The sequence below is a fragment of the Thalassophryne amazonica genome, chromosome 18, assembly GCF_902500255.1.
Source record: "Thalassophryne amazonica chromosome 18, fThaAma1.1, whole genome shotgun sequence".
In the NCBI taxonomy this organism is placed as follows: Eukaryota; Metazoa; Chordata; class Actinopteri; order Batrachoidiformes; family Batrachoididae; genus Thalassophryne; species Thalassophryne amazonica.
In genome coordinates, this window is record NC_047120.1 from 19299166 (window position 1) to 19371254 (window position 72089).

The following is a 72089-nucleotide window of genomic DNA, read 5'->3' on the forward strand; positions in this document are numbered from 1 at the left end:
AGATGATTAAATCGGCCTGTTTTTAGTCTTTCTTCCACTTGGCTGTTGACTCTTTCTTTTGTGTGTTTTAAAGTCTTTCTACAAACATGTCTGAAGTCCAGCAGCTGAGGGACATGTTGAAACTACAGCTAACACCTGCTGATGAAGGAATGATCACAGACCAGGAAGAAGAAATGAGTCATTTAAAAGAAGAGAACAAAAGAGGTAAAGAGCTGGATGCTGTTTTTAATCCTCCAAATCTCTTCTACAGAACAGGTTTGTTCACTCAGCTGTTTGTGTTACTGATACTTGATAACTTGTTGTAAAAGTCAGATATTTTCCTCATCAGGTATTCCTTCAGTGTTTTTGTCAATACTTGTGCAACAGGATGAGGATGATTTTGATGAAAGATGCATGTAAAATTTCTCCATATTCTGTAAAATCTCTGGATAATTTATTCCTGAAGGAAAGTGACGTCACCACCCTCAGTGTTTCGACTCCCCTTGTCCAAGATCAGCAGGGACTTTGAATTTAGAAATGAACAAAGGTAACTGAAAGGATTCTGGTGGCAGTGATTTGTGTATTCTGACACGTAGAGGGTTGGTTTATTTTGATGCAACACAGGTTAGGTTGAAAGGTCAACATCAGTAACCTTTTGTACATGGGTAAGAGCAGCTCTGGTTATAAGCAGACAAAGAATAAGTCTTTGCTCCCAGAATTTATTCTTCACTGCAGTATTAATTCAAATCAACATGACTTTAATGGAGAAAAATATTATTTTCTACAGCTCCCATCAACAACCCAAACTACAGAACGTTTCCTTGGTAACTTGGTGGTATTACTAGCCGGCTTTGCTACCAGGTGTGACATGTCAACCTGAATAGAGTAAATGTGAAAGTTTGCAGAAATGTGGATTTGGAAAAGGGGGGGGGGCTGTGATGGAAGTCTGGCCCCAGAAACAGTCTTTGTTAACAGAACTGTCTTTGGTTTTGTGATATCATTCAGTTTAGCCTATAACAAAAGCTGACTCAAGTCATTAAAACTAGGGATGCACCAATACCACTTTTTTCCAGACTGAGTACAAGTATGAGTACATACATTTTGGTACTCATCGATACCAAGTACTGATAAGAATACTCAATGATACCATTATGAGTTTTATGATGACTTTGAAAACATGTTTTATTCATCAGTTGTTCGTTACGTTTTGACTGTAACTGCTACCAATATCATTAGCTTTGTTTTTATTTACAAACATTTCACTTAAATCATGTAACTTCACTTTTTGACTCCAACAAATTGTCCTTTAACATTAATTTTGTGTTTCTTAACATACATGACACTGCCAGACATCTCACTGAAATTTAACCTGTGGACTTCAGCACTACAAAATATACATCACCAGGAACAGAAATGAAATTGTCCATCCCTAACTTGTGTCTGTGAGGACAAAAACCCTTTTTTGAAAACATGAGGGCAGATTCATTGTGATGAAAAGCAGCTTCTCTGCATTATCAGTGATGATGTCTGCATTAAATTTGTGGAGTGTCAAAACATTTTGTTTGAAATGGAAATCTTTTCTGTCACAATGGTTAAAATACTTTTGGTCATTGTCCACGATGAGAGAAAATGGACAGAAAACATGCTTGATATAGAATTTTTAAATTAACTTATCTCAATTTTCACAAGTATCAATTAGCGAGTATCTATATGTACTTATCTTTACAATATTTGTCACTCAGTAAAACATAATACTGCGCATTTGATTATACAGCACATGATACAGTGGAAACTTGTTATAAAGAAATCTATTACAACGAATTCCTCATAAAATAATTTTTACATCCGAGTGTGTGTGTGTTTTTTTTTCTTTAATATTCATTATTTTTGCAACCCTAATCTAAAAATTTGGATAGCAAGCAATTTACTTGTCCCAATAGAGCTGTTCACCAAATAACCTTTTCATTAAACTTATTCAAACTGATATTATTCCCATTCTCCAAGGTCTAAATTAACTAAATATACCAGTTACTTTGATCTTGGACCTTGGCTATGCCTGCCTCAAGAGCCATGTAGTTTTATTGTTGACGTTTTTCAAAAACACTGCAAAATTCGGGCTATTATGTCCTTGTTTTCATTGTAGCTTCCCAGAGATGGATGCTATAGCATTGAAAGTGGTACCAAATGATAGCTAATAAAATTTTCTTGCATAGGGTATAAAACACATAAACACCTGTGTAAATTTTAACTAATTTTAATGCACAAACATACATATTTTTGATGCTTGGAAAGGATGACATCATATGATACATAACTTTATCTCAAAAATGTTACTCTTAATGCACATATATCACAATTATCACATATTACATTGAGGAATAGGTTTAAACCAATTAAGTTTTATCTCTTCATTTGAGATTGTTTGTGAACTGCTGACATCATGGCATCTGGAAGACAACTACGCAGCGGGAAAGTGGTCAGCGATACAAGTGAACGGGATGAACCAACTGAGAAGAGAAGAAAGGTGGCAACTCCTGCCACAAGGTCGTCCAGTGATGTGTATCTCATTGGGCAACCCAGCTCCAGCATCAGTGGCTGTCAACTTCCTACTAATCGCCAGGTGTTCCAGTATTTCCTGCATTTGAGAAATAAGAATCCCAACAGTGACAATAGGTCTCTAGCCCATGATACATTGGATGTCGTTCTGCCATTCTGGAGTATGGCAAGGATTAAAACACTAACTAGACCAAATGCAGTCAATCACTTCATGATCCTCCATGAAAAGTACAGGAAAATTGTCAAAAACAAGGGAAGAGACAACAAACTAGAGGAAGAGAAACAAACTGACTTTCTGAAGGACTTAGACAAGTTATTTGATATTGGATCAAAAGATGCTGTGGAGGAGATAAGAACCAACAGGCTGCTCACAAAGGAGGCCAAGGAAGAGGATGTCAATTTCTACTTGGACCAACAGACCACTCGACTGGCACACGTCAGGTCATGACAAGGTGTTTGAGAAGAAGTCTAGAGAGAAAAGCTTCCGAGAAGAAAGAGAAGAGAGAATGTTATCATCAGTGACTGCTGCAGCAGCAGAAGTTGGGGAAATTTCAACTGATAAAGACTCACAGAACAGTGAAGGCAGTGGTACTAGTAATGGTTCAGAATACACTGAGCCTACACCAGACTGTTCATCAAAACAAAGTACAATAACTTTACACTTTCCACGTCAGTTATGACCAGTGAAGAGATTTGTAGCGCTGCAGATCGGTTGTCACTTTCTGACAACCAGACTACAGCCATGGTGTCTGCAGTGTTGAAGGCAGGAGGCGCAGATCTTGATGACTTTGCTATATCAGCCTCCATTACAAGACAAAACAGGATAAACACTCGCTATAACTTGAGCCAAAGTTACATGCATGACTTCAAGGAAAGTCCACCAGATTACTGCACACTACTGCTGGAGCTGGGTTGCCCAATGAGATACACATCACTGGATGACGTTGTGGCAGGAGTTTCCACCTTTCTTCTCAGTTGGTTCATCCCGTTCACTTGTATCGCTGACCACTTTCCCGCTGCGTAGTTGTCTTCCAGATGTCATGATGTCAGCAGTTCACAAACAATCTCAAATGAAGAGATAAAACTTAATTGGTTTAAACCTATTCCTCAATGTAATATGTGATAATTGTGATATATGTGCATTAAGAGTAACATTTTTGAGATAGTTATGTATCATATGATGTCATCCTTTCCAAGCATCAAAATATGTATGTTTGTGCATTAAAATTAGTTAAAATTTACACAGGTGTTTGTGTTTTATACCCTATGCAAGAAACTTTTATTAGCTATCGTTTGGTACCACTTTCAATGCTATAGCATCAATCTCTGGGATGCTACAATGAAAACAAGGACATAATATCCCGAATTTTGCAGTGTTTTTGAAAAATGTCAACAATAAAACTACATGGCTCTTGAGGCAGGCATAGCCAAGGTCCAACATCAAAGTAACTGGTACATTTAATTAATTTAGACCTTGGAGAATGGGAATATCAGTTTGAATAAGTTTAATGAAACAGTTATTTTTTTGAACAGGTCTATTGTCCCATGCTTGTTTCATAATTAGGTTCCGCTGTAATGCGATGATTAAACGATATATAAATATTGCAGAATCGCACCATTAACACATCAAAAAATATTGTTTACAAATCTTTTTTCTATTTCTTTAATAATTTGGTTATGTGCAATGTGCAGCCCCAATTCCATTGAAGTTGGGATGTTATGTAAAATGTAAATAAAAACAGAATACGATTTGCAAATCCTTTTCAACTTATATTCAATTGAATACACCACAAAGACAAAATATTTAATGTTCAAACTGAAACTTTGTTGTTTTTGTGCAAATATTTGCTCATTTTTTAAATGGATGCCTGGAACACATTTCAAAAAATCTGGGACAATGGTATGTTTACCACTGTGTTACATCACCTTTCCTTCTAACAACACTCAATAAGCGTTTGGGAACTGAGGACACTAATTGTTGAAGCTTTGCCTGTGGAATTCTTTCCCATTCTTGCTTGATGAACAACTTCAGTTGTTCAACAGTCCGGGGTCTCCGTTGTCGTATTTTCTGCTTCATAATGCGCCACACATTTTCAATGGGTGACAGGTCTGGACTGCAGGCAGGCCAGTCCAGTACCTGCACTCTTTTACTATGAAGCCACACTGTTGTAACACGTGCAGAATGTGGCTTGGCGTTGTCTTGCTGAAATAAGCAGGGACCTAATAGGAAATATCATTAGATTACCTGCTAATAATAATTTTTAATCAAACACGTGGTATTAATTTGGCCCTTTTCTTCACACCACCCCTGCAGATGCAAGAAAAGAGCTTGCAGCACTTCACAATAGTCTGGATAATGTTTTTAGTCATCAATCTGATGATCTGTGGCAGACATGGGGTAATCACAAACTGTAATCGTTATTATAATCATTGCATTTTTTCATGTAATCTGCAGTTTTGAGAAACAGATAATTGTAATCGTAATTTAATTGAGAATAATGTCAAGATTGCTCTAAAATTGATTATCTTAAATAGTTCAACAACAAATTTGTTCAGAAGATTTTCTTTACATTAATCCCAACAATATGTAAGCAATTTAATGTATTCTTTGGTGATCCCTTGAAGGTGTGGCATGAGCGTTAACCCTGTAAAACACACATATAGAAAATCACTTAAAAAAAAAAAAATTCCAACCATTCAGAAGTTGAAGTGTTTCAAAAAGTTGCATTTTTGTAAGTTTTTACAGAAATGTTGAAATATTGCAACATTGGGCTGAACTGCTGGATTTTGCTTTTGTCCCAGAACTGTATAAAGCCTCGGCTCCACCAAATAATAAAGCCATGAATAGTGAACCGCATATGGATTTGCCAGAAATTTCAGTGATTAATTGAATAATGATCCATGTATAAATCTATCACGTATCCACTACGAAGAAGCCTCTATGTGCCTCTAGTATCTCGCATGTGCCAGGTATCGTCCTCTAATCAGCCACGTCTGACCTGTCATTTGAGCCCTGTCCAGCCTCGAATGGCTTGTGTCGCCGCATATGATCCACGTCAAGCCACATATGATCCACGTAGCGCCATGTAATGTGACGGTGCACGTTTCGGCATGGGTTTGGTCCAGCCCTGCACTCCTCCCACACTTGATCCTTTAAAGTGTGGGTTTTCAATTCACAGCATCCATTCAAGATGTTGTCACATTTTTTTAAACGCAGTCCAAAAAAAGACACTCCTGCACAGTCTGGTCGGTGTGTGCATCTGTGCATTAGGCTGCCATTTACCTGTGTTCCAGAGTCATGAAATGCACCAGTTCTCCGTGTGCACCCAGCTCTGTGACCAAAAAAAAGACACCACAATGACGTGGCCCCTTTAATTATATACACCTACACCTGTGTGGATCACCCCCCCAAAAAGATACACAAACCCATCCATAACCAAAGCAGCTAGCACCAAACCATGGGTTCCTGGGCTGTCGCCTCTGCGCTTCTTCTTGCTGGCTTTATTTCTTCCGTGCCTTACAGTCATTTTGACACCGGTGAATCGAGTTTTAACTTTGTGGTCGTCCGTTGTTGTCTGCAAAGTCGCTCTTTTGTGTGCTGGCATTCTGTGTAAATGCTCATCTTGAGTGTGGGTCATTGCGCCAGTGCGCACACACAGCGGAGCTCATCTGATCCATTATAACAAGATGTTCAATCTATCATAAACATACTTTTATAGCTGCTTATAAAGAAGGAATGAATATGCAACTGTTTTACCGAGCTCACTCGTCGTCACTCGCTCATCTTCAACCGCTTATCTGGAATTGGGTTGCGGGGGCAACAGCTGTAGCAGGGGACCCCAGACTGATGACAGATTAAATGATTAATCAGCTACAAAATAATTATTTTATATACAGTGTCCAGCGCACAAAGCAGGTGGGACTGTCACGCCGAAGTGTGCAAGAGGGTGGAGCCAAAATAGCCTGTCCTCGTAGCCGCCAGGTGCTCAGATAATGGGCTTTAAACAGCATCTTCCTCACCACAAACATGCCTCTAGCATCCTCGTTTGTTCTCCTAGTACCCCGTACGCAACCTGCCCCACGCTGCCGTTACTAAATTTTGAACTTCTTGATATTAGCGCCACGCTCAGAGATGAGCCTTGTTGGCTGAATATTCTGCCTCTGAGCCACTATTCTCCCACATTGGATGAATAACTGGACTTGTACCATAAAAAACCATGCTATGTGGATTGTTCATTATTTGGTGGGACCAGGGCTTTACATGAAAAATAATGTTATGTTGTTATGAACAGTCCTCTCCGGAGATTGACATTTCACTGGTTGCACAATACTGTATGGCAGACCAATTGTAAACTGATTAGCATCCTAATAGGAATGCATATAGCCTACAATTTACAACCACATGACACCTGTCATTCACATCGAGTTCAATATTTGCTTCATCAGACCAGAGAATTTTGTTTCTCATGGTCTAAGTCTTTCAGGTGCCTTTTGGTGACCTCCAGGTGGGCTGCCATGTACCTTGTAGTAAGGAGTGCCTTCCGTCTTCCACTATACCATACAGGCCTGATTGGTGGATTGCTGCAGAGATAGTTGTCCATCTGCAAGGTTCTTTTCTCTCCACAGAGGAATGCTGGACCTCTCACAGAGTGACCATTGGGATCTTGGTCACCTCCCTGACTAAGGCCCTTCTGCCTTCTCCCCCAGTCGCTCAGTTTAGATGGGTGGCCAGCTCTAAGAAGAGTCCTGGTGGATCTGAACTTCTTCCATTTAAGGATGATGAAGGCCACTGTGCTCATTGGGACCTTCAAAGCAGCAGAAATATTTCTGTACCCTTCCCCAGATTTATGCCATGACACATTCCTTTCTTGGAGGTCTACAGACAATTCCTTTGACTTTATGCTTGGATTGTGCTCTGAGATGCACTGTCAACTCAACTGTGGGACCTTGTACCCTCACCAAACTTGGACACCCACCTACAGTAGTGTTCAGAATAATAGTAGTGCTATGTGACTAAAAAGATTAATCCAGGTTTTGAGTATATTTCTTATTGTTACATGGGAAACAAGGTACCAGTAGATTCAGTACATTCTCACAAATCCAACAAGACCAAGCATTCATGATATGCACACTCTTAAGGCTATGAAATTGGGCTATTAGTTAAAAAAAAAAGTAGAAAGTGGGGGTGTTCACAATAATAGTAGTGTGGCATTCAGTCAGTGAGTTCATCAATTTTGTGGAACAAACAGGTGTGAATCAGGTGTCCCCTATTTAAGGATGAAGCCAGCACCTGTTGAACATGCTTTTCTCTTTGAAAGCCTGAGGAAAATGGGTCATTCAAGACATTGTTCAGAAGAACAGCGTAGTTTGATTTAAAAGTTGATTGGAGAGGAGAAAACCTATACGCAGGTGCAAAAAAGTATAGGCTGTTCATCTACAATGATCTCCAGTGCTTTAAAATGGACCAAAAAACAGTGATGCGTGGAAGAAAACGGAAAACAACCATCAAAATGGATAGAAGAATAACCAGAATGGCAAAGGCTCACCCATTGATCAGCTCCAGGATGCTCAAAGACAGTCTGGAGTTACCTGTAAGTGCTGCGACAGTTAGAAGACACCTGTGTGAAGCTAATTTATTTGCAAGAATCCCCCGCAAAGTCCCTCTGTTAAATAAAAGACGTGCAGAAGAGGTTACAATTTACCAAAGAACACATCAACTGGCCTAAAGAGAAATGGAGGAATATTTTGTGGACTGATGAGAGTAAAATTGTTCTTTTTGGGTCCAAGGGCCGCAGACAGTTTGAGACGACCCCCAAACTCTGAATTCAAGCCACAGTTCACAGTGAAGACAGTGAAGCATGGTGGTGCAAGCATCATGATATGGACATGTTTCTCCTACTATGGTGTTGGGCCTATATATCGCATACCAGGTATCATGGATCAGTTTGGATATGTCAGAATACTTGAAGAGGTTGTGTTGCCTTATGCTGAAGATGACATGCTCTTGAAATGGGTGTTTCAACAAGACAATGACCCCAAGCACACTAATGAGCAAAATCTTGGTTCCAAATCAACAAAATGAATGCCTCACAGATGTGAAGAAATCATGAAAAACTGTGGTTATACAACTAAATACTAGTGTAGTGAGTCACAGGATTGCTAAAAAAGCAGTTTGAACATAATAGTTTTGAGTTTGTAGCGTCAACAGCAGATGCTACTATTATTGTGAACACCTCCTTTTCTACTTTTTTTTTACTAATAGCCCAGTTTCATAGCCTTAAGAGTGTGCGTATCATGAATGCTTGGTCATGTTGGATTTGTGAGAATCTACTGAATCTACTGGTACCTTGTTTCCCATGTAACAATAATAAGTATACTCAAAACCTGGATTAATCTTTTTAGTCACATAGCACTACTATTATTCTGAACACTACTGTATAAGTCGCTCTCCTTTTACAGCACAAGATTTCTTAGATGACTTTGAGAAGAAAATCGATGACATTACGTTAAACATATCCCAGCATGCCTTAACCGAGCCACTACACCCTCTTATCAAGGTGGGTACCATCACTGAGGTATTACCTAGATTTACAGAATTTGAAGGTATGTCACTATGCGTGCTGACGAAACTTGTAACGTCGACTAAAAGCACAACCTGCTTATTTGATCCCATACCAACAAAACTGTTTAAGGACCTGTGGCCCACTCTTGGCCCAACTGTGCTGGAAATTATTAATCATTAACCTCTGGATCTGTTCCTAAATCTTTCAAATCTTCAGTGATTAAACCATTACTTAAGAAATCTAATATTGACCTTAGTGTATTGAAAAACTATAGGCCGATATCAAATCTATCATTTTGTTCTAAAATTCTGGAAAAAATGGTTTCACAGCTGCTCCTGCACCACCTTACTGAGAATAATCTTTTTGAGCCACTGCAGTCTGCTTTTTAAAAATATCATTCCACTGAGACAGCTCTCACTAAAGTGGTAAATGATTTTCTGCTTGCAATGGATTTGGACACCACTACGGTTCTGGTGCTATTTGATCTTACTGCTGCGTTTGATACGGTGGATCACCATATTCTACTCAATAGGCTGGAAAATCATTGGGAATGCCCTTGCATCGTTGACATCATACCTGACCAGTTGTTCTCACTGTGTTTTTTACTACAACACTACCTCTAACCTTAGTGACATGAAATTTGGGGTTCCACAGGGATCTGTCTTAGGCCCCCTGCTTTTGTCCCTTCATTTAGCACCCCTTGGGCGCATATTGCGGCGTTTTTGGATTACCTTTCATATGCTGATGATACTCAGTTATACATGCTGATAACAGCAAGGCCTGGGTGTCAATCAAACATTTTCGATACCAATACCTTCACTTTGATACCGGTTCCTGAACGATACTTTTTTCAAGACCAATTTTATAAGATCAATTCTAACAAAAAGAAAATGACATTTAACATAGTACAAATCTTGAGTTTTATTTTTCAGCTTTGGTAATTTTGCACTCCAAGCAGTTTTCTTACAGAAAAATAAACAATAATTCCCAGTGCAAAAGAACACTTAAACACTGTATTTTCATCAAAAGCCTTTCCTTTCAGACCTTTTGGCATGAATGTCACTCCATGCCACTGAGCTCAGCTGCTGCATGTCAGCGCAGGATGTCTGATTTTGGGAGCAAAAACATTTTTGATCGATTGCAGTTTGTTTGTATTACAACATTTGGAAAGAGGTATCATTTGATTTAAAGGGCGACTCGCTTTGAAGTTATTTATTCCAACCGGACTCTTTCTAACATGACTCGTGTCCGCAGAGAGCCGCGCAGCATTTGGAGCTGTATGAACAGAACTGAGGAAGATTCTCGTTTCTTTCGTGCAACAAGACAGTAGTCCCAGTTAGTGACTTTATCTGCACAAAAGTGACTCATGATTGACATATTTTAATGGCTCTGAGAGGAGTTAAGAAGCGGATTTGCCCCTTCTGAAAGCCAGCAAAGCAAAGAACCGAAGCAGCAGGTCGGAACAGTGCTTCATTGCTTCAAAGCGATGCACGTCGTTGATACTCTCAGATGAAGCGGAGTCTGGTGGTTTTGAATTGAGATTTTGAATCTGGCTGCTCGTGCTCTGTAACGTCCACAGGCGGACTTGAATGCTGAGAGGAGGATGGCTGCAGACTGCTCTTGTTGCACGTGATTAACCTCTGGGTACCGAATGTTGGCACCGAAAGATGAGGCATGTTTTGTTACTCTGTACTACCGAAGCATTTCAGTCGGTACCACAAAAGAACTGAAGTTTGGTACCCACCCCTAATAACGGCTGGTAATCTCATCCACATAAAATCTTTAGAGGATTGCCTTTCGTTAGTGAAAAGCTGGGTGTCCCTACGTTTGACCCTACGTTGTCCTTTGATCTCCACATTAGAGATATTACGAGGAGTGCTTTCTTCCACCTGCAAAATATAGCGAAAATTTGTCCCGTCCTGTCTATGGTTGATGCTGAGACCCTGATTCATGCATTTGTTTCTTCTAGATTGACTACTGCAATGTTCTATTTTCTGGTTTACCACAGTCCAGCATTAGGGGTCTCCAGTTGGTTGAAAATGCTGCTGCCAGACTTTTGACATGAAGCAAAACGTTTGACCACATTTTGGCGTCTCTTCACTGGTTTCCTGTCCCTGTGAGATCAGATTTTAAGGTTCTGTTAGTAACCTATAATTTTATTCATGGACTGGAACCTCCCTACTTAGTTGACCTAATTAAACCCTACATACCAGCCAGGGCTCTGCGTTCTCGGGGTGCATGATTACTTTTTGTCCCTAGAATGAATTAAAAGTCTGCAGGCCACAGAGCTTTCTCTTATCGTGCACCTGCTTTGTGGAATGATCTCCCTACATCAATAAAACAGTCAGATTCTACAGAGACTTTCAAGTTCAGACTTAAGATGCACTTATTTTCCGTTTTGTATGACTAGCATGCTGGCATAGTATGCTACTGTGCTTCCTGCCTTTTTAAATATTTTTATTGGTAAGAGTGGGTCGCAGCCCCAGTTTTATCTAAAGTCTGGGTCTTTTAGTGAAGTGGCTGGCGGTCACCTTAGTATTACTTGTGTTTTTCTTGTTGCTTAACGCTGACAAATTGTACTTTATTTGTAGTCTTTCTGCTGCTCGATTCTGTCCCCCCCTCTCCCATCCCTCTCTGTTTGAGGTGCGGCTCCATCCAGAAGCGGGAGTGGGTGTCTTCTTCTGCAAGCCTCCCGTCCTGGATGCTGACATGGACTCCTAAAATTTCCTGTATATTGTTTTGTGAATTGTGTCGGTAGCATGGCCCAAGCAGAGGTTCACCTCTTTGCATGGGTGTAACGATAAACAGAAATCAAGGTTCGGTACAGTATGGGAACAAAATGCAAAACCTAAATTTGCTTGTTGTTTAAACCAAGAATTTATAGTAACATTATACAAACAGGAAAATAAAATAATTGCAAAGTCCTGCCGGGTAATAAGTTAAATAAAATGTTCTCAAATAAATAACAAATGTATGAAATATTATAAAAAATAAATTCCTTGTAAACAGCTTTTAACAAAACCTTTCCACGAGTAAAGTGCAGCACAACGGTTCCAGCATGAAGCCCTGATGAATTTTATTCAATATTCAGATTTTTTGACAGAAAAATTAACTTGTCCAAAACTGTCACACTCTATAAGGAATTTTTAAAGAGAATTAATGTTAAAGAATCCCTTTACTTTTGTACAATTTTATTTTCTATCTCTTTCTATTAACTTCATTTATTAATATATCTTTTTAAATAAAGTTTTGAAAACAAAAACATTGTGGGAGAGGCAAAAAACTGAATAAAACCATCTTAAAACTATTTAGAACCACAAATAAACTTGGTTTGTTTATTGATTTGCCATTAAAATTGGCCATCACTTTAATCAAATCACATCAAATTAAATAACTTCTCAAGGCCAGGGCTTCTCAAAGTCTTGTGACTATTTACAGCAAACAAGGTCAGCAGGCTGAGCGAGGCTGAGTGAGGCTCCTGCAGGCAGCGCTGCAGAGGAGGGAGAGACCCGCTGCGGCTCGGTGACATCAGAGACTTTCAATTGCCAAACATCAGAAAAGTCTCAGTAACGGCAAGAAAAGTAGCTAGATTTGCCGCTAGTAGCTTTTGAGAAAATAAGTTTTCAAGAGGGTTTGGAAAGTCACCAGATTTAGCAAGAAAGTCGCTAAGTTGACAACACCAAATGTAAACACACGCAATGTGAACTCACCTGTGCACAGCCTTATACCGAACCAAACGTCCTGTACTGAAACTGTTCAATAGAAATACATGTATCGTTACATCCTTATCCCTTTGAGTCTGGCCTGCTTGAGGTTTCTTCCTCAGATCATCAGAGGGAGATTTTCCTTACCACTGTCACCTGTGTGCTTGCTCTTGAGTTTGGTAAGGTTAGATCTTACTTGTATGAAGCATCTTGAAGCAACTTTGTTGTGATTTGGTGCTATATAAATCGAATATAGAATAGTCCTTTTTTTTTTTGGTGACCAAATTTTTTATATTCCAACTTTATGACAATCATAAACGAAGCAACATCATGACACCAAAACTGAATAAGCAAAACAAACCCAAACATGCCCAGGACAACCACATTAATAATGCCACAAAATAATCACAACAAAAAGCTTTCAAATCAGCCACTACTCTGTTCCACAGAGCAATGGTTTCTTCCTTCGCATTGTGTACACATGCACTGGATAACTCTTGATATGCTACATCAATGAAAGACAAGACCTACTGACTGAGACAGAGAATGTGGGGGTTTCCACCTCACTGCAACCATCCTCTTGGCAGCAGTTAGACTGGCAAGGAGGACCTTTTCTTTTATGTAATGTAAGTTGAGACATCATTCAGCAACAGAACCACAGGTGACAAGGGAACATCAGCGTGTAACAGCATGGACAAACTTTTTCTTACTACTTCCAAAAAACCAAACACACCTGGACACTCCCAAACCAGATGGAAAAAATGTACCCACAGTTTGTGTGGCACAGAGTGCCGTTTGGGTAAACTTTAAGCTTCATACTGTAGACTTTACAAGGCATCATATATGTCCTGTGAAAGAAGTTCAGATGAAATTGTTGATGATCATGGTTCCTAGAAGAATAGAGCACAGAGTCCCAAACCGCTTCCCCATCAAAATCAGGAGGCAAATCAGGAACGTCGGCTCTCCAACAAGCGTCCAGCTGCAACGGGACATACATCTCCTCCAGAATGTGCACATAAAGTGTAGAAATGAGATCCTTAGATCCATGAGTGCTATTCATCAGTGTAAGGAATTGGTGGTCTTTAAGTGGGGTCTGCCATGGTACCCCAAAAGTTTTCATGGCAGTTCTCAACTGAAGATATCGTAACATTGCCTACACTGGGCCAATTTTATGGAGCACTTATTGATCAGAATACCTTCATTGTTAAAGATTGGAGAACATGGATTCTAGCTAGATTTGATCCCACATGCTTTTTCAGCACAACGCCAGACTGCAGTAGTATGAGATAAGATGGGACCAAACCGAGTCATACATGTATTCAGAGGAACATTAGAAAATAGAATTTCTTTAAGTTTTAATGGGCCTGCCAGTGATTCCTCCAGTGAACGCCATGCCACTTCCACTGAATCATTATACCATGCCATCAAAGGTCACAATGTGAAAGCCCGATGGTAAATTTTAAAGTTTGGGAATGATGAATCCCCTGCCACCTACGGCGCAAGCAGGGACGTTTTGCCTTATATATAAATTTAGTGATCACTCTCTGTAATCTATCCCAATAACGAAATGAAGGCGGGAGTGGAAACATAGAACTCAAGAAGTTAATACGAGGGAGCACATTCATTTTGATAATAGAGACGCTCTCTAAGGGAATTGGGCAGAGGACCATCTTTTTAAATCAGCTGCAATCCTGGATAAGGCACTTGCGTAATTATTTTTAAAAGCAAGAGTGCAGAGAAGGAGAGACCTCAAACCCAAGATATGTGAACTGTTTAACACCAGGGATGCCCATATAGTCCATGGGCTAGGGTGGGTTAAAGTGCACCCCCCCCGGACTCATCGCCATTGGTGTTTTTTGATGCTCTAGGGTATATAAAAGAAGACTAAAGACGTTAACAGTGAAAATTTAGATTTTTGGGATGCAACCACCCTTCTGATAGAAATTCTAGAGTAACCCTCAAGACATTACCCAAAAATGCAAAAATGTGTTTTTTTTTTTGTTGTTTTTTTTTAACCTAACATTGTAGCTTCCTCATACCTTTATTGTTAACAGCAGGAATAAAATGTTGATTTGCCTCTATGTGGACACCTTTTGGATGTACAAAACAAACTAAATTTAAAAATCTCATCTACTTAAGACAGTAGCTGTTTTACAAAGTACTGTCTATTCGTTAACTTATAGTTGCAGTTTTGACAAAAATATAACCCAAAAGTTTTTTGGCAGCTACTTGTACCTACAATTTGGGATTTTATTGACTTTAGGTCTGGAGTACAATGTCTTGGGAACAATTTAAGCCATCAGTGACTTTCCTGTGATGTATTTTGACACATTTACAGCCAATATGCAAACCACACACCCATTCTGGTTTTTACAGTAAACTATTATATCACAAATAAGCCTATTTAGGTAAATTCTGGTATAAACTTTTTATTACTGCTGTTCTGATCACTTTAGAAATGATAAAACCATTCAAATGAAAAGCATTTATCAACAAATTAAATATGGCTGCCATGTAAATACAGATTATTATATTGACAATAGCTTTTAATAGACAGAGGTTCTGTGTGACATCCTGACAATAGAGCATTGTTTGCATCTCTTACTCTAAACACTATGCTGCCCACAATTAGTGAATACAGCTGCATAAAAGGTTACTGAACAAAATGCTATGGTAACTATAAAAAATAGAACATAATTATTATACAGTAGTTACACATGAATAAAAGCATGTCTTGGGAAAAACTACATTAATCATAAAGTCATCATATGCCTCTTCTTGTGCCTGGTCAATATCTTCATCAGAGTCACTAGTGTTTTCATCAATATAAATGTCTACAAGACGTTTTGGCAGTATTTCCTCATCAGTCCACAGAGGCTCCAAATGCTCATCTTTTATCTCCCAGCTGTTTGCTTCAGAAGGGGTTGGTAATTCAGGCAATGAAATGTGACTTTTTCCAAATGCCAACTTGGTAGTTTACCCTCTTTACATGCTGCCACAGGCTACTTTGGCAGGGAGGAAGTGAGCCTCTGTGGACTGATGAGGACATACTGAACATAGTCAAAATATTAGGGATAGATTGGGCTGACTCTACATAAAAAAACAAAACAAAACAAAAAAAACATCAGCCACATACAAAGAAACACTGTTTAGTGTCATTTACTATTACAGGGGCAATGTTATTGGACAAATTATTTGGGCCAGACGCTCCAAAGAAAGTACAAATAGGAGAGGGCTTAAAGGACAGCCCTGTCTGGAACCCCTGGTTATGTTGAAAGCAGAAGAACATATTTTACCTTTGAGCACCAGAGCTGGTGGATTGCTGAAAAGTACGTACTTTGATCATGTTTATAAAGTCGCATCCTCATATTTTCTGATGAGTTCCTTGATTTAATGAAGCCCGTCTGATCACAATGCACCAATTTGGTAATTAAAGGCTGGAGCCTACAAGCCAATAACTTAGCTAATATTTTAATGTCTGCATTCAAGAGGGATAGTGGCCTGTAACTTGAACAATCCTGGGGGTCTTTAGCTTTCTTAAGAAGGAGCAATGTTATTGCTGTATTAACATCTCTTAAAAAAAAAAAGAAAAAAAAAAGAGGCTTGGACCGTTTCAAACATCAGGGGGCCTAAATGATCCCAGAAAGTGAGATAAAACTCAGGAAGAATCCCATCCAGGCTGGGAGATTTACCATGGCTCATAGCTGAAGCTGCCTCTTTAAGTTCAGTGAGTGTAATTGGGCAGTTTAATTTCGGCAGGTCTTACTCTAACAGATGCGCATCTTTAAGAAAATCTGCGCAAGCCTGTTCATTATATGTTACTTCAGATTTGTATAATTTAGTATAGAAGGAGCGAAAGTATAATTAACCTGTACAGGCTCCATCAGAATTTGGTCGTCAGTGGATCTAACAGAAGTGCTATCAGAGAAACGCTGGTCCGCCTTCAGCTGAAGTGCGAGCAAGTAGCTCAGTCTGGCCCCATTAAACTAAAGTTGTCTGGTTTTATGTATTAAAAGTTCTGCACAGGGCAAAGGGCAGCCCTGGCTGCCCTTTGCCATTGTGCAGAACACCTCCGCCAGGGCTGCCCTTTGTCACCGATTCTGTTCATTATTTTTATGGACAGAATTTCTAGGCGCAGCCAGGGTGTAGAGGGGGTCTGGTTTGGGAACCACAGAATCTCGTCTCTGCTGTTTGTGGACGATGTGGTTTTGTTGGCTTCGTCAAATCAGGACCTTCAGCGTGCACTGGGGTGGTTTGCAGCCGAGTGTGAAGCGTCCGGGATGAAAATCAGCACCTCCAAATCCGAGGCCATGGTTCTCGACCGGAAAAAGGTGCTTTGCCCTCTTCAGGTCGGTGGAGTGTCCTTGCCTCAAGTGGAGGAGTTTAAGTATCTCGGGGTCTTGTTCACGAGTGAGGGACGGATGGAGCATGAGATCGATAGACGGATCGGTGCAGCATCTGCAGTGATGCGGTCGCTGTATCGGACTGTCGTGGTGAAGAGAGAGCTGAGTAGGGGGGCAAAGCTCTCGATTTACCAATCGATCTACGTTCCGATCCTCACCTATGGTCATGAGATTTGGCTCATGACCGAAAGAACGAGATCGCGAGTACAAGCGGCCGAGATGAGTTTCATCCGCAGGGTGGCTGGGCGCTCCCTTAGAGATAGGGTGAGGAGCTCGGTCACTCGGGAGGAGCTCGGAGTCGAGCCGCTGCTCCTCCACGTCGAAAGGAGTCAGTTGAGGTGGCTCGGGCATCTTTTCCGGATGCCCCCTGGACGCCTTGCTCGAGAGGTGTTCCGGGCACGTCCCACTGGGAGGAGGCCCTGGGGAAGACCCACGACACGCTGGAGGGACTACATCTCTCGGCTGGCTTGGGAACGCCTTGGGGTTCCCCCGGAGGAACCCCAAGGCGTTCCCAAGCCAAGCTGCTGCCCCCGCGACCCGACTCCGGATAAAGCGGAAGAAAATGGATGGATGGATGGATGGAGGTTCTGCACAGTCTTTATGAATGTCATTAATTCATTTTTTAACTAGCTCAAGAGTCAAGGCGTGTGGCGTTATTCCGAATAAAACCTTTAACGACATCCCAGAGAATCCTTGGATCATTGACAGACCCTTTGTTAATATTAATAAATATGGTAAATTCAGAGATGAACTGCATTCTGAACTCTTCACTACGGAGGAGCAGTGGTGGGCACAGCTAACCAAAAATTTAGGTTCGATAGCGATAATCCACTAACTGAAAATTTAGCTTTTGTAAAGCCAAACCGATAAACCCCTAAAAAATTTAGCGGAAGTTACAGATAAAAGCTAAACCGATAACTTTGAGTATTGACTTAAGTACACGAGCAGCTACTGACACAACAAGAAGCCAGCGCTTCTGTCTCAGATCAGCCTTCTCTCAGCAAAAGACCTGGTGACCACAGACAAAGGAAAGGAAGGGGGAGGAAAAAGATTAATTTATTTTCACACCATACAGACTCACTGGCATAATCACACAAGTCATGCACAGACAGACAGTTTTGACTTATGGTTAAAATTTTAAACTAATTCCAGACAAGTTATTGAAATTGCCATGTCATTTAATAAAGTGCAAATATTAGCTATATGTTTTAATGTTAAAGTAATGGACTTATTTTGAAGGTTTTAGCATTTAGACACACTTGCCGCAATGCATTATGGGTAAATTAGTTTCCTGAGATGAGTGATTGGCTGGTCGGTATAACACACAACTTACTGAAACGTGTGATGGGTTTTACAAATCTGTATGTGTAAATATGTATTTTTTTTATTTGTAAAAAAAAAAGAGGCCATTTGAAAACTGAAAATTCTGTTTAAGTGGATTCAGCACTTTTAGTGAATGTGTGGCAATTGTATTCACTAGATGGCAGTGTTCATGGTAGTATGAACAACACTGCTGACAGCACCCTGGAGTAGACCTTACCAGGGAGGCTGAGCAATGTCATGCCCCTGTAACGGGCATACACTCTCTAGTCCCCCCCTTTTTTAAATTAAATATGGGCACCACCACCCCAGTTTTCCACTCCTTAGGCACTGTCCCAGACCTCAACGCAGTGTTACAGACGTCTCATCCAAGACCATTCCTCTACCACCAGAGCCGTCAGCATTTCTGGATGGATCTCAACGCCTGCAGAGTTGTTTGTTGACTTCGGTGACTTCCACCAGGGAAATTGATTATAATCCCCATCAGCTTCTGCCCCTACTATAGAGGGTGCTCCAGTTTGATACAGGAGTTCCTCAAAGTGTTCTTTCCAGCGCCGGATTACATCCTCAGTTGAGATTAATAGAGTCCCATCTTTACTGTAGACAGCTTGGATGGTTCCCCGTTTTCCCCTCCTGAGGTGCCTCACTAATTTACCCATAATGCATTGCGGCAAGTGTGTCTAAATGCTAAAACCTTCAAAATAAGTCCATTACTTTAACATTAAAACACATAGCTTGTCCACTTGGGCTTACCACGTCTGTCCAAAGTCTTCCCTACCCTCTGATTCAACTCACCACCAGATGTTGATCAGTTGACAGCTCTGCCCCTCTTCACTTGAGTGCCCAGAACATGAAGCCTCGGATCAGATGATGATAACAAAATTGATCATCGAACGTTGGTCTAGGGTGCTCTGGTACCATGTACATTTGTGAGCATCCTTATGTTCGAACATGGTGTTCATTATGGACAGTCTGTGATTAGCACAGAAGTCCAATAACAAATGACCGGAGGGTTTAGATCAGGGAGGCTGTTGCAGGTGTCTGTCATTGCCACGTGTGCATTGATATCCCCTAGCAGAACAATAGAGTCCCCCATCGGAGCCCTGTAAAGGATTCCATTCAAGGACTCTAAGAAGGCCAAACACTCCAAACTGCTGTTTGGTGCATACACACAAATAACCATCAGAGTTTTGCCCCCTGCGACCTGAAGGTGCAGGGAAGTGGCCCTCTCATCTACCGGGGTAAACTCCAATGCAGCAGCACTCAACTGGGGCCTCGTGAGTATTCCCATGCCCACCCAGCGCCTCACACTCTGGGCAACTCCAGAGAAGAATGAGGTCCAACCCCTATCAAGTAGAATGGTTCTGGAGCAAGAGTCGAGGCCCACCAGATCTAAATGGTAATGCTCAGCTCCCGTGCAAGCTCCGGCTCCTTCCCCCACACCAAGGTGAAGTTCTGCACCCCCAGAGCTAGCCCCTGCCACCAGGTTCATGGCCGGTCGAAGCCTTCAACTTTCACTGCCACCCATGGGACAGTGCACCTGACACCAGCTGTTGCCCTTGCAGGTGGTGAGGCCACAGGGTGAAGATTAAAAGTCCACGTTGCCATTTAGGGCTACGCCCAACCGGGCTCCATGGCAAGCTCAGCCACCAGGCACTCGCTGACGGGCCCGCTATCCAGGCCTGACTCCAGATGGGGACTCCAGGCTTCCTCCGGGTTGGGTCAGGTTTCCTCTTCCTCATTTCGTTATGGTGTCCTTGTGAACCATTCTTTGTCTGGCCCCTCGCCTGAGACAAACTTGCTATTGGAGATCCTACCAGGAGCATGAAGCCTCCAGACAACACAGCTCTCAGGTTCATAGGGGCACACAAACCTCTCCACCACGATGAGGTGATAGTTCCCAGAGAGGAGCGTAACAGATGAGAGTAACAGTGAACATGATGTGTTTCTAATTAGTTGGCACAGCCTTACTTGGCAAGTTCCTAGTGAGCATTCGTACGTTCAAAAGACATTAAAAAAAAAGTCCATGCTCACTGTTGAAAAGACATTCAAAAGTGAAAGATATTTCACAGTTTATTTGTTAAACGATGACTAAATGTTTGGGTTGACTGTTTTTAACTGGCACAGAGAGAGTGCATCCAAGGACCACAGGACACAAGCAGGCACATAAGGCTGAACAAGTTCAGCAAGATAGTTGAGTTCATGACTGTTTAGAGCCTTATATATCAGCAACAAAACCTTGAAATCTGCTCTTCAAGGCGCATTGAGCCAATGAAGGGAAACCAGAATGACTGTGATCAAATCTCCTTGTTTTCATTTTTTTAAAAAAAAGCAGCATTCTGGACCATCACTAGACATTCTATACTGGCAATCCAGAACATAAAGCATTACAATAGTCAATTGTGGAAGACAAAGACATGAATTGTGAAATTTATAACAAATCCTGATGTATTTTTAACTTTATCAGTTCCATCAGTCCAATAACTCACTGTCATCAGGTCAAACTCATCAATCTGCTACTTTATTTTAATGAATGTTGCTCTAACATTTATTAATTTGTTTCTTTGCAGACATGCAGCTGTTGTTGGTGATTAAAGAAGAAACTGAACACCAGGAATGGAATCTGAGTGTTGACCAGGAGGACATTAAAGAAGAAGAGAAACTGTGGATAAGTGAGCAGGGAGAGCAGCTTCAGCAGCTGGAGGAGGCAGATCTCACCAATTTTGGTTTCACTGTCATCACTGTGAAGAATGAAAATGATGATGAAAAACCACAGTCATCACAGCTTCATCAAAGCCGAAGTGATGAGAGCACAGAGGCTGAGCCTGTAGCCAGCAGCTCATCTGTACACAGAACACTGACAGCAGAAGCTGATGGAGAGGACGCTGGAGGACCACAACCATCCAGCAACTCAGGTCCAAACAGTCATTTACAACAAGATACCAGTGGCAGGAGTTCAGACAGTTCTGAAACTGAGACTGATGATAGTTATGACTGGAAACAGACCAGAGACCTTCAGTCAACATTTAACTGTCAAAAAAATACTAATGTTGTTAGTTCAGGCAACACTAATGAGAAACAGTTTAAAAGCACTAAATATAGAAAAGCATCTGGTCACATGAACAACTCAGAGCAACAAAAGGAGAAGCAAATGAGCGGAAAACCGTTTAGCTGTTCTGATTGGAGTAAAAGACAGAAACAGAAGGGCACTCTGATCAAACACATTACAATTGAGACAGGAATAAAACCATTTGTCTGTCCTGAATGTGGTCAAGGTTTTGGACATAAGGGCAGCTTAAATAGACACATGATAATTCATACAGGGGAAAAAGCATTTGTTTGTTCTCTGTGTGGTAAAAGATTTGGACAAAAGGGCCACCTGAACACACACATGATAATTCATACAGGGAAAAAAGCATATGTCTGTTTGTGTGGTAAAAGATTTAGGCAAAAGAGCGAACTGAACATACACATGGTAATTCATACAGGACAAAAACCATTTGTTTGTTCTGATTGTGGTAAAAGATTTGGACAAAAGAGCAACTTGAAAACACACATGATGGTTCATACAGGGCAAAAAGCATTTGTTTGTTCTGAGTGTGGTCGAAGATTTGGACTAAAGGGCACTCTGAAGAGACACATGATAATTCATACAAGACAAAAAAGTGAATGAAAATTCATGAATACATTAAGGCACCTGGCATTCATAAAGTCTCAAATTTTTGGTTGAAAAGGCTGACAGCATTGCACCACCGCTATGCCGTGGCTTTCACAAAAATATTGAACGAAGAAGAGGACACGCCAGACTAAGGACTGGGAACACAAGTCTACTACCAAAGACCAAGGAAACACAGCGACCCAACAAGAACAGACCCATCTGCTGCCTAACAACAACATGCAAATGGCTGACAGGAATGATAGCTGATGCAATTTATGAATATCTTGACACTGGTGGCTACCTGGAAAATGAACAAAAAGGCTGCATAAGGAAATGATTAGGAGCTAACGATCAGTTATTGATAAATAAAGCTATCCTTGAGGACTGCAAAAAAGGAGGAGAAACCTTAGCATGACTTGGATTAATTATAAAAAGGTATTTGACAGCGTGCCACACTCCTGGATTAGGAGATGCTTCGAACTCTACAACATCAATGAGGAAATAAGATCTTTTCTGAGGATATGGATGAATAAGTGGAACACCACCATCACCCTAAATCATACAGAAGGCCAGATAATAATTGAAGACATACAAGTGCAGAGAGGGATATTCCAGGGAGACTGTCTCTGCATTGACCCGCTTAGCAAGATCTTGAAGGAGTATGACGGGTAGGATTTTGGTGGAGGCAGAGGAAGGAAACATCGGGATGTGGTGAACCATCTCTTATTTATGAATGATTTGAAGATCTTTGCCGACTCGGAGCAGGGACTCAGTCGGCGAGTGGAGGCAGTCCATAACTTCTCCAAGGACACTGGTATGGAATTTAGGCTGGATGAGTGTTCTAAATGTACAATCAGAGGAGGCAAGAAGGAAGTGGCAGAAAACATACATTTGGATGATGGGAGCTCTATTGAAGATTTGGCTGAGGATTCCACATAGATACTTGGGAACTGAAGAAAATGCTACAATCGAGTACAAGAAAATGAAAAAGAAAACACAAGAATACCTAAACTGCTTAAAAAAGATCTGCAAAACAGAGTTGAACACCAAAGAACAAGATCAAAGCGATAAACCAGTTTGCAATACCAGTGATGACCTATGGGTTTGGCATAGTAGACTGGCCACAGCGTGAGCTTAATAAGTCCATCCATCCATTTTCTTCCGCTTATCCTAGGTCAGGTCGTGTGGGCAGCAGCTCAAGCAAAGCCGCCCAGACCTCCTGATCCACACACACCTCACCCAGCTCCTCCGGGGGAACCCTGAGGCGTTCCCAAGCCAGCTGAGAGACGTTGTCCCTCCAGCGTGATCTGGGTCTTCCCCGGGGTCTCCTCCCGATGGGATGTGCCCGGACCACCTCTCCAGCGAGGCATCCAGGGGGCATCCGGAAAAGATGCCTGAGCCACCTCAGCTGGCTCCTTTCAATGTGGAGGAGCAGCGGTTCGACTCCGAGCGCCTCCCGAGTGACAGAGCTCCTCACCCTATCTCTAAGGGAGCGCCCAGCCACTCTGAGGAGGAAACTCATCTCGGCCGCTTGTACTCGCGATCTTGTTCTTTCGGTCATGAGCCAAATCTCATGACCATAGGTGAGAGTTGGAACGTAGATCGATCGGTAAATGGAGAGCTTTGCCCCCCTGCTCAGCTCTCTCTTCACCACGACGGTCCGATACAGCGACCGCATCACTGCAGACGCTGCACGGATCCGTCTATCGATCTCACGCTCTATCTGTCCCTCACTCGTGAACAAGACCCCAAGATACTTAAACTCCTCCACATGAGGCAAGGACACCCCACCCACCTGAAGAGGCAAGACACCTTTTTCCGGTCGAGAACCATGGCCTCGGATTTGGAGGTGCTGATCTTCATCCCGGACGCTTCACACTCGGCTGCAAACCGCCGACACGAAGTTGGACATGAAAACCAGGAAGATGTTCACCTCCACAAAGTCACATACAGAAATTAGTGCACGGACAGAATATATCTCCCTCGCAGAGAAGGTGGTCTGGGTCTCATTGAAATCAACCAGGCCTGCAGAGCATCAATAATAAGTATTGGACAGTACTTAAAGGTCGCACAACGTCACGAGAAGACCTTCTCCGGACAGACCTCAGTCACCAAACTGGCAAAAAACTTTGGCAGAGAACTCTTACAAGAGAGAGAAAGCAACAATCTGACGCCTGTAACAAAACTTACAATACAGCAAAAGAGAACAAAAACATAGTGTGGACAGATGGTAATGGCACAAAAGGGCTGGATGATTACAAGAAGAACTAGAGAAGGAATACATTGACAAAGTTGGATCTATGCAGTAGCTTAAAAATGGAGAACTTGGTTTTGATGGAGAAAGAATTCTAGTTGGAGCACAAGATCAGGGACTCCTAACAAATGTCTTCAAAAAGAATGGCAGGGATTTCACAAAATGACAAATGTTGATTCTGTCCTACAGCTGTTGAGAGTATAAACCATCTAACATCAGCATGCCAGATCCTCATGGCAGACGGACATTATACATCCTGACACAATAAGATCTATCTCCACTGGAAAGTATGCAAGGAACTGGAGGTAGAAGTCAAGGAAATCATCTGGGAGCATGAGCCAGCACCAGCCTTGTCCAACGGAAAAGTAGCTGTCTTCTACAACAAAGAGATCCCTGCAGGAAGACATTGAATTAGGTGCAGTAAAACCTGATATTGTCATCTGGAACAAGCAAGGGAAAATTGCTAAAATCGATGTGACAGTCCCCCAGTGACTATGACCTGAATCGAGCTGAAAGGGGAAAGATCACAAAATACCAAGACCTCAAAAATGACTTATGAACAACCTGGTCATTGAAAGAAGTAGATGTAATACTTTGAGGCAATCCCTGGGCACCCAAGTGCACACGAGGTGCAGTTGTCTGCACTTAAGGGAATGATCACCTTCTTGAAGAAGGCCCTTGGATCCACTGCCAGCTATGTTTAGGGTGCAACTATAGACCCTGGGTCTGGAGCCCGTTGCATTCTATTAAAAAGAAATCCAACAGAAATCAAATAAGTGGCCATCAGTGTCAGAAGATTAGGACTAAAAGGTGGTGTGAAGTGTTTAGGTGTTCATGGTGTTTAACATGTCAGCAAGGCGTTGCAGTAGTCTTGGCCCGATATCGCAGCGTATGTGGTGTCCTCCGACCACAAATGAGCATGCAGCCTGCTGAATTTGACGTGCAGCCAATCAGAAAGCAAGGTGACGGATGTACAGAGTGGAAAATAAAATCAAAACGGCTGTTCTGACTTACCAGAAAGTCCGGTGGTTGCGCTGTTTCCACTCATTTAAAGAGCGCCTTTTCTTTTTGTATTGATTTTTTTTTTCCCTCTGTTTTAAATAGTCCACAAACTATCTCCCTTTGTTTACTCTGAAGTCCCATTTAATCTCAAGAGATTTTGCGAGATTTCCTGTCTGACGTGGGAATGTTTGTGTGTGGTGCGTTGACTTCACCGTGTGGCTGAACACCACACACTGTACGACCAAACCTGGTAGAGCTGTTTTTGTTGTTGTTTTTTTTGTTTGTTTTTTAATCTCCACGTGTGTGTTCGCAGGTTATGGAAACCTACAGAAAATTTTAAAATCCTGCCGTGTGAACCAGGCATTAATGTTGAAATTGTACATTTTGGGGAAAATATGGACTTTTTAGAGTAAAAACTGAATCTCACCCCAATTTCTTCCTGCTTCAGTTCTTGGTGGATTTTGATTATCGTTATTTGCTTCATCAAAGCACTGTTCACAATTCTTCCTCACAAAATATAATTTTTCTTTTTGAATTGTGGAAAAAAAAAAATCTTTTTTTTTCCTTTCAAAACACATTTTCTCCTTCAGTTTCTGAGTGTAATTATGTTGGTTTTGTTTGATCTTAATTGTGTTTGCAGTTCTTTCTTGTTGAAATGTGAAATTATAAAATTTAGGGAAAATATGGACTTCTTGGGGAGAAATTTCTGCAAAATGTTTCTACTTTCATTTGTATTTTGATTCAAATTGGTTTGTTTGATTCATTTAAACACTCTTCACAATTCTTCCTCACAGAATATATTATTTTGTTGTCATGAAATGCTGTTTGTTTGGAAAACAATAAAACTAACCCAAAACAGTTCTTCCAGTTTCTCATTAATTTTAATTGTGATGGGTTTGTTTGATTCATCAAAGCTCATTTCTTCATTGCAGAGTTTAGAAATTTTGAATTTGGGCAAAATACCAACAATTGGTCATAACCATGAAATGTACCTCAAATTTGGCAAGTTTCCAAGTTGCATGGGAGAAAACTTACAGCAAAAATATTTCCAGCAAATTTCTGTCCGATAGTTGACACAATGCTGTCAACATTTCAGGTGGTACTTCAGGTTTCATTCAAAAGTATTGACACAATAGTGTAAACTCTAAAAATGACTCTTACAAAATTTACAGCCGTTGGTAAAGAATTTAATTTGGGGTGTCATCATTTTTCTCACCTGCTTAGTGCGGAGAAATAGTTGGGAGAACCCAGGTGGGCTCTGGTTATTAACTAGAACTGGTTCGTGATGTCTGCTGCTATACCTGTAAGGTCAGACGTCAATGGTGGAGGTGGAACGAGGAGTGTCTTAAAGGTGAACATTTTTCCTGAATTGGCGGCATTTCTGATTCTGTCATGACAATTTGGCAGCAGAAGTGCTGAAACATCATGACTGGTTCTCAAGACCAGGCACCTAAGTGGCTCTACTCTTTTCTACTCTTCTATTTTACTCTTCGTTTTTAGATATTTAAATATACTTTAGCATACTAGCATAGTTCCACCTTCGAATTGGAGTATATAAGATATACCTTACTGAATTTTCATGACAGAGACAACAGGGTGTCCAGATTTACAATGTTGCCGTTCAGCTGTTCTGATCCAGGTTTTTGACAGCTTCAGTCAGCTGGATGTTGGCTCCTCCTCCTCTGCATGGACAGACACGCTCACCATAATGTGTCAGCTGTGATCTGTGGTCATTCTGTAAAACACTCATGTATTAAGTTGATGCGGCTCTGACATCATATTAAAATGTTATCAGTTGAGCCTCTGTGGGGGCTGCTCACCTTTGACCTTTGCATCATATTAGAAAAATCCATTTACCAAAAAAAATTTGTGTTCGGGTTTGACAGTGGTCAGCAGAAAATCAGCTGATCCTCTTTTTAATGATAAACCATCCAGACACAAACTCTGAATGTGTCTCTGGATGAGTCTGACAGTTGGATCATGTACTTTACATGGACTGAGAGCCACCTGACATCATGGGTGTGGTCAAGAGCAAACATCCAAGGCAGAAATAGTCAGCACTTGTATATTCAACCCAAAGTCAGCCTGTCTCTATGACCTCACAAAGAGCAGCATGTGAATCTGTTTGGAGCCAGTAGTCAAAGTGGACACTTCAGCTTGTTGGTGATCACATATTGACCTCTGGGGGTGTTGTACTTATCAGAAATGAGTTTCTCATGTCCAGAAACATGGAAATACATATTTGGTTTACATTTCTATCACATCTAGATCCTAAGATTCACCTGTTTCTAATTTCATGTTCAGAAAGTTCCCATCCCAGAGTTCAATGACCTCTTGCTGACCCGAGGTCAAACTGAGAATATCTCCACATCATAAATTAAAGCTTCTGTCATCAAGAACAAACCCTGAAAGTTTCATGTTTTCATTCTGTGCACAATTGTCATGATTAACAGGCCCGCTAACACTTTTTAATTGAAGAGCGTCGTGTAGTAGAAAGAACCTGTTCGTACTCTTATTGTGATGACACTTGATGACACAAATGACACTTGATCCATGATACATTTAAAGTTTATTACATTTTACAAATTCATGAACATCAAGGAAATGATTTAAACTTGGATGATCTACAAATTGTGTTGCCAGAGTCCTGTTTCAGTTTGACGTAAGCGGTAAAATTAAGAACCGTGCAGCATTTTCTCTGAGACACAAACAGCAGTGGACTCAACATTGTTTGGGTTTTTAATTTGCCCTGTAGATCTATGACCCGTTTACCCAAATTAGTTTTTACTGATTTAGATACAAATTGTTTTAACACTTATCAAATACAGTTTTAAGTGAAACGGTTGAAAAAGGTTGTCAAACATTACCGTGGCAACCCTTCAGAGACAAATGTCCAGTTTTTCTTCTCCATATTACAGCCCTCAGGTTAAAGTGGATTTTATTACATATATATGAAGCTGTGTGTGTAAGTAAGAAATCAGTCCAGAAAACTGTCTCTGAGGCACCCCTGTCTAACATTTGGTCTATAACTGCATTTATATATATATATAAAAAATCCCTCAGATTAACAGCTTCTCAACAGTAACAGTTGTTACTATACTCAACAAAAATATAAACGCAACACTTTTGGTTTTGCTCCCATTTTGTATGAGATGAACTCAAAGATCTAAAACTTTTTCCACATACACAATATCACCATTTCCCTCAAATATTGTTCACAAACCAGTTGAAATCTGTGATAGTGAGCACTTCTCCTTTGCTGAGATAATCCATCCCACCTCACAGGTGTGCCATACCAAGATGCTGATTAGACACCATGATTAGTGCACAGGTGTGCCTTAGACTGCCCACAATAAAAGGCCACTCTGAAAGGTGCAGTTTTGTTTTATTGGGGGGGGGATACCAGTCAGTATCTGGTGTGACCACCATTTGCCTCATGCAGTGCAACACATCTCCTTCGCATCATCCGTGAAGAGAACACGTCTCCAACGTGCCAAACGCCAGCGAATGTGAGCAATTGCCCACTGAAGTCGGTTACGACGACGAACTGGAGTCAGGTCGAGACCCCGATGAGGACAATGAGCATGCAGATGAGCTTCCCTGAGACGGTTTCTGACAATTTATGCAGAAATTCTTTGGTTATGCAAACTGATTGTTTCAGCAGCTGTCCGAGTGGCTGGTCTCAGACGATCTTGGAGGTGAACATGCTGGATGTGGAGGTCCTGGGCTGGTGTGGTTACACGTGGTCTGCGGTTGTGAGGCTGGTTGGATGTACTGCCAAATTCTCTGAAACGCCTTTGGAGACGGCTTATGGTAGAGACATGAACATTCAATACACGAGCAACAGCTCTGGTTGACATTCCTGCTGTCAGCATGCCAATTGCACGCTCCCTCAAATCTTGCAACATCTGTGGCATTGTGCTGTGTGATAAAACTGCACCTTTCAGAGTGGCCTTTTATTGTGGACAGTCTAAGGCACACCTGTGCACTAATCATGGTGTCTAATCAGCATCTTGATATGGCACACCTGTGAGGTGGGATGGATTATCTCAGCAAAGGAGAAGTGCTCACTATCACAGATTTAGACTGGTTTGTGAACAATATTTGAGGGAAATGGTGATATTGTGTATGTGGAAAAAGTTTTAGATCTTTGAGTTCATCTCATACAAAATGGGAGCAAAACCAAAAGTGTTGCGTTTATATTTTTGTTGAGTGTATATACATCAAAGTCAAGTTTAACCAATCAGAACCTTCAATTTGTGGACCCACCTTTTCACACCCAAATCTGTTAATTTGACATAATTGAGGGGAGGCTGTGAACACATGAAAACAAAACCTAAATTATTTTCAGGAAACATTTCTTTAATTACATGGTGTAGTCTTTATTAATACAACCCCTGGCAAAAATTATGGAATCACCGGCCCCAGAGGATGTTCATTCAGTTGTTTAATTTTGTAGAAAAAAAGCAGATCACAGACATGACACAAAACTAAAGTCATTTCAAATGGCAACTTTCTGGCTTTAAGAAACACTATAAGAAATCAAGAAAAAAAGATTGTGGCAGTCAGTAACGGTTACTTTTTTAGACCAAGCAGAGGAAAAAAATATGGAATCACTCAATTCTGAGGAAAAAATTATGGAATCACCCTGTAAATTTTCATCCCCCAAATTAACACCTGCATCAAATCAGATCTGCTCATTGACACTGACCCTATGTCTTTTTGCAAGAAATGTTTTTGCAGTTTTTGCTCTATGGCAAGATGCATTATCATCTTGAAAAATGATTTCATCATCCCCAAACATCCTTTCAATTGTCCAAAATATCAACATAAACTTGTGCATTTATTGATGATGTAATGACAGCCATCTCCCCAGTGCCTTTACCTGACATGCAGCCCCATATCAATGACTGTGGAAATTTACATGTTCTCTTCAGGCAGTCATCTTTATAAATCTCATTGGAAAGGCGCCAAGCAAAAGTTCCAGCATCATCACCTTGCCCAATGCAGATTCGAGATTCATCACTGAATATGACTTTCATCCAGTCATCCACAGTCCAAAATTGCTTTTCCTTAGCCCATTGTAACCTTGTTTTTTTCTGTTTAGGTGTTAATGCCTTTCATTTAGCTTTTCTGTATGTAAATCCCATTTCCTTTAGGCGGTTTCTTACAATTTGGTCACAGACGTTGACTCCAGTTTCCTCCCATTCGTTCCTCATTTGTTTTGTTGTACATTTTTCGATTTTTGAGACATATTGCTTTAAGTTTTCTGTCTTGATGCTTTGATGTCTTCCTTGGTCTACCAGTATGTTTGCCTTTAACAACCTTCCCATGTTGTTTGTATTTGGTCCAGAGTTTAGACACAGCTGACTGTGAACAACCAACATCTTTTGCAACATTGCGTGATGATTTACTCTCTTTTAAGAGTTTGATAATCCTCTCCTTTGTTTCAATTGACATCTCTCGTATTGGAGCCATGATTCATGTCAGTCCACATGGTGCAACAGCTCTCCAAGGTGTGTTCACTCCTTTTTAGATGCAGACTAACAAGCAGATCTGATATGATGCAGGTGTTAGTTTTGGGGATGAAAATTTACAGGGTGATTCCATAATTTTTTCCTCAGAATTGAGTGATTCCATATTTTTTTTTCCTCTGCTTGGTCTAAAAAAGTAACCGTTACTGACTGCCACAATCGTTTTTTCTTGATTTCTTATAGTGTTTCTTAAAGCCAGAAAGTTGCCATTTGAAATGACTTTAGTTTTGTGTCATGTCTGTGATCTGCTTTTTTTTCTACAAAATTAAACAACTGAATGAACGTCCTCCGAGACCAGTGATTCCATAATTTTTTGCCAGGGGTTGTAAAATAAAAATCAGCACAAAACACAAAAAGTTTAATACAGCATTAAGGAACTGACCTAAAATCTGTAAAAATGATGAAAATATAGTTTAAAAAACATGAAAATTATTGAAATTAAGAAAACAGCAAAACACTCAAAATATTTTAAAAACACTAAAGTAATCCATCCATCCATTTTCTTCTGTTTTATCAGGAGTCGGGTCGCGGGGGCATCAGCTCAAGCAAAGCCGCCCAGACCTCCCGATTCACACACACCTCCCCCAGCTCCTCCGGGGGAATCCCAAGGCGTTCTCAAGCCAGCCGAGAGATGTAGTCCCTCCAGCATGTCCTGGGTCTTCCCCGGGGCCTCCTCTCAATGGGACGTGCCCGGAACACCTCTCCAGCGAGGTGTCCAGGGGGCATCCGGAAAAGATGCCCGAGCCACCTCAACTGACTACTTTCAACGTGGAGGAGCAGCGGCTCGACTCCGAGCTCCTCCCGAGTGACCTAAATTACTTTAGTGAGTCACTCACTCACTAAAGTAATTTAGATGCTAAAAATCTAAAACATGGTCAAAATTGATTAAAATCAGAAAAAGTAAAAAATATTTTTTAAAAGGCAATGAGATCAAAATCAGAAATGTTTATAAACATTTATTCACTATCAACGTTCTAAATGCAAAACTTCTCACCCTAATGAAAGTGATGGAAAAAATGTTAAATGTATTAGCTCATGATCTTGATAAAATTCTCTGATCACTCTAGTTTCGCTGCCATGTTTAGTGGAACAACAACCTTATTTATCATTGAGCTGACACAACTTGTCAACTACGACTTTAATTACCATCCGAACAGGCCAGCGCACACCGTGTGCGGCTTAAAGCGTGTATTTTTAGGTCTGCCAAGGATGTAATAAAATCACTGGTGTTTAACAGGATTACGTTAACTACTGCATGGATTCTGACATAATTTTGACCGTTACATATTAGGCCATGGCAGATTCCGTTAAATGTTGGAGGTGATCTGGATCCGGATTTTGGATCAAGATTTCACTTAACGCTTTGAAAGATTATGTCAAAACTACTACACGGATTCTCACAAAATTTGCACCACAGAAAGATATTCGGGCATGGAAGACTCCACTAAATTTTAGAGGTGATCTGGATCCAGGATCAAGATTTTCCTTTATATAGTCTTGACTTATTCTAAACTATTTGACAGATTCTCACCAAAGTTGCACCACAAATAGATATTCGGGTGTGGAAGAATCCACAGAATTTTGGAGGTGATCCGATTTGGATTGGCAGACGTCAGAAATCTCTGGTTGCTCGTTTCAATTAAAAATGTACAGTAGTGTTCAGAATAATAGTACTGCCATGTGATTGAAAAGATTAATCCAGGTTTTGAGTATATTTCTTATTGTTACACGGGAAACAAGGTACCAGTAGATTCTCACAAATCCAACAAGACCAAGCATTCATGATATACACACTCTTAAGGCTATGAAATTGGGCTATTACAACCCCTGGCAAAAATTATGGAATCACCGGCCTCGGAGGATGTTCATTCAGTCGTTTAATTTTGTAGAAAAAAAGCAGATCACAGACATGACACAAAACTAAAGTCATTTCAAATGGCAACTTTCTGGCTTTGAGAAACACTATAAGAAATCAGGAAAAATAATTGTGGCAGTCAGTAACGGTTACTTTTTTAGACCAAGCAGAGGGAAAAAAAATATGGACTCACTTAATTCTGAGGAATAAATTATGGAATCACCCTCTAAATTTTCATCCCCAAAACTAACACCTGCATCAAATCAGATCTGCTCGTTAATCTGCATCTAAAAAGGAGTGATCACACCTTGGAGAGCTCTTGCACCAAATGGACTGACATGAATCATGGCTCCAACACGAGAGATGTCAATTGAAACAAAGGAGAGGATTATCAAACTCTTAAAAGAGGGTAAATCATCACGCAATGTTGCAAAAGATGTTGGTTGTTCACAGTCAGCTGTGTCTAAACGCTGGACCAAATACAAACAACATGGGAAGGTTGTTAAAGGCAAACATACTGATAGACCAAGGAAGACATCAAAGCGTCAAGACAGAAAACTTAAAGCAATATGTCTCAAAAATCGAAAATGCACAACAAAACAAATGAGGAACGAATGGGAGGAAACTGGAGTCAAGGTCTGTGACCGAACTGTAAGAAACCACCTAAAGGAAATGGGATTTACATACAGAAAAGCTAAACGAAAGCCATCATTAACACCTAAACAGAAAAAACAAGGTTACAATGGGCTAAGGAAAAGCAATCGTGGACTGTGGATGACTGGATGAAAGTCATATTCAGTGATGAATCTCGAATCTGCATTGGGCAAGGTGATGATGCTGGAACTTTTGTTTGGTGCCGTTCCAATGAGATTTATAAAGATGACTGCCTGAAGAGAACATGTAAATTTCCACAGTCATTGATGATATGGGGCTGCATGTCACGTAAAGGTACTGGAGAGATGGCTGTCATTACATCATCAATAAATGCACAAGTTTACATTGATATTTTGGACACTTTTCTTATCCCATCAATTGAAAGGATGTTTGGGGATGATGAAATCATTTTTCAAGATGATAATGCATCTTGCCATAGAGCAAAAACTGAAAACATTCCTTGCAAAAAGACACATAGGGTCAATGTCATGGCCTGCAAATAGTCCGGATCTTAATCCAATTGAAAATCTTTGGTGGAAGTTGAAGAAAATGGTCCATGACAAGACTCCAACCTGCAAAACTGATCTGGCAACAGCAATCAGTGAAAGTTGGAGCCAGATTGATGAAGAGTACTGTTTGTCACTCATTAAGTCCATGCCTCAGAGACTGCAAGGTGTTATAAGAGCCAGAGGTGGTGCAACAAAATACTAGTGATGTTTTGGAGCGTTCTTTTGTTTTTCATGATTCCATAATTTTTTCCTCAGAATTGAGTGATTCCATATTTTTTTCCCTCTGCTTGGTCTAAAAAAGTAACCGTTACTGACTGCCACAATTTTTTTTTCCTGATTTCTTATAGTGTTTCTTAAAGCCAGAAAGTTGGCATTTGAAATGACTTTAGTTTTGTGTCATGTCTGTGATCTGCTTTTTTTCTACAAAATTAAACAACTGAATGAAAATCCTCCAAGACCGGTGATTCCATAATTTTTGCCAGGGGTTGTACTAAAAAAAAAAAAAAAAAAAAAAGTAGAAAAGGGGATGTTCACAATAACAGTAGTGTGGCATTCAGTCAGTGAGTTCATCAATTATGAGCAACAAAAAGGTGTGAATCAGGTGTTCCCTATTTAAGGATGAATCCAGCACCTATTGAACATGCTTTTCTTTTTGAAAGCCTGAGGAAAATGGGACCTTCAAGACATTTTTCAGAACAGCATAGTTTGATTAAAAAGTTGATTGGAGAGGGGAAAACTTATACGCAGGTGCAAAAAATTATAGGCTGTTCATCTACAATGATCTCCAATGCTTTAAAATGGACCAAAAAAAACAGAGACGCGTGGAAGAAAACAACCATCAAAATGGATAGAATAACCAGAATGGCAAAGGCTCACCCATTGATCAGCTCCAGGATATACAAAGACAGATTGGAGTTACCTGTAAGTGCTGTGAGTTAGAGGCCTGTGTGAAGTCAATTTATTTGCAAGAATCCCCCACAAAGTCCCTCTGTTAAATAAAAGACGTGCAGAAGAGGTTTCAATTTGCCAAAGAACACATCTACTGGCCTAAAGAGAAATGGAGGAATATTTTGGGGACTGATGAGAGTAAAATTGTTCGTTTTGGGTCCAAGGGCCGCAGACAGTTTGTGAGATGACCCCCAAACTCTGAATTCAAGCCACAGTTCACAGTGAAGACAGAGAAGCATGGTGGCGCAAGCGTCATGATATGGGCATGTTTCTCCTACTATGGTGTTGGGCCTATATATCGCATACCAGTTATCGTGGATCAGTTTGGATATGTCGAAATACTTGAAGAGGTCATATTGCCTTATGCTGAAGAGGACATGCCCTTGAAATGGGTGTTTCAACAAGGCAATGACCCCAAGCACACTAGTAAAGGAGCAAAATCTTGGTTCCAAACCAACGAAATGAATGCCTCGCAGATGTGAAGAAATCATGAAAAACTGCTTATACAACTAAATACTAGTTTAGTGATTCACAGGATTGCTAAAAAAGCAGTTTGAACATAATAGTTTTGAGTTTGTAGCGTCAACAGCAGATGCTATTATTGTGAACACCCCCTTTTCTACTTTTTTTTTTTTTTTTGTAACAGCCCAATTTCATAGCCTTAAGAGTGTGCATATCATGAATACTTGGTCCTGTTGGATTTGTGAGAATCTACTGGTACCTTGTTTCCCATGTAACAAGAAATACACTCAAAACCTGGATTAATCTTTTTAGTCACATAGCACTACTATTATTCTGAACACTACTGCACCTGCTGTGTACTGCATGCCAGAGCATTGCAGTAATATGACATGTTATCACCTTTTCATCATCATTCACCTGGGGCTCATGAATGTCACAAATTGCTCTATGAAAATGAATGACAGCATACACACAATGCAACTTACTATACCTTAACTAAAGTGACATGAAATATACAATGATATGGCTAAAATTCATCTCGATTACCTGTGTGTAGAACAGGTAACTCAGCTAGTTTAATAATATACTATTATTATGCAGGAGTGGTGGCCAAGTGGTAAATGTGCTTGGTATCAGTGCGGTAGATTCCCAGTTCAAACCCCCCTGCCATGTAATGTGGATTTGCATCAGGAAGGGCATCTGCTGAAAAAACTGCCAAATCAACATGCAAATCTAACTGGATTTGCTGTGGTAACAAGTGAATAAAATGACTATAAATTAAAGATGCATATGGAGGGGAAATCCCTCTGTATGGCCTGAAATGGGTTTCCTCTGGAGGGTGGCTGGTGTCTCCCTTAGAGGAGCTCGGAGTAGAGCCACTGCGCTGTCGCGCTGAAAGGAGACAGCTGAGGTGCTTCTCTGGCATCTGGTAAGGATGCCTCCTGGGTGCCTCCTTTGGGAGGTGTTACAGGCATGTCCAGCTGGGAGGAGACCCCGGGGAAGACCCAGGACTAGGTGAACAGATTATATTTCCACACTGGCCTGCGAACACCTCAGGATCCCCAGTCACAGGTGGTTAATGTATCCCAGTAAAAGAGAATTTTGGGGTTCACTACTGGAGCTGTCGCCTACGTGATCTGAGTCCGCATAAGTAGTTGAAGATGACTTGTGACTGGGAAATCCTACTCTCACGTGACGTCATAATCTATAGTGGAGCTGCATGGCGCCATGATGGGCCCCTGTGCTGTTATAAGGCAGACAGACAGTTAAGGTAGACTACATTTGGATAAGCTTTAGTGCTACAACCCCAATTCCGATTAAGTTAGGATGTTGTGTAAAATGTAAATAAAACAGAATGCAATGATTTGCAAATCCTCTTCAACCTATATTCAATTGAATACACCACAAAGACAATATATTTAATGTTCAAACTGATAAACTTTATTGTTTCTGTGCAAATATTTGCTCATTTTGAAATGGATGCCTACAAGACATTTCAAAAAAGGTGGGACAGTGGTATGTTTACCACTATGTTACATCACCTACGTGTTTGGGAACTGAGGACACCAATTGTTGAAGCTTTGTAGGTGGAATTCTTTCCCATTCTTGCTTGATGTACAACTTCAGCTGTTCAACAGCCCAGGGTCTCCATTGCTGTATTTTGCACTTCATAATGCGCCACACATTTTCAATGGGCGACAGGTCTGGGCTGCAGGCAGGCCAGTCTAGTACCTGCAGTCTTTTACTATGAAGCCATGCTGTTGTAACGTGCAGAATGTGGCTTGGCATTGTCTTGCTAAAATAAGCAGGGACGTCCCTGAAAAAGACGTTGCTTGCATGGCAGCATGTGTTGCTCCAAAACCTGGATGTACCTTTCAGCATTGATGGTGCCATCACAGATGTGTACGTTACCCATGCCATGGACACTAACACACCCCCATACCATCACAAATGCTGGCTTTTGAACTTTGTGCTGGTAACAATCTGGATGGTCTTTTTCATCTTTTGTCCGGAGGACACGACGTCCATGATTTCCAAAAACAATCTGAAATGTGGACTCATCAGACCACAGCACACTTTTCCACTTTGCATCTGTCCATTTCAAATGAGCTCAGGCCCAAAGAAGACGGCGGCGTTTCTGGATGTTGATGTATGGCTTTCGCTTTGCATGGTAGAGTTTTAACTTGCACTTGTAGATGTAGCGACGAACTGTGTTAACTGACAATGGTTTTCTCAAGTGTTCTTGAGCCCACATGGTAAGATCCTTTACACAATGATGTCGGTTTTTAATGCAGTGCCGCCTGGGGGATCAAAGGTCACAGGCATTCAATGTTGGTTTTCGGCCTTGACGCTTACCTGTAGAAAGTTCTCCAGATTCTCTGAATCTTCTGATTATATTATGGACTGTAGATGATAAACTGCTGGACTATTTTTTCACACAGTTGCTCACAAAGTGGTGATCCTCACCCCATCTGCTTGTGAACAGCTGAGCCTTTTGGGGATGCTCCTTTTATACCCAATCATGACACACACATTTCCAAACAGGAGTTCTTTGAGCATTCATCAACTTTCCCAGTCTTTTGTTGCCCTGTCCTAACTTTTTTGAAATGTGTTGCAGGCATCCATTTCAAAATGAGCAAATATTTGCACAAAAACAAAGTTTATCAGTTTGAACATTAAATATCTTGTCTTTGTGGTGTATTCAATTGAATACAGGTTGAAGAGGATTTGGACATCATTGTATTCTGTTTTTATTAACATTTTACACACCCCAACTTCACTGGAATTGGGGCTGTACATTATAGTTTTATGTTGTCTTGTTTGCACATTCTGCGTCTGTAAGGACCATTGTTTACAAGGGCTGTTGTAGTCACTGACTATATCACCATTTCCATTTATGTTGCTGAAAGAAAAAAAAAAAAAAAAAAAAACTGCTGTCATTGAGATTGACAGTTACATTCTACTGTAAGTCTTGTACAAACATTGCACCTTTTTATTGTTCATATTATGGGAGCTGTCAGGACTTTAAAAATGTCTGCACAAAATCTGAAAAGAAATTCTGGTTTTATTTATGTTATTCCATTTAAATATTTTTCATTGTTATTTATGCTATTTTATTGTTTGTGTGTGGGTGTATTTGATCAACAGTTAAATCTTTATAGTCTGTCATACGGCTGGTGTTAATGTATAATCTAAATCATAATCTCGCCTAAAAACGTTACTCCCTTCGGCTTTTCCCTTGGTTGCACATGGTTTTGCCACAGCAAGTTTAGGGCAACAAAATGGCTAGAACCGGTGTCGCTGACCAAATGGCCCTCCCTAACAACCGGTCCACCTGCCTTCACTAGGCATGCGTCATTAGTGTCATTTCTGAGCATCTGCAGTGATTCACCCATCGATTATCACCTTGTTTCTGCATAAAACTGCACTCCAATCATCCCCTATCTCAGGGACAGATATCTGAAGTTTTTGTTCAGCAATCATTTCCACATAAAGTCAGCATTATTTCATAATAAGAGACCGGGGACCGATCAGAATGCCACAGCAGCACATCTGAATCTGATGTGCTGCTACATCATTTCAGGGCGTCAGTACAGAGATGTTCATTTCTGCCTAAAACAGACTAGTTTCTGCTTAAAACTGACTTTAGAATAACTTAAAAGCTTTTAATTTGTCATCTGATGGTTAAAGATCACATTAGTCCCTTTGATCGCTTTGGGTGTAGAGACAGTCAGTGTCAGATGCATGCAGAGTGAAGGCAGGGCGGACCAATTTCTAGAGGGGACCGTTCAGTCTGCGACACCAGCTCTGAGCCCAATTGAAAGAAATCAGTCAGAGCAAATGAGAACTTTAACCCCTATATCAGTTTCTTTCAATGACCATGCTGTTCGTATGTCATTTTCAAGGTCTTGGTATTTCATTTGTGTGTCCTGTATGAATTATCATGTGTCTGTTCAGACTGCTCTTGTGTCCAAATCTTTTACCACACTCAGAACAGACAAATGCTTTTTGCCCTGTATGAATTATCAAGTGTTTGTTCAAGTTGCTTTTATGTCCAAATCTTTTACCACACTCAGAACAGACAAATGGTTTTTGTCCTGTATGAATAATCAAGTGTTTACTCAAGTTGCTCTTTTGTCCAAATCTTTTACCACACTCAGAGCAGACAAATGGTTTCTGCCCGGTATGAATTATCATGTGAGTGTCCAGGCTGCTCTTCCGCCCAAATGTTTGACCACATTCAGAACAGCCAAATGGTTTATGTCCTGTATGAATTAACATGTGTCTGTTCAGGTCACTCTTTTGTCCAAATCTTTGTCCACACTCTGAACAGACAAATGCTTTTTGTCTTGTATGAATTATCATGTGTGTGTTCAGAGTGCTCTTTAGCCCAAATCTTTGACTACATTCAGAACAGCCAAATTGTTTTTGTCCTGTATGAATTATCATGTGTCTATTCAAGTTGCTCTTTTGTCCAAATCTTTGACCACACTCGGAACAGTCAAATGCTTTTTTCCCGGTATGAATTATCATGTGCGTGTCCAGAGTGCTCTTTAGTCCAAATGTTTGACCACACTCAGGACAGACAAATGCTTTTTGCCCTGTATGAATTATAATGTGTTTGTTTAGAGTGCTCTTTAGTCCAAATCTTTGACCACACTCAGAACAGAAAAATGCTTTTTGCCCGCTATGAATTATCATGTGAGTGTCCAGGCTGCTCTTTCGCCCAAATCTCTGACCACATTCAGAACAGCCAAATGGTTTATGTCCTGTATGAATTATCATGTGACTGTCCAGACTGCCCTTTAGCCCAAATCTTTGACTACATTCAGAACAGCCAAATGGTTTTTGACCTGTATGAATTATCATGTGAGTGTTCAGGTTGCTCTTTCGTCCAAATCTTTTGCCACATTCAGAACAGCCAAATGTTTTTTGTCCCATCTGAATTCTAACGTGGCTGTCCAGAGTGCCCTTCTGTTTCTGTCCTTATTCTGAACAGAACAGCTAAATGGTTGTCCACTTGCTTGCCTCTCCTTTTCTTGCTCTGAATTGTTCATGTGACCAGATGCTTTTCCATATTTAGAGACTTTAAAGTGCTTCCCATCAGTGTTGCCTGAATGAACAATTTTGTTTTTTTTTCGACAGTTAAAACCTGACCCAAGTTTTCGGGTCTGTTTCCAGTCATAACTGCCATCAGTCTCAGTTCCAGAACTGTCTGAACTCCTGCCACTGGTCTCTGGTTGTAAATGACTGTTTGGACCTGAGTTGCTGACTGGTTGTGGTCCTCCATCATCCTCTCCATTAGCTTCTGCTGTCAGTGTTCTGTGTACAGAAGAGCCGCTGGCTACAGGCTCAGCCTCTGTGCTCTCATCACTTTGGCTTTGATGAAGCTGTGATGACTCTGGTTTTTCATCATCATTTTCACTTTTCACAGGGACGGCAGTGAAACCAAACTTGGTGAGATGTGCCTCCTCCTGCTGCTGAAGCTGCTCTCCCTGCTTACTTATCCACAGCTTCTCTTCTTCTTTAATGCCCTCCTGGTCAACACTCAGATTCCATTCCTGCTGTTGAAGAATTTCTGCTTTAATCACCAACAACGGCTGCATGTCTGTAAAGAAACAAATCAACAATAAATGTTAGAACAACACTCATTAAATGTTAGAATAACACTCATTAAAATAAAGTAGCAGCGTGGTGAGTTTGACCCCACGACAGTCTGTTATTGCACTGATGGAACTGATAAAGTGGAAATGTACATCATGTAGTGAAAAATTGTTTTTTTTTTCCCCATGTCTGCAGGCAGAGCAGGCCAGGGTCATCCCCTGCCCAGCTCACTTGTATTGGTAGATCAGTTTGTGCTTCTCCAAGTCCATGACAAAACATCTGATTGTGGCCCAGACTAGCTGAAGACCCTGTTTCTAATATGGATTTGTTTTTACTTATAGTCCATGGGCCAAGCAGGTTTTCTGTACCACTTAACTTATTAGTTGAAATAAAAGGATTAATAAATGGAATAGTTTTGACTGTTAAATGTTTGGTCTCCAAAGTAATAGTCAAACAAGGTCAATGTCCAAGTGACGTGACATGTTACCCTTATTTATATGTTATAACTAAGTTATATGTTAGTTATATGTTATAAGTAAGCATGACAGATGGTGCAAACTATTCCTTATTAGAACCCTATTAACCCAAACAATAATTTGCATTATTTTTTACTGAAATTGGAGCAACTTTACTTTTGGCACTTCCCAGCTACTGTATCAGTGGCTTCCAGTGGATCGTTTGCTGTTGTGATGCTCTTCTGAACTTTACATGGTTGTATACATTTCTTTTATTTCTGTTTTGTACTCTTCTAGTTGTTAATTGTATCGACTCTGAATCTTATTTAACTACAGTCCTGCTGTGAATCACTAGCGGTTAGCATTCGCTAGCTAGGTTGCTCCCCCTGCCGTTACTTTTATAGCGGTTTCTTTTTTTTAACCAGTTTAATACTTCTGTTAGTTTTTGAGTGTAACTGCTGTGAATTTTAGGTCATTGTTTTATTCCTGTGTAAATCTTAGGAGTGGCCGGCATTTTCACTAGCGGTTAGCTTGCGTTAGCTAGTTTGAACCCCCTCGTTTCTTTAATACTTCTGTTAGTTTTTTAGTGTAACTGTTGTGAATTTTAGCTTAGTACGTCACTATTGTGTTAATCTTAGGAGTGGTTTACTCTGAGTTTTTTTTTGTTTGTTTGTTTTTTGCTGTTTCTACAAGTCTAATACTTCTGCTACTTTTTCAGTGTAACTGCTGTGAATTTTAATTCATTTATTTACACTCAACAAAACTATAAATGCAACACTTTTGGTTTTGCTCCCATTTTGTATGAGATGAACTCAAAGATCTAAAACTTTTCCACATACACAATATCACCATTTCCCTTAAATATTGTTCACAAACCAGTCTAAATCTGTGATAGTGAGGACTTCTCCTTTGCTGAGATAATCCATCCCACCTCACAGGTGTGCCATATCAAGATGCTGATTAGACACCATGATTAGTGCACAGGTGTGCCTTAGACTGCCCACAATAAAAGGCCACTCTGAAAGGTGCAGTTTTGTTTATTGGGGGGATACCAGTCAGTATCTGGTGTGACCACCATTTGCCTCATGCAGTGCAACACATCTCCTTCGCATAGAGTTGATCAGGTTGTCAATTGTGGCCTGTGGAATGTTGGTCCACTCCTCAATGGCTGTGCGAAGTTGCTGGATATTGGCAGGAACTGGTACACGCTGTCGTATACACCGGTCCAGAGCATCCCAAACATGCTCAATGGGTGACATGTCTGGTGAGTATGCCGGCCATGCAAGAACTGTGACATTTTCAGCTTCCAAGAATTGTGTACAGATCCTTGCAACATGGGGCCGTGCATTATCCTGCTGCAACATGAGGTGATGTTCTTGGATGTATGGCACAACAATGGGCCTCAGGATCTCGTCACGGTATCTCTGTGCATTCAAAATGCCATCAATAAAATGCACCTGTGTTCTTCGTCCATAACAGACGCCTGCCCATACCATAACCCCACCGCCACCATGGGCCACTCGATCCACAACATTGACATCAGAAAACTGCTCACCCACACGACGCCACACACCCTGTCTGCCATCTGCCCTGAACAGTGTGAACCGGGATTCATCCGTGAAGAGAACACCTCTCCAACGTGCCAAACGCCAGCGAATGTGAGCATTTGCCCACTCAAGTCGGTTACGACGACGAACTGGAGTCAGGTCGAGACCCCGATGAGGACGACGAGCATGCAGATGAGCTTCCCTGAGACGGTTTCTGACAGTTTGTGCAGAAATTCTTTGGTTATGCAAACCGATTGTTTCAGCAGCTGTCCGAGTGGCTGTCTCAGACAATCTTGGAGGTGAACATGCTGGATGTGGAGGTCCTGGGCTGGTGTGGTTACACGTGGTCTGCGGTTGTGAGGCTGGTTGGATGTACTGCCAAATTCTCTGAAACACCTTTGGAGACGGCTTATGGTAGAGAAATGAACATTCAATACACGAGCAACAGCTCTGGTTGACATTCCTGCTGTCAGCATGCCAATTGCACGCTCCCTCAAATCTTGCGACATCTGTGGCATTGTGCTGTGTGATAAACTGCACCTTTCAGAGAGGCCTTTTATTGTGGGCAGTCTAAGGCACACCTGTGCACTAATCATGGTGTCTAATCAGCATCTTGATATGGCACACCTGTGAGGTGGGATGGATTATCTCAGCAAAGGAGAAGTGCTCACTATCACAGATTTAGACTGGTTTGTGAACAATATTTGAGGGAAATGGTGATATTGTGTATGTGGAAAAAGTTTTAGATCTTTGAGTTCATCTCATACAAAATGGGAGCAAAACCAAAAGTGTTGCGTTTATATTTTTGTTCAGTGTATGTCTGTGTGAATCCTGTGTGAGCCTTTGGAGTGGTTCGCTTATTCATTATTGGTTAGCTTGTGCTTGCTTGGCTATACTCTACTTTACTCCCTCCATAAATCCTGCGTGATGTTGGAAGATAGGGTGGCTCTCTTAGAGAGCCGTGTCCGTAAGTTAGAACAGCTTCTTCGCTCAATGGAGTTAGATGTTATGGGCACTCCAGGTGAGGTTAGTGGTGGGCCGGCTTGCGTACCCATTAGCATCAGCCTAGAAATGTCGGCTGTGGAGGATGGCTTTCGGAGTGCGGCTAGGCAGAGGAAGCCCAGTAGTAGGGCTGCAACAAACGATTATTTGGGTAATCGATTAATCTGATGGGGTTTCGACACGATTAATCAGATTAGCGGGCAATTTTAAAAAAATGTGCCAGGGAAACAATTTTTCTCTCCTTCCATCACTTTATTTAACAGTAAGTCCCTTTGGCTGCTCCCTTGTTTGCACTCGGGGTCGCCACAGCAAATCCAAGGTGGATCTGCATGTTGAATTGGCACAGGTTTTACACCGGATGCCCTTCCTGACGCAATTCCACATTACATGGAGAAATGTGGCGGGGGTGGGATTTGAACCCGGAACCTTCTGCACTGAAACCAAGCGCATTAACCACTTGGCCACCACCCCCTTCATCACTTTATTTAACAACAGAACATTATTTGAAAACAAATTGTCAAATGTCCCTTGGCTGTTGAAATATAAAATAATAAAGAATAAAACAGTTTATAATAAAGAACAAAAATAATTATTTCAAATGGCATTGCTTTATCAAAGTGCTGAGTTGCCATAAAACAACATTGAAACATATAAATGTTATAAAATACGTATATGGTGAAAAAAAGAGGTATTTTATTGCTGCAAATGAGCAATTAGCATAACCAGTTAACCATAAAACCTAAATCAAAAACTGTAGCCTGACTCACTATATGTGCAACATTCTCTGTATAACTTGTAAACTATGTGGTCATTTCATGACACATACGAGGTCTGTCAATAAAGTATAGGTCCTTTTTATTTTTTCCAAAAACTATATGGATTTCATATGTTTTTACGTCAGACATGCTTGAACCCTCGTGCGCATGCGCGAGTTTTTCCACGCCTGTCGGTGACGTCATTCGCCTGTGAGCACTCCTTGTGGGAGGAGTCGTCCAGCCCCTCGTCGGAATTCCTTTGTCTGAGAAGTTGCTGAGAGACTGGCGCTTTGTTTGATCAAAATTATTTCTAAACCTGTGAGGCACATCGAAGTGGACACGGTTCAAAAAATTAAGCTGGTTTTCGGTGAAAATTTTAACGGCTGATGAGAGATTTTGAGGTGATACTGTCGCTTTAAGGACTTCCCACGGTGCGAGACGTCACGCAGCGCTCCGAGGCGCCGTCGTCAGCCTGTTTCAAGCTGAAAACCTCCACATTTCAGGCTCTATTGATCCAGGACGTCGTGAGAGAACAGAGAAGTTTCAGAAGAAGTCGGTTTCAGCATTTTATCCGGATATTCCACTGTTAAAGGAGATTTTTTTAATGAAAGACGTGCGGACGGGTCAGCCACTTCTGCACAAACAGCCTGGCTGAATTTTTAAAAACTACCTGAGAGCACGGCAGAGTGTGACGGCGCTGTCAGAACACTGATTGTGTGGCGTCGATGTTCCACTGTCTGGGGAGAACTCGGTATTATCATGTTTTCCGATTGTCCGCTGCGTAGAGTGTGGCAGGAAAAACCGAAGACGCTTTCTCGCGAGGTGCGAGAAGGATTTGAATGTTTTAAACCAAGGAAAAAAAATGCCACTTGTCCGGTTGGACAACGATTTAGAGCTATTACTTGTCCGATCACATTTTACACTTGTCCCGGACAATCGGACAGGCGTTAATGTCAATGGTAGGACTTTGACAACATTAATAAAAACTGTCGGTGCTGTTACTGTTCTTTCTTTTTCTCTCCCTCTCTGCCCCTCACCTTGCTGCTCTGGGAGATGCGCAGACAGCCTGAGCCTCCCGTGCCATGCGAGGTCCGACTTGCAAATGTTGCAGTTAACAAACGTCTTTGCGTTGTTTAAAGTAAAGTGCTCCCACACTTTTAAAGTCTTAACTTTCTTTCATCTACTTGCATCTGCCATATTCTTACTGTGTAGTTCTATGAAACAGCATCTGATCTGCTCTGTGCACTGGCGTCAGAAGCGGCCAGCAGCTTCTGGCGCCATAATCGCTCGACACAACGCATCGATGATGCAATGTGTTGCCTACGCCTGTTGTAATCGATTTTTATCGATTTTATCGATTCGTTGTTGCAGCCCTACTCAGTAGGGCTTGTTGCCCAGTTGTGGCACCCCGATCACACTTGCCACTGCGAACTGTGAATTGGTTCTCCCTCTTGGATTTGCCTGATGTGAATTCTGAGCCCATGAGTGACTTCCACTCCTGTCTCCAGGTCGAAATGCCAGACTTTAGTGATAGGGGATTCTATCACCCGCAAAGTCAGGTTACAGTCGCCGGCTGACGTTAAATGTATTCCTGAGGCCAGAGCTCCCGAGATTGCATCCCATCTTAGAGTGCTGACGCTCCAGAAGGGAAGACAGACTAAGGAACATGACATGAGATATAGTCACATAGTTATTCACGTCGGCACCAATGCAGGCATCAACTAGTGCAGATAACATTCTCATCATTGGTGACTTTAACATTCATATAAATAAGCCTTCTGATTCCCTCTGCAAATCATTTATGGAAACTGTGAATGCATTAGGATTTCGGCAATGCATTCGGGACTCGATGCACATTAGTGGAAATAACCTGGACTTGGTTCTTGAATGTAGTAATGCTGTCACGAATATTGACATCATGCCTCTTACATCAGTGGTCTCTGATCACTCATTAAGTTTACAGTTTTGCTGCCGTGTTTAGTGGAACAACAACCTTATATATCACTACGGCGATACATCAACTCCTCAACTAAGACTGAACTCGAAGGTCGACTGCCTGTCTTAGCTTCACATTTGGCAAATACCCAATCAGTAGACAGTCTTGTGGATAGTTTAAACTCAGTGCTCAAAACTACACTCGACATGATTGCGCCATCTTTGTTAAAACCGCGCTCCCCCAAAACACAGTCACCTTGGTTCAATGATTACCTGCATGACCTCAAGCATAAGGCTAGAGGTCTAGAATGGAAATGGTGTAGTTTAAAATTAGAAGTATTCCACCGTGCATGGCATGATGCCATCTTAGACTATAAGCATGCACTACTGTCTACAAGCCGACCTATTATTCTGATTTGATCAACAAAAACAAGCATAACTCAAAGTTCGCTTCTGCATGGTGGCAACACTTATTCATGGAGAACCACCTGTAGTTTGCTCTCCTTTTACAGCACATTTTTTCCTGGATTACTTTGAGAAGAAAATAGAAGACATTAGGTTAAACATATCACAGCATGCCTTAACCCAGCCACTACACCCTGAAATTGAGGTGGCCACCATTACTGAGGTATTACCTAGATTTACAGAATTTGAGTGTATCTCTCTAGGCATGCTGATTAAACTCGTAATGTCAACAAAAAACAACCTGTTTATTTGATCCGATACCAACAAAACTGTTTAAGGACCTATGGCCCACTCTTGGGCCGACCGTGCTGGAAATTATTAATCTTTCTTTAACTTCTGGATCTGGATCTAAATGTTTCAAATCTGCAGTGATTAAACCATTACTTAAGAAACCTGATCTTGACCCTAATGTATTGAAAAACTATCGGTCGATATCAAATCTATCATTTTGCTCCAAAATTCTGGAAAAAAAAGTGTTGTCACTGCAGCTCGTGGACTATCTTACTGAGAATAATCAGTTTGAGCCACTGCAGTCTGCTTTTAGAAAATATCATTCCACAGACACAGCTCTCACTAAAGTGGTGAATGATCTTCTGCTTGCAATGGATTCGGACACCACTATGGTTCTGGTGCTGTTAGAGCTCATCTTAGGCCCCCTGCTTTTCTCCCTTTATATAGCACCCCTTGGGCACATATTGTGGCGTTTTGGGGATTATCTTTCACTGCTATGCTGATGATACTCAGTTATACATGCCAATAACTGCTGGTAATCTCATTCACATAAAATCCTTAGAAGACTGCCTTGCATCAGTGAGAAGTTGGATGCCTAGAAACTTTCTACTTTTAAACTCTGACAAGACTAAGATGATGGTTCTTGGTCCAGTGAGACATCGGCATCTATTTGACCACTTAATGCTCAGCCTAGGCTCGTGTGTCATACATCACACTGACAAAGTGAGGAACCCTGGGGTAATTTTTGATCCTACACTGTCCTTTGACCTCCACATTAGAAATATTATGAGGACTGCTTTCTTCCACCTGCGAAATATAGCAAAGATTCGTCCCACCCTGTCTATGGCTGATGCTGAGACCCTGATCCATGTGTTTATTACTTCTAGATTGGACTACTGCAATGTTCTATTTTCTGGTTTACCACAGTCCAGCATTAGGGCTCAAGCAGAGGCCCAAGCAGGGGGTCATCCCTTTGAGCCTGGTCTGCTTGAGGTTTCTTCCTCAGAAGGAGTTTTTCCTGACCATTGCTGCTCTGGGGGTTAGTAAGGTTAGACCTTACTTGTGTGAAGTGCCTTGAAGCAACTCTGTTGTGATTTGGCACTATATAATGAAAATAAATTGAAATTTAACATTTGACCCCTGTACAAACTGAAATTGACCATTGACCAAATTAAAATCAACTTATATTCTTGTGTAAATGCTTTCAAATTGAAAGAAAGGAGAGGATTATCAAACTCTTAAAAGAGGGTAAATCATCACGCAATGTTGCAAAAGATTTTGGTTGTTCACAGTCAGCTGTGTCTAAACTCTGGACCAAATACAAACAACATGGAAAGGTTGTTAAAGGCAAACATACTGGTAGACCAAGGAAGACATCAAAGCGTCAAGACAGAAAACTTAAAGCAATGTCTCAAAAATCGAAAATGCACAACAAAACAAATGAGGAACGAATGGGGGGAAACTGGAGTCAACGTCTGTGACCGAATTGTAAGAAACTGCCTAAAGGAAATGGGATTTACATACAGAAAAGCTAAACGAAAGCCATCATTAGCACCTAAACAGAAAAAAACAAGGTCACAATGGGCTAAGGAAAAGCAATCATGGACTGTGGATGACTGGATGAAAGTCACATTCAGTGATGAATCTTGAATCTGCACTGGGCAAGGTGATGATGCTGGAACTTTTGTTTGGTGCCGTTCCAATGAGATTTATAAAGATGACTGCCTGAAGAGAACATGTAAATTTCCACAGTCATTGATGATATGGGGCTGCATGTCAGGTAAAGGCACTGGGGAGATGGCTGTCATTACATCATCAATAAATGCACAAGTTTACGTTGATATTTTGGACACTTTTCTTATCCCATCAATTGAAAGGATATTTGGGGATGATGAAATCATTTTTCAAGGTGATAATGCATCTTGCCATAGAGCAAAAACTGTGAAAACATTCCTTGCAAAAAAGACACATAGGGTCAATGTCATGGCCTGCAAATAGTCCAGATCTTAATCCAATTGAAAATCTTTGGAAGTTGAAGAAAATGGTCCATGACAAGGCTCCAACCTGCAAATCTGATCTGGCAACAGCAATCAGAGAAAGTTGGAGCCACATTGATGACGAGTACTGTTTGTCACTCATTAAGTCCATGCCTCAGAGACTGCAAGCTGTTATAAAAGCCAGAGGTGGTGCAACAAAATACTAGTGATGTGTTGGAGCGTTCTTTTGTTTTTCATGATTCCATAATTTTTTCCTCAGAATTGAGTGATTCAATTTTTTCCCCTCTGCTTGGTCTAAAAAAGTAACCGTTACTGACTGCCACAATTTTTTTTTTACTGATTTCTTATAGTGTTTCTTAAAGCCAGAAAGTTGCCATTTGAAATGACTTTAGTTTTGTGTCATGTCTGTGATCTGCTTTTTTTCTACAAAATTAAACAACTGAATGAACATCCTTCGAGGCCGGGGATTCCATAATTTTTGCCAGGGGTTGTATAACCTAAATTGCTCTATTAGAGAATATTGAAAGGTGACAGGAAATGTCCTGCTAGAATTCATTAATTTAATTAGAAACAATTTTGACAAAAGTTGAGTAGCAATGTTACAAAATTGAATTAGCAATTATGTAGATTTTTATCATAAAAATGTAATAATTCATTCTTAAGGTATTGCTTTATCTATACAATGTATCCTGGCTCAATAAGGAAGATACCAAATTTCAATGATTGTAAGAAAACAAAATTATATTTATTAGAACTAAATTCTTTCCATTTCCAATCCCTCCAAAGTATAAAAAAATACAATTCAAAATACAAAATGAAATTTATCCTTCTAATGAGTTCATACGATTGTTACCTACACAAAGACAACAGAGCATACCTTCTTGAATGTATCACAGTACAAAACATGTAGAAATCGGTACACCAATGGCTGACCTCGTTCCGTGAACAGACTCATTCTCTGATAAAACCATACAAATTTGCATTTTCCTGGAAAATAAACATCTTGAGTTTCTCGTGAATAATATTAAATTTTATATACAGTGGTCCCTTGCTATAACGCAGTTCACCTTTTGTGGCCTCGCAGTTTCGCAGATGTTTTTAGTGCAATTTTGCATGCTTTTTTTTTTTTTTTTTTTTTTTTTAACAGCGCATTGTGTTCTGTGTCCTCATCAGGCGGGCCGGTCGTGGTACCGGTCGGCATCACCGCGATTGGCTAAGGGAGAGCACACGCATTGTTTTCTGCATCCTGATTGGCTCAGGGACTGTAGACCATTGTCAATCAGTCTCCTCTGTGTCGTGTCTCCTGTACAGTACAGAATGCGGTCAGCTTGCCAAATTTGTTTATAAGAATCTTCTCACCCAGAAGAAAAAAAGAGCGCCAACAATAACTACTCATAACTATGTTCTTCATTCGGAAGAAGACACCTGTACCGAGGCCTTCAGTGGAAAAAGACGCTACAGCAGAGCGGCGCCAGGATGAAGAGGCACAGTCAGAGGAACTGTGAAATACTGGCGAGTCACTATTAATAATTTCTTATGTGTCCAACCTTGTAGGTTGATCGTTAAAATTTAATTTGTTAGTTCTTAAAGCCATCATAATTATTTATAGGAAAACGTTCTATTTTTATTTCTCAAACAAATGTTTGGGCCTGAAAACAGGTTTTGATCTTTGGTTTAATTCTATAATACTGGACTTATTTTTCTTCTAAGGTTTGAAAATTGAGAAAATGTTAATGCCTGTTTGAGAAAAGTGTATAGTGAGGGGTTTTACAGCCTTAAAACAAATATAATAATTGTAAAAAAAAATAATGCTGACTACTTCGCGGATTTCACCTATTGCAGGTTATTTTTAGAGCGTAACTCCCGCGATAAATGAGGGACCACTGTACATAAATCTCGGATGTCAAAATCACCCCCACCCCCCATCTTTGACCACACACACACACACACACACAAAACTTTTTCTGTCATTGAAATGAAATTGAAAAAGGTGGAAACTGCCCAAACTGATAAATTCTGTATGTTGTATCTGAACACAACTTATTGTAACCCTTTGTATCTGGTTATCTTTTCTGTTTACTCTTATCTTTGTCTTATTTCTATATTTGTTTCAGGCTTATTGATTTAGGAATTCTTCAATTGTTTTGTTTTTCTTTTTTATTTATCACCATTATTATTTTTGATGCTTTAAATAATAGTTTGCTACTACATTATAACAGATACAGGCCATATGACAATGAGAAAATGTCATGCAGATTGCTTTTTTCTTTGGAAGTTCATGTGCCATTATGTCTATTTTTTTAGAAATATTGATAAGTGTCATTGTATTCTTTTGTTCTAATAAAGTTTATACAGCGGCACAGACGCGCTGACGTCATCTCAGAGCCGACGCGAGCCTAATAAACACTCTATACATTCATTCATCTTCTACCGCTTAGTCCAATTAAGGGTCGCGGGGGGCTGGAGCCTATCCCAGCAGTCATATACAAAAAAAATTATTACAATAAAAAAATAAAAATGTAGGGGCGGGATAGATGGTAAAAACAAATCAAATAAAATGAAAAAAATAAACTGTCTTTACGCCTGACGCATGTGGGTCACGTGATTCCTGGAAAACAACACGAGCTTTGATTGAGGGCTTCGGTCATTGCAGTACTCGACATGGGTCACGGCGCACCAAGTTATTAAGATTTGTTAACACAAGAACACGCTAGAGCAGGGGTGGGCAATTAATTTTTACAAGGGGCCACATAGGGAACCTGAATTATGTCTGAGGGCCACACCATCGATAACTCAGCTGTCTCCCATTACAAATAATTACCTATTTAATAGCTTTTATAGGTAATTTTTATTATTTGAATAATATGTAAATATTTAAATATACATAAATAAACCTCTTTAATGATTTGCAATACACAAGCTTGACATTTTTAATATATGTAATAATAATCACAGACCTCATGAGGGCCGGACAGAGACATGCAAAGGGCCGCAGTTTGCCCAGGTCTGCGCTAAAGTAAACATGACGCCGTTTTCTTCACATATTAACGTGTTTGTTGCAGTAATCTGCCGTTACACGAACCGGAGGAAGGAAATAAACAGAGTAAACAAACAATAAACCAGCATTTTAACATATTAACATCATCCACACTTTAAAAAGCATTTACCTGATGAGACAAAGACGCAGACGACCGTCCAAAAGATAAAACTTTATCACATGTCCGACTCGGCATTAGCAGCAGTTAGCCGCTATTTCAACAACCTTCTCAGCTGTTCCACCTTTTCGCGCTAACTTCACCTTTTCTTCTTCTCCCGGATTACTGTCGGCCTTTGTGCTTCTGGAGCTCTTCAAAAAACATACTCGAGGATCACAGAGTGAACTTTGATCTGTTCAACGAGTTTTCAGTGTCTCCAGCTAACTAGCTTTAGTTTTTGGCGCCGACAGGAAAGTTCTTCTTCGTTGTATTATAACAGCGTTGACGAACTAATCGTTGCATTACCGCCACCTCCTGGAAATGGAGCGCAGAAAGAGTGGGGGGGCTGTATTCTCTCCATTAATCATGACGCAGACGGACGCGGCGCTCATCGAGTACACAAACACCGAGATCGGATCCAATTTGCTCTATGGAAGGACTTGGTCGTCCGAGGGGTAAGCGCGACAAAAACTGGCGTAACATTCCGCGTGTAAAAGTCTGGTTGTTTTACGGACGAACAGACTCAAATCACGGCTGAGAGCGGGCAGCAAAAACCACAATGGACGCATAATAATTGTCAAATAGGACATTCCTAGTGTGATTTTTCATATAATTTTTGATATTTTGTGTGGAAATGATGACCTCGAGTTCATTTGCAGAATTTCTGCAACAAATTTAAATCTTGCAGATTTATACAGCAGTTGTATTTGAAGGGTGTTTGTTGAAGAAATTGATTATTTCAAAAATAATTAAATTAAAATAATAATTAAATAATTAAATAATTAAAACCAATCAATAACCAGAGTAAGATTTTTAAATTTGTGGAGAAGAACCAACAATAAATAAATAAAATCTCATCACAGCGGATTTTAAACCGAATAATTAAAACTAATATTTCTTTGATGTTTGAGACTTTCCAGCCACATTGACGAGAAATAACTGAAAAATAAATTCATTTTTATTTTTGTTAAATACACATTGGAGAAATCTCTCAAAAATAAATTAACACAATGCTTCATAATTACTTTGTATTTTTTAAGGTTAACATTTCCATTTCCCCCCAATGGAATAAATTGGAAAATAACTGTTTACAAAATAGACAATGAAATGTAAAAAAAAAAAAAAGTCTAATCTAGAACAATCTGCAGCTTCAATGTCCCAAAATCATATAAACACCCCCTAAAACGGCGTGTGGTGAAACGTGGCCTTCAGTTCCACTGGTATCTTCTGGAGGAAGGAGGAGGGGGAAAGATAACCCTTACACAGCTCACTTCCGTACTAAACCGTACGGAATATGAAAAAAAAGGCAGATGTAAAACTCTAGGTGGCGCTATAAACAATAAAAACGTTTTGACAACAATAACTTCTTGATCCGTGAGTCCAACATAGAAAAACTTTTAAAGCTTTAAAAAAATTAAGTTTAATGTTTTTTTTGTGTTATCCTTGGAAATGTTGCCTAGCAAAAAAAAAACAAAAAAAAACAACAAAACAAAACACAACAAAAAAAACCCAGCATACATGTCAACCTATACGGATTGTCCGTAAATTATATGGATTTTTCCGAGTTTCAGAGTCGTACGGACGTACAAATAAAGTCTTACGGATATTCAGGGTTTTCTATTGTAAATTTATTTTACTGTTGTTTATCTTAACTCCGCGCACTTTCGGCCAGCCGTCCACCATCTTTGTACTCCTCATAGAAGCTGTGTGATGACGTGCGCAATGTGAGCGTCCAATCGGAATTGGTTCACCGTCACATGGTTTTCCAATATCCAATCGTAGGGCAGAGCAGTCTCAGATGGTGGGGCTAAAGATTGTTAGGAGCAGTGATCTGTTACTCCGTCAGTTCTTGTTTCTGTAAAAATAAAACAGCTGTGTGACACTATATTCACGGGAAATTTATTGAGTTTGTATGTACAAAATACCTACAATGTACTTGGGGACATTGATTTTATTGACAGCAAGCAATTTTACTGTGGAGCAAGAGGATTTAACTGTGGAGGACTTCCACCATAAAAGAGCCCATGGAGATCACTGGTGTTAGTTATTAATATATGGACAAAACCCCAGTTATGTGATACCGCTATGCGGGTGTGTGTACTGTAATAAAACTGATTTTGGTGCGGTGTGGAGGTTATAAGGATTTTGTGTTGATTTTATGGATTTTATCACTTGGTTATACACGTGGACCCTCAAGGGGGTTGACATGTATGAACCATTATTAAATTTGATCAATTAAATCGTGAAATTCACAGCCTTATCTTCTAGAAAAGGAGGCAATAAATTTAAAAGATGTTTTGAGCTGAATGACTGATGTGCTAAAAACAATATATTGGGAATTTCAGAGGAAAAGAACTATAATAACATACAAACACCAGCACAGACTGGATTCTTGATGCAGAAATGTCATATGGATGTCAAAACATTAAAAATATAAATAAAAATATTATTTCTCTCAGACATAAGTTTACATACACCACAGCTAATTCAGTTTCCCCCAACTGCACAAATTCTGTTTAATGGAACAACGTGTGAAGCCATATGCACTCTGACCTCACACCCAAAAGGTCATGGGTTTAAGCCCCCTGTCCTTGTGCATATGGAGTTGCATCATGGAGGTCATCTAGTGTAAAACTTGTGCCAAATCAGGATGCAAATCCATATCCGATCCACTGCAGTGACCCAGAGTCAACAGAAGCAGCCAAAAGATGGCCAAAATGAAAGAAGCTGCCAAAATGAACAAGCAGGAATACATGGACGGAACTGATGATAGAACTGAAGGCATCAGATAGAAATGTGAGGTGATCCATCTTGAAGAGGGCGTTCCATCAACATGAAGTCTGCTCATCTGAACGTCTGTCCTCAATGATGGAGAGTCTGTTTAGTTCCAAACTTCTTATTTTAATAATAGACTGTACATTTGCTGGTGGTGTCATGAATCTGTTCCAGATGTCTCTGAAAGAGGAACCTGGTTTTTCTATAATTATGCTCCAGAAACCTTGAATCATTTAGATTCCCCAACTCTAAAATAACTAACATGATCTTTGGTATTTAAAAAAAAAAAAAAAAAAAGGATTTCCAATTAATCCTGAATAATGCAATTACTCATTAAGATAATTTTAAAAAACAATTCAGTTTCTGGAATCTTCCATGTGGTTTAAAGAGGCGTCAAAACAGCTTGTTCTATTTTTAATTATGTTTAAAGTCGGCGTTCTGATTCAACAATCGTTTAATAAAATGTAATTACGTGTCATAGCAGAAAACTGAAAGTCTTTCAGATAAAGTGTTTGTCAAGTTACGCTCACAAGGCCACATTTGTACATTAGCCATGCTAGTTAGACATTTAGCTCGCTAGCTGGGTAATTAGTGAACAGTTGTAGGAAACATTTCCACTCTTCACTCTGGGTACAAATCTGTTTTTGGAGCAGTCACCCCACACCGCAGTATTTGCATGACATGGCGAACTAGCAATAGCGACCTCCATTTTGGAACATTTGCTTCTGTTAGCCAGCTGAAAATAGCTTGTGAGCATATATAACCAAAATAGACATCTTGAAATACCAGACTGATGCCATTATAATTACAGACAGAACTGAATAAAGTCTGTCATTGCAGATTTACATCGAGACATTTAAATTGTACACAAGGACAAATTTCCCACAATCCCCTGCAGCATTCTGGCCTTGACACCTGTTTTTTTTTTTTTTTTGGTTTTTGTTACACCTGATATTTAGTTATGATTTGAATAAGAACAGAGAAATATTATGGAGAAAGAATGTTTTTTTGTGTGTGTGTCCTGTGTGTTTCTGCTTACAGCGCTCTGTGGCTTTGATATGCAAAACCCTTTAACCTGAAGATGAATAGCTCAACTTGAACTCAGTTCTTCATAACCAAGTCTGCGGGATTTTAGGTTTTATCCCTCCCGTTACTGCTCATTTCTTCAGCTTTTATCTGCATTTTGTGATCTTTTGTTGTTGAAATGGACATTTTTTCCTCCCTGTTTTTGTGGGTTCTGCGGTGCCCAACTGGAAGAGCACTCACTGAAATGCACACACTCAATGCATGTCCACCGCGCGACCTCTGCTGTCAATCAAGTGAACATTGGCTGCACCCCTCTTCAACACAACCCTGTTGGTCCTCTGTCCATCAGCCAGCTCCAATATATGCTTTTGCAGACTGAAACTTGAGTCAGAACTCTAAAATAATCCACCACTCAAAGTCTCTTCTTCCTTCCTCAGTGTGGTGATAACAGTCTCTGCATGAATAATATAATCTGTGACGCTCTCATGAACAGCTTTTTGAAGGGATGTCAGCAGGCTGATCACACGTGGCTTCACCTTACCAGCATCATGGTTTCTGAGAATCTGAAGAACATTCCTGCTGTTGTCCACTGCATCGCTCATCACAAGTGACAGACTTTTATCATCCAACACTTGGATCAGTTCAACAAACATCTCTTTATTTCTTTCAGAGTCTTCATCTCCACCCTTGTCACTTTCATCTGGCTCTTGCAGTTTGATCCTCTTTAGACCAAGCAGACGCAGGTATGTGAGAAAGTGAGTTTCCCATAACTCATAGTTTTTCTCATCTCCATCAAAACATATTCGGTTCCATCAGCTTCCACAATCCTTCCTGAGTCCATAACCTGTTGACGTTTCCGTCATAAAAGGGCTAGAATACTGTGTCTTAAACATCATGGAGGAACAAACTCACACAAATCCTTCGGTTTGTTTGACTAACAGGAAAACTGCTCACAGGAGCAAAGTCACTGTCATTTATTGATTATCTGCTGCATTCTGACTAAGACAACAGTGTGAAGAGCACATTGAAGAACCCAACAGTTCAACATATTTACATTACAGGATTGGTGGAGAGAATACAATACAGCTTTTTTTTTTCCCCTTTCTTTTTCTCGTCTCTGCGGGTCACTGTCCATACTCTAGTCCGGTAGGTGGCGATAATGCAACGAAAAGTTTGTCACTGTCATTAGACTCCAGCGAAGAAGAACTGTCTGTTGTCGTCCGAGGCTAAAGCTAGTTAGCTGGAGATGCTGGAAGCGCTTCTCTGAACAGATCAAACTTCACTCTGTGATCCTCGAATATGTTTTTGAAGAACTCCAGAAGCACGAAGGTCGACAGTAAAGCGGAAGAAGAAGAAAAGGTGAAGTTAGCGCGAAACGCCGGAACAGCTGGGAAGGTTGTTGAAACAGCGGCTAACTGCTGCTAATGCCGAGATATTTGCGTTGGAAGAAACAAACACATCACAGATCAGCAAGAAGAAACGAGTGGATTTAAAGAAGAGAAGAAGTAGATTGGCTGCTGCATTTTATTGTGGTAGGATTTTTCTGTGAGCTTCAGCTGTGTCTCTTCTCCTGAAATGTTCCTGTACTGTATGTACCTCTATCTCTGCCAGATCTATATCAGTGGGACACTCCCTGATGTTTGGCACAAGATCAAAGCTCAAAGAGTGATCAAAGAGTGTATTTCCTCGTCTCTGACACTGGGACCAAATCATTGTGAAATTATTAAATGCTTTGAGAGTGTATTTACTACAACATGACAAATTATTTTCATCTAGCATTAATTTTTCAATCTGACATGGTTTCTTCATACTTTGGTCCAAATATGTATCATAGTAAAGATCAGAATTGATCAATATGGGGTAAAAAAAATAGTGATACATTTTTTACCATATGGCACAGCCCAAACCGAGCCTTTCAGTTATTTTCAACAAACCTAGAAAATTAAATTCACACAACAAGTATGCAAATTTGACCACTGAGGCAACGGAACATATAAAATATGTCCAAATGAAAACTAATCACAAGTTTTCAGTAAAAAAATTTTTTAAATTTTGCAGCAACAAATTTATCAATTGTCCCATTACTTTGTCAAAAAAAGAGATCAATGTCTCATTGTCTGCTTTTCGCTTCCTGATTACTGACCGTGTTAGTTCAAAACACTTCATTTTATCTTAACACTGTCTTAGTTTTATTCAAATACACATCTTATGGACATTAATATCATCTCTCTCTCTCTAGCTCTCTCACTCTAACCATCTGGTTGCTGCAGGTACATAAGGAAAACATGCACGTCAGGTGATCTCTGGGATCAGGGTTGGTGTCTTCTGCTTTAGGATGTCTGTCCCAGCACAGGGACATTTTGGTTTTGTGTCACACTTGTGATTGCTCAGCCTGATCAGCAGAGCAGCAGCAGATGGTTAAATTGGCCTGTTTTTAGTCTTTCCTCCACTTGGTCATTGACTCTGTCATTGTTTTGTGTGTTTTAAAGTCTTTCTACAAATATGTCTGAAGTCCAGCAGCTGAGGGACATGTTGAAACTACAGCTAACACCTGCTGATGAATGAATGATTGCAGACCATGTAGAAGAAATGCGTCATTTAAACGAAGAGAACAAAAGAGCTAAAGGGTTGGATGCTGCTTTTTAATCCTCCAAATCTCTTCTACAGAACAGGTTTGTTCACTCAGCTTTGTTTGTGTTACTGATACTTTAGAACATCTTGTTGTAACGGTCAAATATTTTCCTCATCATGTATTTCTCCAGTGATTCTGTGAATACATGTAAAATTCCTCCATATTCTGTAAAATCTCTGAATAATTTGTTACTGAAGGAAAGTGACGTTACCACCCTTGATGTTTCGACTCCCTTTGTCCAAAATCAGCAGGGACTTTGAATTTAGAAATGAACAAAGGTATCTGAAAGGATTCTGGTGGCATTAATTTGTGTATTCTGGAATGTAGAGGTCTGGTTTATTTTGATCAAGCACATGGACAGATGAAGGATAATTATCTTTGCTCCCTGAATTTATTCATCACTGCAATATTAATTCAAATCAACATAACTTCAGTGAATAAAATCCACTATTATCTGGCTACGCTCACACTGACTGGCTGATTTCTGGTCTGATATTTTCACATATCAGACCGTTACCATGACAGTCGGTCCGGATCGTCTATTGCAAACCAGAAAGCTAAAAACAAGTCAGACATAAACATATTCCATAAATATCTAAACAGCATCAGACAAAAACACACAAACTGAAAGTTTAACCAGCTAACAACCGGACTGCGGATGTGAATCTCATCACTGACAATGATTCGATACGCATCTCGATACACTACCAGCGAAACGATACATCTTGCAATACATGATGATACAGATGTCACGATGCGATACGATTCACCCCTGTTCCAGATTCGATGTGATTTAATATATAATTGATGGAGATTCAATTCCTCATAATATGATAAAATGAAATTTGGTGCGATACGATGCGATTGACCCAAACTGACTCCAAATATGACTAACTCAAGTACTTTTATTTATTTTCAGAAATGCACGCCATTCTCAAAACGGTACATGAAGCGCTCTCCCTCCCTCCCTGTCTCTGTCTCGCTGTCTGTTTAGAATGCTGAAACAATAAACAAGGGAGGTTTAAGTACATTTGTGAGTACTGGCAATTTTTTGGGGGTGGAGGGGGAAGCATACAACAGACTCTGAACTTTAAGATCTGATGTTATGAGCCCTGACAAGGCAGCAGTGTGTCCCGCTGTACGTCTGATGTACCGTTTTATTTAAATGTTTTAGGTGTGTGAAAAACATCTTCCAAGTGTTTGCTGCTGTTAACGCGGGTCTCCATTTTGAAATAGATTTGTTGCGGTAGAAATGTGCTTTCAGGCAGTGATTCAGTGTGCCTCGGAAAAAATCGATGCAAATATGCAGCTACCGATGCATCGTGATTTCAGGCGACAGTTGAACCGATGCACACTGAATGAATCCATACACTCGCATCACGCACGTTTGTATTTAGATACCAATTCATATCGATTTATCTCCACATTCCTAAACTGGAGCAGTATATATATATATATATACACATATACACGAGGTCTATTAGAAAAGTATCCGACCTTATTATTTTTTTCAAAAACCATATGGATTTGAATCGTGTGATTACATCAGACATGCTTGAACCCTCGTGGGCATGCAAGAGTTTTTTTCACGCCTGTCGGTTACGTCATTCGCCTGTGGGCAGTCTTTGAGTGAGGAGTGGCCCACCCTCTCGTCGATTTTTTTCATTGTTTAGGAATGGCTCAGAGACTGCTGCTTTGTTTGATCAAAATTTTTTCAAAAACTATAAGGCACAACTGAGTGGACACCATTCGATAAATTCAGCTGGTTTTCGGTAAAAAATTTTAACGGCTGATGAGAGATTTTGGTCTGTAAGTGTCGCTTTAAGGACGGCCCACGGCGCCTGACGGCGATCTGCGCACCAAGGCGGCGGCGTCTCGCTGTTTCAAGCTGAAAACTTCCACATTTCAGGCTTTGTTCACCCAGGTCGTCGTCAGAGAACAGAGAAGTTTCAGAAGAGGTCGGCATGAGGAGTTTATGCGGACATTCCACTGTTAAAGGAGATTTTGTAATAAAAGAACGTGCGGGCAGATTCGCTTGTCAGGCTGGACCCGACCGCGGGGGTCGCGACAGGAAAAACGCCTCCATTGGAAACCTTAACGGACAAGTTGGAACATGCCCAGCTGTTAAACAATTTCTCAGATATTCACTTGTTGAAAGCCATCAAAAGCCGCCTGAATTTTACAAATGGTTTTCAACACGGAGGTGTTTTTCCTGTCGCGGCGCAGACGGATTTGCGTCGTCGTCACGGAACCGACTCGGCGAATTTGCCCGCACGTTCTTTCATTACAAAATCTCCTTTAACAGTGGAATGTCCGCATAAACTCCTCATGCCGACTTCTTCTGAAACTTCTCTGTTCTCTGACGACGTCCTGGGTGAACAGAGCCTTAAATTAGGAAGTTTTCAGCTCGAAACAGCCAGACGGATGCCACCTCCGACCGCGCCGCGCCGATCCGCTTTGTGAGCTGTCCTTAAAGCGAAAGAAACTCCACAATCTCTCATCAGCCGTTAAACTTTTCACCGAGAACCAGCTGAATTTCTCGAATAGTGTACACTCGGATATCCCTCACAGGTCCTGAAAAAATTTTGATAAAGCAACGCGCGCCGTCTCCAGTAGCGTCTCAGACAAAGGATTTCAGCTGAGAGGGCTGGACCAGTGCTCACTCAAAGCCTGCCCAGAGGCGGATGATGTCACCGACATGCGTGAAAAAACTCACGCATGTGCACGAGGGTTCAAGCATGTCTGGTGTAATCGCACGTGATTCAAATCCATATAGTTTTTTTTTTTTAGAAAACTGCTGGTTAGTTTTCTAATAAACCTCGTGTATGTGTATGTATGTATATATATATATATATGTATGTATATATATATATATGTATGTATATATATATATATGTATGTATATATATATATATGTATGTATATATATATATATGTATGTATATATATATATGTATGTATATATATATATGTATGTATGTATATATATATATATATGTATATATATATATATACATATATATATATATATATATATATACATATATATATATATATATATATGTATATATATATATATGTATATATATATATATATATGTATGACAGCCATATAATAAGTGAATATTAAATTCCCTTGCTCGGTTAATAATCATTTATTATTTTCAGACTCACTTTTATTGTCACTCGACCTTTACTCCAGGTCTTGGTGTCGTTAACTGGGACAATTTTTTTTAACCTAACCTACTGTATAAACTTTTGCAATATAAACTTTTGCAGTGTACAATCTGCGCACCCCTGTGGCCATAGAATATATATACAAGGCACAGGATCGGCAGCAGCAGCAGCGTTAGAGTATTAAGAAGGTGACTGTGCATCTAGTGCAATGTTCACAGTTTGGTGGTGGATGTTGCACTGTTCAACAGTCTGACAGCTTTCGGGTAGAAGCTGTTTTTGCCCGGATGCTGCACAGCCTCCTTCCAGAGGGAGGGGGTGTGAACACACTGTGCGCTGGGTGGGTGGAGTCTCAGAGGATGCAGGTGGCATTGTCTCTACATCTGGAGATGTAGATGTCCCCAATGGGTGGTAAGCTGCATCCGATGGTCCTCTGTGCAGACCTCACCACCTGCTGCAGCACTTTCTTCTCCGCTACCGTGCAGCCACCATACCACACGGAGGCAGCAGGACAGGACAATCTCCACTGCACAGCTGTAGAAGGCCCTGAGGACTTCGATGTTCAGTCCGGCCCTTCCCAGTTTCCTCAAAAAATAGAGATATTGGTGGGCTTTTTTGATGACAGCCATGGTGTTGGTGTGCCAGATGAGTGTTGGAGAGGTGGACTCCAAGATACCCGATGGAGGAGACGATCTCCACTGCTGCTCCGTTGATGTAGAGGGGGGAGGGGATGGTGGGGGCTGACCTACGGAAGTCAACAACTATCTCTTTGGTCTTCTGGGTGTTGAGGATAAGGTTGTTGTCTCCGCACCACCGTGTCAGGTTCTCCACTTCTCGCCTGTACGCTGTCTCATCCCCTTGGCTAATGAGCCCGATCAGTGCAGTATCATCTGCAAACTTAACAACAAGCTTATTCTTGTTCTGGGCTCTGCAGTCGAAGGTCATCAATGTGTACAGCAGTGGACTGAGCACACAACCCTGGGGTGAGCCAGTGTTCAGGAAGATTGTGGAGGATGAGGTGGTATTGATCCTGACACTCTGTGGCCTCCCAGTCAGGAAGTCCAGGATTCAGTTGCACAGTGCTGAGGGGGTTCCTAGTTCAGCCAGCTCAGAAACCAGTTTCTGCGGGATGATGGTGTTGAACGCAGAAGTGAAGTCCAGGAACAGCAGCCTTGGATAGGAGTCCTTGTTCTCTGTGTGGGAGAGGGCCTGATGCACCACGGTGGAGATGGCATCAGCTGTGGACCGGTTTTGCCTGTACGCATACTGGTGCTCATCTGCAGTCACATCGATGGTCTGCTTCAGGTGCCTCATCACCAGCCTCTCAAAGCACTTTGTGGTGATGGGGGTGAGTGCAACTGGCCTGTAGTCGTTGAGGCAGGATGGTGCAGAGGTCTTTGGCACAGGGATTATCCTTGATGTCTTGAGGCATGGCGGAACTCTGGCTTGGGACAGAGAGGTGTTGAATATGTCTGCCAGAACCTCAGACAGCTGGTGTGCACAGTCTTTATGGACCCTCCCTGGTATTCCGTCAGGGCCCGGGGCCTTTCGGGGGTTGATCCTCTGCAGCACGTTCCTCACCTCAGCTGTAGTGATGTTGCTGACTGGGGGGTCTTTGGGGGAGGGAGGGACTCGGGAGGGAGGGGTGGTGTTGGACGCCTCAAAACACACATAAAAGGCATTCAGAGTGTCCGGGAGCGCTGCACTAAATATAAGTAAATAAAAGTGACAAACATAAGAGAGATATGCTGATATCTGCTGATATTGCTTGCAGACAAAGTGATTAACAAACAAACATTCTAATTAATTTTCACAGGTAAATAAATCATTAATCAGTAAAACATTAACTACATTCCCTAAAAAGTGAACATATTTAAAACTTAATTTTTCCTGATGCACAAATTTTCAGACTGTTGTTGTGCTGCACAGTTGTGAGGTCCAATCCAGCACATTAGCTCATGGCAGAAGGTTAATAAAGGTCAAAGGTCTGAGGAAGCAGCATCAGCAGCTCACGATCTACAGGTCCTGGAAGGAACCTTCAGAACCTGGAACAGTGTCTGTGAACAGCTCGAAGGAATAAGACAAAGACGAGAACACGTGAGCAACAATGACATGATGAGCACAGTAACAGTGTCTCACAGAAGGACAGAATTCCTGAGACCCAGAGCTCATTGCTGACAGAAATATGTTGTATTCTCACAAATTAAAGCAGGACACAAGGGGGCAGCAAAGAGCTGAGACTGGATCTGAAAAGTTTCTGGAGCCCACCCAAACCTTCATCACTATTTTGAACAACACACAAGACTAAAATTCCCACATTTTCTATTAAAATGTGAGACATAAATGAAGAATAATGCATATTTTAAAACCCATGGCTTTGTTTTATTATTTCTGAATAGGTTTTTCAAAAAAAAAAAAATCTAATATTTTGTGTAATTTACAAACTTTACCAGATTAAAAATCAAACATTTTTATTTTATTTTGTAATTTCTCATAGAGTATCTGCAGTAGATTCATGGCCCACACTTTGGGTATCACTGCCATAATATTTTTAGAGTTCCTGCAGATCCTTAGTCTCAAAAGGTGTTATATTTGTTTTTCTAAAAATAAGACCTGAATTTGTATTAAAATGCCTTAAATCAGTCTTTGAAAACCAGGATCTTCTAACATTGTAATTCAGTATATCAAAGTGTGTGTGTGTGTGTGTGTGAGTGATCATTGTAAAGTGTTTTGAGCATGAACGCATTATGTACAGGTGCATCTAAAAAAAATTTTATATCCTGAAAAGTTCAATTTTATTTGTCAAATATTTCAGAGTGTGAAAATTTTACATATTCTAGTTTCACTACATAGACATTAAAATGTTTCAAGAATTATTTTTTTATTTAAATTTTGAGCTCAGCTTCAGCTCCAAATAATAGAAAATATCTCAAAATATGAGAATTTTTCAGAAGATCAGTTAAGAAAAGGATTTAAATATCTAATATCTGTAAAGTATCATCATTCATACACTCAGTATTTGAGTGGCTCCTTTTTGAGGGATTTCCTGCATCAGTGTGGTGTGGAGGTGATCAGCCTCTGGCACTGCTGAAGTGTTCTGGACATCCAGGTTGCTTTGACAGCAGCCTTCAGCTCATCTGGATTGTTGGTTCTGGTGTCTCTTATGTTCCTCTTGACAATACCCCTTAAAGAATCTCTGAGGGATTGTCTGTGGGATCAATTAATTACAGTAACACTATGGTCAGCAAACCAGGTTCTAGTAGTTTTTCCACTGTGGGCAGATGCCAAGTCCTGCTGGAAGAAGAAATCGGCATCTCCATAAAGCTTGTCAGCAGATGGAAACATGAAGTTCTCTAAAATGTCCTGGTTGAGGGCTGGTTGACGTTGAACTTGATAAAACACAGTGGACCAACACCAGCAGAGGACATGGTGTCCTAAATCATAACTGACAGTGTGGAAACTTCAAGCAGCTTGGATTTTGTGTCTCTCCAGACTCCAGGACCTTGATTTCTAAATTAAATGTAAAATTTACTTTTATCTGAAAGAGGACTTTGAATTACTGAGCAACAGTCCAGTTCTTTTTCTCCTGACCCCGGATAAGACACTTCTGACAGTCTGTGGTTTAGGAGTGAGTTGGCACCAGGAATACAACACATATAGTCCGTTTCCTGGATACGCCTGTGTGTGGTGACTCTTGATGTGACGACTCCAGCCTCAGTCCGCTCCTGAAGCTCCCTGAAATTCTTGAATCGGATTTGCCTTATAATCTTCTCATGGCTGCAGTCGTCCCTGTTGCTTGTGCATCGTTTCTGACCACACGTTTCCTCTCCAGTCAAGTTTCCATGAATATTCTTTGATCCTGAACTCTGAACAGCCAGATCTTTCAGCAGTGAAAGATTCATGATATTCATATGGCATAAATAGTGGCTTGGAATAAAATATTCTAATATTTTGAGATAAACAGTTTCAATTTTTTTTTATAACTGTAGGCCATAATTATCAAAATTAAATAAAAAAAGATTTAAACATTTAAGTTTTTAGGCAGTGTAACTAGAAGAAGGAAATCACTTAGCACATCCCTTGGCGACAGGTGTGTATACATTATTGTATTATGCATGAGTTTTATGGATATGGATGTGTATATTGTGAAAGGGTTTTTATGATTTTTCTATGACAACATCCTGTGACATAATCAGCCACACCCTATTTAAGATGGCTTTTCATTCATAGAAATTATTTGTCTGAAGATGGCCACTGGCTGAAACGTTGCTTGATTAAATTCACCTTTGTGTTGCAAATGAGGCAGTGTGAGAGTTTTTTTTTTTTGTGTGTGTGTGTGTGTGTTCTTGTTCAGCAGCCTATGTGCCCTCTCTTATGCACCTGTCACCAAGGGATGTGCGAAGTGATTTCCTTCTTCACGTTTTTGGCATCCCAGTGCTTTTGACTTCTGCACTCTCTTCCTTGCACACGTGGATCACTTCATAGATAATGACTTCTTTCCAGGAAATCAACTCTATCACGCACAATTGCGCAGAGACTTTTGAATTTTCTAACGAGGATGCACAGAAGATTCTTTTTCTTGCAGTGGATCTTGGTGTGTCAGAATCATGTGATGATTTAAAAATAAAACTAGAAAGACTTTATCTAAAAGAAGCTCACCTTGTTATGCATGGCTTGACATTAAGTGAATATTGGCACAACAAAAAGATTCCTCGAGGCTTACGCATTCAGAAGGCACCTACTATTGGCAAATTTGATAACTTTCTAAAAAAATGGAGTGAAATATTGAATAAATGTATCAAGTAGACTTTATTAGCCCCCCAGGGGCAATTCGTTGTGCAGCCAGCAGTAGAACACATTCGAACATACATAGACATAACATGATCTAAAATATAGCATAAAAACTCACCATGAAAACTCACCACACAGTAAACATAATAACTCAATAATAAGAAAACCTAGTTAAAAACCACTCGTGATAGTGTTTAAAACTCTAATAACAATAGGAACAAAGGAGTTCTTATACCTATTGGTCTTACATTTCTTAGACATAAATCTACGACCAGATGGAAGCATTGCAAACTCAGGATACAGGGGGTGACTGGAATCGTCCATGATCAACCTCGCTTTCTTAATTGATCTGTTTTTATATATAGATGGCAGGTTGTTTAAGGAAACGCCAGCAATCTTGTTGCACTCATTTACAATATGATCCAGACGGTTTTTGTTTTTCAAATTTAAAAACCCATACCAACAGATAAAAGAAAAGGTAAGAACAGATTCAATAAAACAGGAATAAAACATCTTCATAAAAGTACTGTCCACATTAAAATGCCTGAGTTTACGGTAAAAATGCATGCGCTGGTGAGCTTTCTTACATACTCGTACCTGGTCAATCTGGTGCTCAGAGGTTAATCCACTGTCAATAAAGGTTCCAAGGTACTTATAGTTCTGTACAACTTCCACAGCCAGTCCATTAATAACTACAGGAGAAATGTCATCCTGCTTTTTCCTAAAATCAATTAACATCTCTTTAGTTTTGTTCACGTTGATATCTAAAAAGGATGACTTACACCAGCTGATAAAATCTGACACCACAGGGCCATGGTCATGATCATCTGAAAAGAGACACAATGACAGAATAGGCCTATAATCATTTAGCTGCTTAGGTACACTGATTTTTGGCACAGGAACAATTATTGAGTCTTTCCATAAACTGGGGACCTTGTGGAGACAATGCTCTCTCGATCTGATGTTACTGATTATTAATCAAGTGTCCATTGAAGCAAAAACAGTGAAAATCGAGATTGAGTCTCAGGAAAAAAAATTCTGAGAAGTTTCACTCCTCGTATCCAGCCATCGACAGCTCTATTAAAGACACTGTCATGAAATATAAAGAAAAACTTTTGAGTATAAAACTAAAAAAATATAAACGAGACAGTGAGGACTATGTGCACAATAAAGTCTACCACTGAGACCGCCAGGAACAAGAGGAAATGCCTCAGCAGACTCTGACCCAGCGGCCTTTATGCACAAAGAGCATTGTGGGAATTATGATTCCAGCTTGGATAGTGATTTCACCTTTGATAGTGACTCCGTCAACCCTATTGTCAAGTCCTCGGCTTCTTTTTTTTAATCGCAACGCAAGAAGCGGCCACAACGAGGAAAAGGAAAACCCAGAGGGGGAGGCGCTCAACCGCCAGAGGCACGGCGGCCATAGACGCGCGGGTACCGACCACAGACACTGTAATCAATATCTCTTCCAAATTACTGTTGGATAGTCAGATGTCTCTACTTCATAAGGATTTATCATTTGTTCCACACAGTCCTGTCAATGCATTTGGTTTAAAGGTGGACCTTTTTAAATGCTTTCCAAGGGTTCTCAATCCAGTCCTCAAGTGACCCCCGAACCTGCACATTTTCCATCTCTCCCTGCTCTGCCACAAGCTGATTTGCTAATTCAGGCGTCTGTGAGGAGTTGATTGGCTGTGCACCTGAATTAGCAAATCAGCTTGTGGCAGAGCAGGGAGAGATGGAAAATGTGCAGGTTCGGGGGTCCTTGAGGACTGGATTGAGAACATCAGTAGCGCAGCCATTGTTTAAAGGTTAAAGTACTTTCTGCCCTAATACATCCAATGCTTCCATTAACGTTTTGTAGGCTGGTTGAACAGGACATTAAAAAATGTGTGGACAAGCCTTACAAATATAATCAAAATCTGTCCAAAGAAGAAAAGCTTGCCCTGATGTCTTTATCATTCATTAATGAATGATAGACATGTTGTTCATCCATCCATCCATCCAATTTCTTCCACTTCATCCGACATTGTGTCGCAGGGGCAGCAGCTCAAGCAAAGCCGCCCAGACCTCCCGATCCACACACACCTCCCCCAGCTCCTCCGGGGGAACCCCAAGGCGTTCCCAAGCCAGCTGCGAGACGTAGTCCCTCCAGCGTGTCCTGGGTCTTCCCCGGGGCCTCCTCCTGATGGGACGTGCTCGGAACACCTCTCCAGCGAGGTGTCCAGCGGGCATCCAAAAAAGATGCCCAAGCCACCTCAGCTGGCTCCTTTCCACGTGGAGGAGCAGTGGTTCGACTCCGAGCTCCTCCCGAGTGACCGAGCTCCTCACCCTATCTCTAAGGGAGCGCCCAGCCACCCTGCGGAGGAAACTCATCTTGGCCGCTTGTACTCGCGATCTTGTTCTTTCAGTTACGAGCCAAATCTCATGACCATAGGTGAGGGTCGGAACGTAGATCGATCAGTAAATCGAGAGCTTTGCCCCCCTGCTCAGCTCTCTCTTCACCACGACGGTCTGATACAGCAACCACATCACTGCAGACGCTGCACCGATCTGTCTGTCGATCTCACACTCCATCTGTCCCTCTCTTGTGAACAAGACCCTGAGATACTTAAACTCCTCCACTTGAGGCAAGGACACTCCACCGACATGAAGAGGGCAAAGCACCTTTTTCCGGTCGAGAACCATGGCCTTGGATTTGGAGGTGCTGATTTTCATCCCGGATGCTTCACAATCGGCTGCAAACCGCTCCAGTGCATGCTGAAGGTTCTGATTTGACAAGCCAACAGAATCACATCGTCCGCAAACAGCAGAGATGAGATTCTTTGGTTCCCGGACCCCCTCTACACCCTGACTGTGCCTAGAAATTCTGTCCATAAAGGTAATGAACAGAACCGGTGAGAAAGGGCAGCCCTGGCGGAGGCCAACTTGCACTGGAAACAGGCTTGACTTACTACCGGCAATGCGGACCAAGCTCCTGCTGCGGTTGTACAGGGACCAGATAGCCCTTAGCAAAGGACCCCGGACCCCATACTCCCGGAGCACTCCCCACAGGGTGCCTCGAGGGGCACAGTTGAACGGCTTCTCCAGATCCTCGAAACACATGTGGACTGGTTGGGCGAACTCCCATGAACCCTCGAGCACCCGATGGAGGGTGTAGAGCTGGTCCAGCTCCAGCTCTAATTTGTGTTCAATCAGGAAAAAATCTGTTTATGCGTAATATTCTTAAATGGTTCAGATATATTGATGATATTTTTTGTCTTTAACGGCAGCCCACAAGAGGTCAATGAATGTTAATTTGTTGAACAGCTTTGAATCAAGTTTATTTTTTACACCACAATACAGTATTGAACGAGTCAGTTTTTTGGATATGCTGGTTATGAAAGCTAATGGTACTATCATTACTTCTTTATATAGGAAGGAGACTGATAGAAATACTTTGCTATTAGCTTGTAGTTTTCACCCTACATCGCTCAAAAAGGGTCTCCCCATTAGCCATTTTTACAGAGTTAGGCGCATTTGCCACTCTGATGAAAATTTTATCGAACAGGCAGGGGAAATGAAAAAAGATTCACAGAAAGGGGTTACCCATCCATTTGGGTTGAGAAGGCATATGATCTGGCTTTGAAAAAAACAAATTCAGAACTGTTAAAAAAGACTGTTAAACAGAAAAGGGAATTCTCTGTCACCTGCATTACACAGTATTCTCCTCACTCTGCTACCATCAAGACCATTTTCAAAAAACACTGGCACATCTTGACATCTGAGTTTTCTACATTTTGAGACACCCTCCCCTTTTGTCAGTAGGAGGGGCAGGAATCTTAGAGACTACCTTGTTCGTGTCAATGTTACCCCCAAAGTCACATCTATTCAGTCTTTACTGGCACCTATTCCCAATGGAAATTACCGGTGCAGGAATTGTGCACAATGTAATAATACTTATAAAACTACTTTTTTCCAGCACCCCCACAGCAGTAAAAACATATCTATTCGGAATGTAATAACTTGCGCATCCACACGTGATCTACCTGTTGCGCTGTCCTTGTGGTTTAGCATATGTGGGCAAGACTATAAGACAGTTAAACCAAAGAATAAATGAACACAAAAGCTCAATCTGCAGAAATGACAGGGATCATCCAGTAGCTGTTCATTTCAATGACGCACATCACAATGTAAGCACTCTTCATTTTTGTGGCATTGAACAGGTCCTTCCTCCCCTTAGAGGGGGATAAATTTTTGAAAAAAAAGAGAGGCCTACTGGATTGAAACATTACAAACTTTGGCACCAACGGGGCTTAATGATGAATTGATTCTGAACATTTTTCTATGACATTTTTCTATTACAGACCTATAGTAGATGCTCCATTTCCTCTGCCGAAGTTTATTTATAGGTATGCTTATATTGAGGCAGGTCTCTTGGTGTGTGTGTATATATATATATTAACATTCCCGTCTGTTAAAATGCACAGGAATGCACCAAATTGCACCATTTCCATCTGTTAAAATGCACAGGAATGCACCAATGTTTCCAAAATATTAAAATTAGTATTATTTGCAGATGACACAAGCATTTTTTGTTCAGGGGGGGATTTGCAGGAGTTACTGAGGAGGATCAGTATAGAAATGGGAAAATTGAAAATATGGTTTGACAGAAACAAATTATCATTAAACTTAAGTAAAACAAAATACATGTTATTTGGCTATTGTAATACAGACATACAGGTTCAGTTACAAGTCGAGGGGGTAGATATTGAAAGGGTACATGAAAATAAGTTTCTGGGGGTGATAATAGATGATAAGATAAACTGGAAGACTCATATAAAACATATACAAAGTAAACTGTCAAGAAGCATTTCAGTTCTAAACAAAGCGAAACATATTCTGGACCACAACTCACTCCGCATTCTTTACTGCTCACTGGTTTTACCATATTTACAGTACTGTGCAGAGGTATGGGGTAATACTTATAAAGGTACAACACAATCACTATCAGTAATGCAGAAAAGAGCTATAAGAATTATTCATAATACTGGCTATAGAGATCATACAAATCCACTATTTTTACAATCCAAATTCTTAAAATTCACAGACTTGGTTCATTT

The 72089-nt window shown here is 40.7% G+C and overlaps 3 long non-coding RNA genes across 3 annotated transcripts; 1 reads left to right on the top strand and 2 right to left on the bottom strand.

The window, feature by feature from the left end:
- Positions 1 to 21449: 21449 nt before the first annotated feature.
- Positions 21450 to 46273, bottom strand: LOC117531232. The gene is made up of 3 exons (XR_004566580.1): positions 46261 to 46273; positions 41565 to 41569; positions 21450 to 22803 (listed from the first exon to the last, which is right to left on the bottom strand). It is a non-coding gene; the product is annotated as an uncharacterized LOC117531232 (long non-coding RNA).
- Positions 39745 to 40322, top strand: LOC117531228. Its single transcript, XR_004566575.1, has 2 exons — positions 39745 to 39779; positions 40031 to 40322. It is a non-coding gene; the product is annotated as an uncharacterized LOC117531228 (long non-coding RNA).
- Positions 40002 to 40401, bottom strand: LOC117531212. Its single transcript, XR_004566559.1, has 2 exons — positions 40255 to 40401; positions 40002 to 40170 (listed from the first exon to the last, which is right to left on the bottom strand). It is a non-coding gene; the product is annotated as an uncharacterized LOC117531212 (long non-coding RNA).
- Positions 46274 to 72089: the final 25816 nt, after the last annotated feature.